The sequence below is a fragment of the Lissotriton vulgaris genome, chromosome 7 (genome assembly GCF_964263255.1).
Source record: "Lissotriton vulgaris chromosome 7, aLisVul1.2, whole genome shotgun sequence".
NCBI classification, from domain to species: Eukaryota; Metazoa; Chordata; class Amphibia; order Caudata; family Salamandridae; genus Lissotriton; species Lissotriton vulgaris.
The window spans coordinates 347,418,647-347,490,735 of record NC_141695.1 but is presented as its reverse complement, the minus strand read 5'-3'; positions in this window follow the sequence as shown (position 1 = coordinate 347,490,735).

The window sequence follows — 72,089 nt, the reverse complement described above, 5'->3', positions numbered from 1 at the left end:
AAGAAGTCGAACTGGGAATAGCCGGTCTCAGCAAAAACAAGGCGCCGGGACCGGACGGGATTCCACCAGACCTATTCCTAAGCAGACCAGAACTATGGGCACCGTTACTAACTAGGGTGCTAAACGAGGCAGTGGAGGCAGGACTCCCCCAGTCCTGGTCAACGGCGACCATAGTCCCCATCTATAAGAAAGGCAACCGAGATGACCCCCAATGCTACCGTCCCATTTCCCTCATCGATGTGACGGCCAAAGTTCTGGGGCGAGTTATTTTACTCCGACTGCAAGATTGGGCCGAGGAACATCAAGTCCTCTCGGACATCCAATATGGCTTCAGGAAAGGTAGATCTACCACCGACCAATGCCTAAATCTATACCTCCTGATAGCCAAATACACCATCGCCGGGAAGGGGTCCATTTATATGGGGTTTATGGACCTCTCAGCGGCCTTTGACCGCGTAAACAGGAGAAAGCTCTGGGCGATGCTAAAGGAATTAGGAGCGGACCAATTGCTAGTTGACACTCTGCAAAATCTACACCGGAACACCTCAGCAAGTGTAAGATATAGCCAGGAGGGTAAAAAGACCGACCCCTTCACCTGCAACAGCGGAGTAAGGCAGGGATGTATCCTTGCGCCCTTCCTTTTCTCTATTTCCATTAATGCATTGGAAAAAGATCTCCTCAAACTCAAGGTAGACTCACCCCAAATTGGTCATCGTGCAGTGCCCGTACTACTCTATGCCGATGATGCGGTTTTGCTCGCTAGAACACCTTTGGGACTGCAAAAATTAATCGACGGGTTTGTCAAGTTCATGGACAACTTGGACTTGGCAACAAACCTGGAAAAGTCCTATATCATGTCATCTGGACACCCCTCAAAAAGAACTTTCACTTACCACATTGGGCCACACAAAATAGATCAGGTCAAGTCCTTCACGTATTTGGGGGTATTATTCGATCACGGCCTCACGTTCAAACCCCTGATCGAAAAGCAGTCCACAAAACTGGCAGCATCAGCAGGAGCTATCATGGGGTACGGGCAAAGATTAGGGAAATGGTCCCCAGAACAAATATTGAACCTATACAGAGCAATCTGCTGTGCGAAGGCATGTTATGGGGCAGAAGTGTGGGGCTTCTTGGACAAAAAAGCACAGCCTCTTCAAACTGAAGAGAACAAATTCCTGAGAAGAATATTAAAAGTTCCGCAGAGCGTATCAGCCCACGTCATACACGAAGAAGTAGGAGAAACCTTTATAGAGGATAAGATCAAAATGAAACCTCTCCTGGCATGGGTCAAAGCATGGACAAATCCAGAGGCGGCCCTCACAAGACAAATTATTGAGGACTGTCTTAAAAGAGACAAAGGCCATGCAATCCCCTGGCTGAAATACGTTAAGAAGTCGCTAACAGAGATCGATTGCAGTAACTTCTTTCTATCCCCTGACTCCCTTACCTCGGAGAGTAAGGTTCTGGTGAAAAAACTTTTCCTCACACACCTGAAGTCATCAAGGGCTGAAATAGAGAAGCACAAACCCACCAATCTCGTTTACAATGAACTCACTGTGAAGCAAGGTATGGAACCCTACTTGAGGGTTATGCATAACGCACAGGACCGCTACCTCATGACCCGTTTCAGGTTGAACATGTTACATCACCTACTCGCGGTGCCCTCGGGGTTCACTCACACAGTGGAGGAGAAGGGTACCTGCGGCTGCGATTCTAAATCTCCGCAGGATACTCTTCACTTTATTTTATTATGTCCATTTTATACTATGCCTAGACGCAAGTTCCTGGTGGGGATTCTGAAAGAGCTAAAATTTAAACATGCAAAACGTGCCTTGAGATTCCTACAGGAAGCGGAGGACGCTTATACTCTGTTCTGCACGATAAACTTTATCCGAATTGCAACAAGATTGAGGAACACCAGAGAAATTGGCCGCTAACTTGATTCGAACATTTAAAAATCTTCTCCCCCGGCCCATTCCTCGACGCCAGACATTCTTAATATTTACACCTTTTATACTGAAAATTATGGCTGTTTTTAAAATGTATTTTGCTTGTGTATTTTTGTATCTGTGCTTTTATGGTGTCTTTTTAAGAACCGAATAAAGATTATAAATTGAAATTGAATTGAGATATATATATATATATATATATATATATATATATCAATTCATATATATATATATATATATATATATATATATATATATATATATATATATATATATATATATATATATATATATATATATATATATATATTTTGCTATATATGGAGGACGAAATGTAGCTGGTGGATTCGTTTCTGTATTTCGCATTTCCCTCCAGACAGTGGCGGATTTGCCGTCCGTGGCAACTTTTTAAATCTCACGTCCCTCTCTGAACGTCAGTGAGGCTGTTGCAGATTCGAGTCGCAGGTAAGTTCATACCCGAAGGCTGATATGGCTTTGGCAGAGCAGACATATACATCTAAAGGTAATATCTGAAATTGTTGTGCTGGTGGGTTAGTTCAGAGTCAGTCACAGATCAGATATTTACATAACGGGTGATTTTGCCCGTCCGCCTTTCAGGGGTGACACGCCGTTCCACATTCGCCCGCTTTTCTTCTCTTAAACCGCGCCCCTCCCACTTCCTGCACAATCTCATTGTCAGGCTGCAGCGCGCGCTCAGTGTAGCGTCAGCACCTTGGACAGTAACGTCCCGTTCTATATTTGGCTCAGGATTAGAATGTGTTCCCGGCTTGTCCCAGCTGCCCTGAGACTCAGTGGCAGTATTAATCTTTAAAAGGACTTTACTTAGCACAGACCTGTGGGAGGAGGTGGAAGGAAGGGCCACTGACAAACAAGGGCGTGTGTGTACTGGGGGGGAGGGAAGGAAGAGCTGCATGTAGCGCGTGACATGTTTTGGCTTATGTGATGTTGTGATTCGTTTGATGCGATATCATGTTATTTCATATTATGCTGTGTTATTTGATGCTAGGTGTGTTATTTGATGCTACGCCGTGTTATTTGAATGTCTGCTGCTATGTCGTGTTATCTGATGCTAGGCTGTGTTATTTGATTGTATGCAGCTATGCCGTGTTATTTGATGCTCGGCTGTGTTATTTGATGCGAGACTTTTGTTTTTGGATGCTATGCTATTTATTGCAATTTAGGTCGAAGTGCGTAGCACTTAGCAGACTTCACATTAAACAATCGGAAAAGAGAGGATGTGGGCAGACAGCCTGTAACCATTTTAATGTGCCCGTGTCCTTTCACTGTGGTTAATAGCTTGTTATTAAATTTTAATTGCATTACCAGACTTATTAGAGCGACTCTTACGAGCAAGACCGTGGGCGCTAATTCCCAAGCATCCGAGGCGCCGGAGACATTAATGCGGATGTGCGCGTGCCCTCGGCGAGGGTAGAGGACTTTTATAAGGCCGGACGCTTACTCACAGCCTCGTGTAGGGTTTCTCCTCCGCGAGAAGCTCTGCGCGGGAGACGGGGGCCAGGACTCCAATGAATTGCTCGCAGGCGGAGAGGGAGCTAACTGAGGAGTCATTAATTGAGTTATGCTGCGTGGAATTAGACACGTGGCAGTCTGCTGCGCGTCAATGAATGACAGAGGCGCGCGAGTCAACAGCACGCTCGATTACCCACGTCTGCCGCGTCAGTGAAGCCACAGTTAGTCCCCACAGAGAAGATTCCGTACACGCAGAATTACACTAACTGCTGCAGTGTGTATTTACCCGAACCAGAGACGGACAAAATGCAGCAAATATATTTGCATCCAGTAGTTGTAAAGAACATGCAGGAACTGATGGAAGGTTATAGCCCTTTATTTATCTAGACAACACACCCAGGCTTGTGGTCATAGCAAAATCACAACATCAACTGCCACAGGTGACAACTGTCAAATAGAACTGGCAGCTGCTAACGTTCCAGCTGATGCCAACCAATACGCGCGGGCATAGCAAGCGCGAGCAGGGGTAAGGGAAAGAGAAGAAGGGTACGATACAACACATCTCTATCCCTAAAAAGAAAGTATGAGAGCGCGCAGCCATAACACTGTGCACCTTACGCAGTTCTAATCACAAACAAAGTCTTCATATTTGTTGGGTTTGCTTAAAACACGACCGACGCTACTGGTGCTGGCTATTGCTCCACCTGTATCACTTTTGGGCGCCCCCGTGGGAACTGCCAAGTGTCCATCATCACATGGTAGAGATTTTTCAGTCTCTTTGTTGTAGTTGTTTGAATCCTCTTCGTGCCACACAGGTTCCTCTTGTTCCTCATCTGATTCATAGACACCCCCGTGTCCAGGAAACCCGTGGAAGCATCACTACTGATGTCCTTCATTTCACCGATGGATTCTACATCTTGAGTTTCATTAGTTCTCTGTACATCTCCGTCGCTGTAGTTCTAGACTCTGAATCTTCATGTTCCCATTGTGTCCTCTTTTTCTCTTCTCCCTCCTCCGTGGGAGTGGTTTTACTCTCTTCCTGTGGGTAAGCATTCCTACTGGGACAGACTGATATTGCTGATGCGTGCCACACACTCTTCCGTCACTGAGTAGTGCAGAATTACAGAAGACTTCTTTTACCACTACCGGTGCTGTAAACCTGTTTTCACCTTTGGTAATGTGTCCGCTTTTTTTCACTCTTACTCTGTCACCGACTTGGATGTTGAACTCTTTACAATTCTTACTTTTGTCATATGTTTCCTTGTACACAGCTTGTGCCTTTTTTATCCTTTCTCTTATGGTATCAATTGACCACTCTTTTTCCTTTGCTGACTTTATCCATCCAATGTTGTCCTTAGAGATTGGGGTTCTACCTCTCATAATCTCAAATGGGCTCACCAATGTTTTCTCACCAGGAGTGATTCTGTACCCCCACACCATTTTGTTTACTTCCTTCCTCCAACATTTCCCATTTGCGTTTGCCAGTTGGATGGTACCCTTTATTACTCTATTAAATCTTTCCACAGCTCCGTTTCCAGCCGGGTGGTACACAGAGGTTGTTTTATGATTTATTCCATTTCTATTCACAAACTCCTTGAATGCAACAGAGGTGAACTGGCATCTGTTGTCACTCACCATGGTCTTTGGAATTCCTTCCCTTATGAATACTTCTTACATGAATTTTAGTACATCTTTTGTGTCTACTTTCTCGCATACTTTTATTTCTGGCCACTTTGAGAAATGACCCACCATTACAATCACGTATACAGGTTCTCCTTGCCACTTCATTGGTCCCATTACATCTATTCTAACTCTTTCCCATGGCATTTTTGGACATTTTAATGGCTGGAGCGGTGGGCGTAGGGTAGTTTGTGTTTTATCAGAGTTCTCACACTCCATGCAGTTTCTTATGCCTCTCTCAATCTGTATGTCACATCCAGGCCACCAATACCAACATTTTATTCGGTTTTCTGTTTTGCTCATTCCCAAATGTCCTTCGTGGTATATTTTTATTATTCTTTCTCTGAGTTCTTAGGTGGCACCACTTTGCCCTGTCTCAAAATCAGATTGTCTTCTACTGATAGTTCATTTCTAAGTTCCCAAAACGTGCGCAACTCATTTTCTACTTGGTTTTTCTTTGTCCATCCTTTTATGATGTATTTTTTTATCTTTTGTAATTGTTCGTCCCCAGAATATTCCTTAATCCATTCTTCCCTCTGTATTGGTGGGAATTCCTCGTTGATACTTGCAACGCATAGTTCCTCCTCCTGTGCCTCACTTCCAGTATTCTGCAAGGGTAGTCTACTCAGGAAATCCGCTACCACGTTCTTTACACCAGGTAGGTACCGAACCTCATAGTTGTAATCCATTAGTCTGATGGATAGGCGTGCCAAACGTGGTGATGCATTGTATAATCCTTTTACAGTTAGTACCTTAGTTAGAGGTTTGTGGTCACATTTTAGGATTTTTTTTTTCCCCAAATGTATTGGCGGAAATGTTCCATTCCCCACACGCACGCTAACGGCTCCCTTTCGATTACAGAGTATCTTTCCTCTGTTGCTGTTAGAGAGCGCGATGCAAATGCTATTGTAATTTCTTTTCCGTTCCTTTCAATCTGTGTTAGCACTCCTCCAATGCCTTTTCCGTTTGGGTCTGTGGTGATTACACATTCCAGATTTCCATCAAATCCTTGCAAGGCCGGTGCTTCGCACACTTCTTTTTTTAGTTGTTTAAAACTTCTTTTGCATTCTTCTGTCCATTCGTATTTATTTTTGTTCTTCATTAGCCTTCAAATTTCGTACGATTTTGCAGAAAAGTCCTTCACAAATTTCGAGTAATACTCCACCAGCCCTAGGAACGTTCTGCGTTCTTCTTTGTTGGTGGGCACAGGTGCATCTTTAATTGCCATTATGAGGTTTTTTTTGGGCCTAATTCCATCACTCGAGACTTCGTGACCTAAGTATTTCACAGTTTTTACTGAATTAGCATTTTTTGTATTCAGCCGTTAATCCACATTTTTCTAATTTCTTCAGTACTTGTATTAGTTTGTAGTCATGTTCCATTTGATCTTTACCCATGACTAAAATGTCATCCTGGAAGATGAGTATACTTTTCATTCCTTTAAAGATTTCCTGCATGAGTCTTTGAAAAAGCGCTGCTGCAGACGCTATCCTAAATGGTACCCTCATGAATCTGAAACACCCGAATGGTGAGATGAAGGTGGTGAGGTGCTTACTGTCCAGATGTAGGGGTACCTGGTGATACGCAGCTGCCAGGTCTATAGTTGAGAACACACTCATGCCTTTGGTGAGGGATAACATTTCGCCATAAGTGTGGCAGGGTATGCTCATACGTGAGTCCCTTGCTCACTTTGCCACTGGATTCAAGCAAGCCGGGCTGAAGACGGCTGGAATGCCAGAAACCGGTCCTCGGAAGCTTGTTTCCGGTCCAGGGAAGACATGGTTTGGCAGTTCGGGCTGGACTGTTCCAATGAGGCACAGTGTCAGACTGATTTGCATATAGCCATGTCTGAACTGGGGTGGCAGAGTGGGCTAAAGAACGGTGATGGATTAAACCCAGATCTTTTGACTGGGTGTGAGTGTTTGATTGATTCAGATGCTCCGTCCATCACCACCCCCTTTTGTACCGCTTTTGGCCGCCATAAGTGTGGCAGGGTATGCTCAGACGTGAGTCCCTTGCTCACTTTGCCACTGGATTCAAGCAAGCCGGGCTGAAGACGGCTGGAATGCCAGAAACCGGTCCTCGGAAGCTTGTTTCCAGTCCAGGGATGACATGGCTTGGCAGTTCGGGCTGGACTGTTCCCATGAGGCACAGGGTCAGACTGATTTGCATATAGCCATGTCTGAACTGGGGTGGCAGAATGGGCTAAAGAACGGTGATGGATTAAACCCAGATCTTTTGACTGGGTGTGAGTGTTTGATTGATTCAGATGCTCCGTCCATCACCACCCCCTTTTGTACCACTTTTGGTGAGGGATAACATTTCTCCAATTCTTGGCAGGAGATATTGGTCAATGAGAATGTTCTTGTTTAAGTCTTGTAGGTCCATGCATAATCTCAATTTACCGTTAGGTCTTCTTGCAACTACCAAGGGTGCGACCCACTCAGCTGACTCTGTTGGTTCTATGTCGGCTTCCAACAACTTATTAATCTCTTCTCTGACCTAATCTCTCAGTCTTAAAGGTATCTGTCTCGCTTTGTGCACGCACAGGGTGGCATTCTCTTTCAACTTGATCTGGTGCTGGAACCCCTTCAATTTGCCTATTTTCCCATTAAACACCTTAGGGAACCTTTCAACCAGGTCTTTAGTTGTTAACATGTCTTGTTGCATAACCAGCACGGGTTCAGGACTGTTAGGGTTTAAAGTGATGCCCAGTTTACCCTGGTCTTTCCACCCTAATTTGGAGGGGCCAGTAGCTGCTACATACAATTTGCTTTCCATTTCTCTTTCCTTGAAAACAAAATTAAGTTCACTGTAGCCAACAAGCTTAATTGGCTCTCCGGTGTATGTTTTATATTTACATTTGTTTTGTTGGTTTCAAGAGCAGTAGTAAACAGTACATTGCAAGGATGGCATGTTAGGCATGAGATACAATCAAGACAAAGAGATGTACAGTGTGCAATAGGCGTATGGATGGTCATTGTCAATTGGCAGAACAAAGGTTGAGCTTCTGGAGTACCAGTGTCCCTTGCAATGAAGCGATGAAATCGTAAGAAAAAAAACGCCAACCGGACCCCCTCCCCGTTCTCCCATCCCCCCTCCCTGTTCCCACCCCACCCAGCGTGCCGAACATATGGAACAAACATAGCCGTAGTCGTGTAGAGGATTATAAAATCACTCAGATGAGCAGAGGGAGTCATGTGTATTCACAGTGAGTCGTAGAATCCGCAGGTACTTAGGGCATGTGATCTCATTAAATTCTTTGGACAATAGGGAAAGCAGCGGGAGCCACACTTTCTGGTAAGCAGCCGTGGAATGTGTGAGCGTGGCATGAATACGTTCCATTCCCAAGGTGAACCATATTTTATTTAGCCAACCTGTGTGAGTGGGTCTGGTGGAGGAGCCCCAAAGAGACAGAATATGTTGTGTTGCAGCCTGCATGGCGATCCCCATCTGGACCGCCTTCCAATAGTCCTGGATTTCACAACAGTCCCAGAGAAGGTGAGTCAGGGAGCCCCTTTCCCCGCAACCCCTCCAGCATAGCGCGCTCCGTGTGGGGTTACCCTTATTAAGGCGCACCGGGGTGAGATGCCAGTATATGACAAGTTTCGTCGCCGCGTCCCTGGATGCGGTGTTGCGAGTGGTGTAAGCGGCTCTATAATAAACATAACTCCATTCGTTGGGTGATAAGGCCCTCCCCAGTTCTGCTTCCCATCGCTTTTGGCCTGCTGTCTTACCTGAAGGGGCAGGGGGTGTAAGCATTTTGTAGAGGTCCGTGATAAGATGTCTGTCCGTGTCCCTCGTCACTAGCCAGGTCTCACAGGACGTCATGGGCCTACCAACCAAGGGGATGATGTCTGGATGTGTAAGCCAGTGTCTAAGTTGGAACTATTGAAATAAGTGAGGGGAGATCACGTAGTAGCCCTGTATTATGTCCGTAAGGGGGAGGAAACCTTGCAGGTCAAAGAGGTGGCCGGCGGAGAAGCAACTAATGCCGCGCCATTGTGGGAAGGCCCGAGGGTCGTTGCCCGGTGGGAACTCTGGGTTGTCTAGGACAGGTGTAAGTGGGGAGGGGAAGATGGTGAGCCCTCTCTTGACCGCAACCGTATTCCAGACCTGCATGACAGTGCGTGTGATAGGGGATCTCAGGAGGTAGCGCGGTCAGTGCTGTCGAGGGAGGAGTGGAATTTGCCAAAGGGATGGACCCGCCATTGCCCTATCTTGAAATAACCAGCACTTCTCGGATTCCGGCCTGAACCACTCTACTAGATATCGAAGTTGGGCAGCCTGGAAATACTGTAGAAGGTTGGGGACGCCAAGACCCCCTCGTCTGTATTCCGATAGGCTAGACATTTATGTAGGCGCGCTCGTTTGCCCTCCCAGATGAAGTGATGGAAAGCGGCCTGTAGAGTCGAGATGGTACAGCTGGGGGTAGTGCCGGGAGGGTCTGGAAGAAGTACAGAATTTTAGGCAGAGCCGACATCTTGACCGCCGCGATGCGTCCCAGTAGGGAGAGAGGTTGTTTGGCCCAGCGTGCAAGATCAGACCGGATTTGGGAAGACAGGGCCGAGTAGTTGAGAGTCAGTGTGGACTCCGTAGAGGCGGTAAGTGTAACACCCAAGTATGGGAGGTGCGCGGCTGAGGCGACTCCTCCCCCGTAAGCAGGTGTAGGCGCCTGTATTTGGGCATTCTTGCCCAGGGGCAGTATGAGATATTTCCCTTTATTGATTTTGAATCCGGAGATGGCTCCGAAGGATTCCAGCTCAGTCAGAAAGGCTGGGATGGAGCAGTCTGGGTGATCCAGAGCAGCGATGATATTGTCTGCGTAGAGGCCGATCACATGGTGCTCACGACCAAAGGTCATGACGTGGATGGCGGGGTTGTCACGAATCTTTTGCGCAAGAGGCTCTTCGTAAAGGGCAAATAGAAGGGGCGAGAGAGGGCAACCCTGCCTCATGCCCCGCTGAATCTCGAAAGGGTCTGAGCGCAAATCATCCATGCGGACACGAGCCTGAGGACGGTGGTAGCAACTCGCTATCCAGGCTTGAAACCGATCTCCTATCCGAAAGCGCTGCAGGACCTGTTGGAGGTAGGTCCAGTCTACTCGGTCAAACGCTTTCTCCGCGTCAATAGCCAGCAGCGCAGAATCCGAGTTCTGGAAGTGTGCTTTGTCAATCAAATGCAATATACGTTTAGTGTTATCGCTGCATTGGCAAATCGGGACGAAGCCGGACTGGTCAGGCTCCAGGATCCCGGGCAAACACGGGCCAAGACGCGCAGCTAGGACCCCCGAGAAGATTTTCAAATCCAAGTTAAGTAAAGATATGGGCCGGAACGCGGAACAGCACGTGGGCTTTTTGCCTGGTTTGGGTAGCACTATGATCTCAGCCGCCAACATATCTGGGGGGATGGAGCTTGGGCCTTCAAAGGAGTTGAAGAGCCGGGTAAGGACCGGAGCTAACAGCTGGCCAAAGGTCTTATAAAACCCAGCGGAAAAGCCGTCGGGTCCTGGAGATTTAAGAGGGCGAAGGCGAGAGATAGCGGCATGGACTTCATCCAGGTGGATAGGGGCATCTAGGGAATCCACGATGTCCTGAGACAACTCCGTGACGTTCGCCGATTCCAGGTAGTTATGAACATCCACCGACGAGACAGAGTCGGCTTTATAGAGTGTGGCGTAAAACGTCCTGAATGCCTTTGCGATCTGGGTCTCGCCAGAGATTTCCAGACCAGATTCATCCGTTAGGCTAGTGATCTTAGAACGTTGGGTCTTCGCCCTCAGGGCGCTAGCAAGTAAGCAGCCTGTTTTATTCCCCCGACATAGTAAGAATGACGGAGGCGTAAGGCGTCAAATTCCGCCCGATCCGTGTCCAGGCTGGCCAGTTGTGCTCTGGCAGTTTTCAGTTGTCTCCAGACCCGCGGAGCCCCGGGTACGACTATGGACCCTCTCGAGTTCAGAGACCCGAGCCGTGAGGTCGTCCCTCTTTGCTTTGCGGTCCTTTGCTTCTGCCGCTGCAATTGCAATGAGCTCGCCGCGGGCCACCGCTTTCAAGGCCCCCCAGAGGGTGGACACCGATGTCCCAGGGGTATAATTGATAGCCAGGTAGTCAGTGAGGCAAGTGTGTAATTGTTTGGTAACCTCCGGCCTCTGTAAGAGGGTCTCACGTAACCGCCTTGCCCCGGGAGGGCGGGGGGATCTAGGGACCTGTAGTGTCAGTTCCACTGCGTTGTGGTCAGACAGTGCCGCTGGGGTGCTGCTTACGTCCTTGAGTATGGCGAGTAGGTCAGAGGAACTTAAGTAGTGGCCTAGTCTGGCATATGTGCGGTGGACATGGGAGTAGAACGTAAATGTGATGTGTTGGGATGAGCAGATCTCCAGAGGTCCACTAGGCCCCTGTCGTGTAACCAGTCCTTACCGGCAGCGGTTATGGCGCCGGTGTCCCCATACCGATGACCCGATCTGTCCATATTCATGTCCATTACTAGGTTAAGGTCCCCCCCGATCAGCAAAAGGGAGGCAGGAGGGTGAAGGGACTCAGAAATGGCATGTTTTAGAAAGGTTTCCTGTCCTGAGTTCGGGGCATATAGTGAAACAATCATAAAGAGTTGTCCCCCCAATAAGAAGGTGTCTGCTAACAGCCTACCTTTAATTTCCCCTACATTGTCCCCTACGCAGCCGCGGAAATGATTGGAGACCAAAATAGCCACTCCCGCCTTCTTTGTCGGGAGCGAGGAAAAGAACTGTTGGGGGAAAGCGCGTGAGCGCATTCTATGCCAGTCTTTAGGTAACAGATGGGTTTCTTGCAGTAAACATATATCGGCTCCGGAGTTCTCCAGATAGGAGATCACCGCCCTCTGTTTAATTGGGTTATTCAAGCCCTTAACATTAAGAGTGAGTACCTTCAAACTAGACTCCATTATAGGGAATCAAGCGTGTCGCAGGCTATAAGAGTGCAACCCCTCTGGTGGAGCCGGTAACAACTCAAAGAGCATGTCAGTCCCACGGAACCCCCGGCACACTGTGTCCCACCCCCCCACCAGGACCCGTCCCCCGTCCCAACTGTGGTCCCCCTCCCCGTACCTTACGCCCCTCCCTTCTCCCCCCCCAAACAAGAACTGGAACCCCAACTTCTTCATAGTCCTGGGCCTATCCAAACACAGTTCAGGCCCATAGAGTCTTCTCATGGAGGAGTGTGTGGCAGTGGGACCCCCGTCGGCTCCCCCCCGTCTTCCCCTGACCTGCTAGTCCGGAAGCAGATGAACCCCCTTACACAGCTGCTGCCGGCATCAGTTTCCCAAGGTGATGCGCTGAACGTATGGGGTCATTCCGACGTAGCTGTGTCCTTGGATACTTCTTGGATGGCAACCGCTTTTTCCTTCGCCATCAGCTGAGGATCCGGCTTCAGGGACCTCCCAGGTCCGCTCTCGCACTTGACTCGCTGCCTGCCATCGACTGAAGTTCGTGGAGAAGATGTGGGCGAGGGCCGCCTTGACTGACCACCCCTCTCCGAGGTCTCATCAAGAGTGATTCCCAGGAGCGTGCATGTATCCTGCAAGGAGCAGAGCTGGTGCAAAGTCCCATTCCATTTGAAGACTATGCGAAAGGGATGGCCCCACGAGTAAGGAACGCCATGTTCGCGCAGGAAGGCTGTGACCGGTTTGAAGGTTTTCCTTTTCTGCAGGGTAATGGCTGAAAGATCCTGGAACAATGACACAGGGTGGCTTTGGTAGAGGAGGGGTTGTTTCTTTCGGCCCTATTGCAATATACGCTCTTTCAACGGAAAGTCCGGGAGAAATGCCAGGATGTCCGGAGGTGGGGCAGGTGCACGGTGCGTCAGACCTACCCTGTGCGCCCTGTCGATGCGTATGACGAAATCTTCATCTTCTCCCAAAATGTTTCTGAATAGGCCCTGCAAGAAGAGAGTAACACCCCAGACCCGTATATTATTCCTCTGAGACCGGTTTTCAAGGTCTTCTGTGTGTGCTTGCAAGTCTACCTGTTGATCTTTAAGGCGCACCACCTCCTGCTGCAGTTGCTCTATCTCTTCACTTCTGGAGAGGTCGGCCTCCTCCATCGCAGCCAAACGTTCCCCTAGGCCGTCCATGTCCCTGCGCAGTTCCCTGAACTCCCCGGCCATGTCCTGTTTCAATGCCTGGAAATCCTCCCTTAAAGTGTTGAAGAGGGTCCGGCCCTGGGTGGGTTTTGTGGTCTCCGGGGGTGCGGGTTTTTTTTCTCCCTTAAGTATGCCTTTCCCCAACATGTCAGTGATTGTACGCCCGCTCTACGCTGCCCCGTAGCCATGATGTCTGGCGGTGTCGACTGCTATGGGTATCAATCGTTGCCCGTTGCAATGGAGGTAGTGCTAATATGGGGTGATTGAGCAGCCTCTAGCTGCACACTTATTGCCTCATAAGTGTATCACCCTAGGCACCAGTATTTGTTTGCTGGAATCTCCAGCGTGGTTTTACTTCAACAGTTCAATCTATACGCTTTTTCTAAAAATATTACTCCATGTACTCCTTAAGTTTCAAAATCCAAAGGTTACTTTATTCACTTTTCATTCATTTCAAAATTCAAGACAATCCGTGTTCCAATGCATTTCGGTGTTTGACCACACCTCCATCAGGGAACGTCTACAATTTAAACAAACAAAACATTTTCTCAGTGCATATGTCAAAACAAACAACATTTCTACGCGCTATAAAGTCGAGTTTTACCTATAGATTACGTTGGCATCCTTAAGTCAAATTTAACCATTATCCGTAAGTGTATTGAGTTAGGTATGGGCGGAAAATCCGTTCCGCTCGCGGATTTTGCGGATTTTCGGGAAATTCGCAATCCGCGAGATTCGCGAATCTCCCGCAAAATCCGCAAATCCGCGAGCAGCGGATTTTGCTCGCACTGCTCGCACTGTTCGCGTGAGTTCGCGGCTTCCCAGTACAACTTCGCGCCCCGCGAATAAGTGCTAAATTGCAGAAATACGATCTTAGCAAAACTGAAACTACTTACCAGGTTCAAAAGTTCAGGCTCATCATTAGTAGCCATTTCCTGTAGTGCTTCCTGAGGGGCCCCTCCAGAGTTCAGTTGCCAGTTGCAACTATTATGTGACCCTGCTCTGAACCTCAGAATAGTTACACATATGCCACAAAGGTCCTGAATTACAGCTAAGGGAGACAAGCAGGAGCCAGGCTGGAAGTTAAAATCCATTAATCAGCCCCTAATTCATTATTGTCAGTTGGGGCAGGGCAGGTGTTGTAACTAATTTTGCAACAATGAAAGCACTTAGCAAGTGCAAAAGATCACTAATCAGGGCGCACTAAGGAAGCAGGTGCCAGCTAAAAAAATATTCTGTGACACATTAATCAGCCCCAAATTAATTCAGGTCACTTGAGGCAGGGAAGGTGTGCTTTGCTTTGCCGAAAATAATGTACACTGGACAACCAGAGGGTGTGGTGATGAAACAGAGGGTGGCATGGGTGGGCCAGAGGGTGGCATGAGTAGTCAGAGAGTGGCAGTGGTGACAGAGAGTGGCAGTGATGAAGAAGAGTGTCCCAAACAGGCTGGACACGTAGAAACAACAAGTTCGCAAAACTTGCGACCCGACAGGTAAGTTCGCAAATTGCGAAATTGTAAAAACCCTCGCGAACTGGCAGAAACACGGGCGAACACAAAAAAAAAAAATCCGCAAATTCGCGGGAATTCGCGGATTTTGCGGATTGCGAGTTCGCAAATCCGCAAAATTCGCGAACGCGAGATCCGCAAAATTCGCCCATGGCTATATTGAGTACTCTGTAAGTTTGTTAACACTCGGGGTTTGCTACTAAGTTACGCGCTAGTTGCATATTGCTGTGGGCGTTACCCCTACAAGTTCGTGTATAAAGGTTAACTCTATGGAGATAATCTCCGCCAATTCTCACCTTGTTCGAAAAGTGAAATCAGCTCATTCTGTTCCCGCGGAGTCGTCCCACTCCGTTCGAAGTTCGAGTAATCTACTCTCACTACGCGCTGGTTCGCGCATGCGCTGTATGTAGGTAAAACTTTTTTTCTAACTTTATTGTTCACTACGCGGTCACTACTGGGCTGTTGTTACTAGATCAATTACCGGCTCGTGCGGGCCCATCAATGTAACTTTATGCAAATGTAATAAGCCTCTAGGGCAACATTAGGTTCAGATAATACGGTATGACATAAATGGTACAAGAATATATCACAAGTAACAAGTAAATTCAGTCCTGTCATTCATTCCATTGGGTTTCAAACTGCTAAGGTAATAAATCCAATAGTTTTTTTCTTTTTAAGAGATTTTTCTTGTTCATTATTCCTTCTTTTTTAGGGACTATTTCCAATACACATGCCCTTAGTTGGTTGATGTTGTGATGTTTTTCAACAAAGTGCGTGGCCACTGTTGATTTCGATGATTGTGTTCTTATATTACTCTTGTGCTCGTTGAGCCGAACTTTAAACTTTCTTTCCGTGTGGCCTACGTAAACGCTGCCACATGGGCATTTTAGTAAATACACTATGTTGGTTGTATCGCATGTGGCGTTCACTCTTAGGGGTATTTTATGTCCTTTCATCGGGTAATTGATGCTTGCACCCTTCATAATGTTGTGGCAGTTTCCACAATTTAGACACGGTTCTGTTCCTTTAAAGGTCCGTTGACTTGACTTTTGTGTCCGTGTTTTTAGCAGTTCTCCAATGTTTTTACCCCTAGTATGAGCAAAGAGTGGTTCCTCATCGAATATGCCTTTGAAGTCTGTTTCTAGTTTCACTATCTGCCAGTTTTTGTGAATTATTCTTTTGAATTGAGCGCTCACGTTTGAAAATTTGCTAACACAGGTTATTCGTGGTTTTTTCTCAATTTGTTTGTACGTCAGTAATTCAGTTCTGGTTTTCTTTTGAGCTCTCTCTTTAGATTTTTTGATGATATCCTCCGGGTATCCCCGTGATAAGAATCTGTTGCCCATTATGTTCAGTTGCTCTTGACGGTCATCATCTTCCGAGACCAATCTCATAACCCTGAGGAATTGCGAGTAGGGAAGGTGAGTTTTGAGTGAGTGTGGGTGATGACTCTTATACTGTAACAAATTATTTCTATCTGTTGGTTTTCGATAGAGGTTTGTTATGAAAGTGTTATCCTTTTTAGTGATTTCTACGTCCAAGAATTGTATTGTGGTTTCGTTAATGTTCCAGGTGAATTTTATTCTGTCATTCCTGTTATCCAAAATTTCTAGTTGTTGTTCTAGAGATGCTTGCGTCCCCTTCCATACTAGGAAGATATCGTCTATGAATCTCATGTAGGTGAGAAGATGAGTGGCCAATTCCTGGTTGTTTAGATATGTTCACATATCTAAACGTAGGCCACACGGAAAGAAAGTTTAAAGTTCGACTCAACGAGCACAAGAGTAATATAAGAACACAATCATCGAAATCAACAGTGGCCACGCACTTTGTTGAAAAACATCACAACATCAACCAACTAAGGGCATGTGTATTGGAAATAGTCCCTAAAAAAGAAGGAATAATGAACAAGAAAAATCTCTTAAAAAGAGAAAACTATTGGATTTATTACCTTAGCAGTTTGAAACCCAATGGAATGAATGACAGGACTGAATTTACTTGTTACTTGTGATATATTCTTGTACCATTTATGTCATACCGTATTATCTGAACCTAATGTTGCCCTAGAGGCTTATTACATTTGCATAAAGTTACATTGATGGGCCCGCACGAGCCGGTAATTGATCTAGTAACAACAGCCCAGTAGTGACCGCGTAGTGAACAATAAAGTTAGAAAAAAAGTTTTACCTACATACAGCGCATGCGTGAACCAGCGCGTAGTGAGAGTAGATTACTCGAACTTCGAACGGAGTGGGACGACTCCGCGGGAGCAGAATGAGCTGATTTCACTTTTCGAACAAGGTGAGAATTGGCGGAGATTATCTCCATAGAGTTAACCGTTATACACAAACTTGTAGGGGTAACGCCCACAGCAATATGCAACTAGCGCGTAACTTAGTAGCAAACCCCGAGTGTTAACAAACTTACAGAGTACTCGATACACTTACGGATAATGGTTAAATTTGACTTAAGGATGCCAACGTAATCTATAGGTAAAACTCGACTTTATAGCGTGTAGAAATGTTGTTTGTTTTGACATATGCACTGAGAAAATGTTTTGTTTTTTTAAATTGTAGACGTTCCCTGATGAAGGTGTGGTCAAACACCGAAATGCATTAGAACACGGATTGTCTTGAATTTTGAAATGAATGAAAAGTGAATAAAGTAACCTTTGGATTTTGAAACTTAAGGAGTACATGGAGTAATATTTTTGGAAAAAGCGTATAGATTGAACTGTTGAAGTAAAACCACGCTGGAGATTCCAGCAAAGAAATACTGGTGCCTAGGGTGATACACTTATGAGGCAATAAGTGTGCAGCTAGAAGTTATTTGACACACACTCCAGGAGGGGAGTGATACCCAAGTGCACAGTTGAAATTGGAGTTAACATTTAGGCGGTGCACAACCCGACACACGAAGGTGATTGAGCAGCCGCCAAAGGGAAGCCCCGTCTGCAAGCCCGGGCCCCATGAGGGAATTCAGGTAGCCCCTCATGTGCCCTGGGCCAAGACCGCAATGCACCGCCACCTCGAGGTGTCTTTCGCCCCAATCACAGGACGTTCAGGCCGGTCCCCTTAGTGCTTTGGGCTTTCTGTCTCTCCCCCTCGGGGTCGCTCCACGAATATTTCTGGTCCCCAGGTCCCGCTGCCGCGTGTCTGGTCCCCGTCACCTTCAAGTCTTGGGCCTCGGCGCGGCACATACAGTTCATCTCACTGGCTTTCGCCCCTGGTCGCAGCCGCCGCCGGGAGAGGCCCCAGAACACCTCACCTCCCCCGCAGCCACCTCAGCACTCTCCAGCCTCAGCTCGACCTTTCAGCAGCGGTGCCAGGCCCCCAAGCCGGGATCTCGATTTATGTGCCGCGGGCAATCATGCTCAGCCTCCAGCACTCACCGGGTCAGCTTTGCGGGTCGCCGTCACCTGCCTTGTTATAGGGAGGTCCGCTCTGTCTCTCGGGCCGCCGGGGCCCAACCGATGTGGGGAGAGGCGCCGCTCCAGAATGGGCCTCGAGTGTAGGCCTCAAAGCCGGGGCCCCGGGCAGAGCAGCGATCCAGCGGAGACGTCCCCCGGCGCCCAGCCGCTCCCCCCAGCGGCGGGCGAGCTCCCGATGATCGTCGTAGCTCGGCGGTGCTTCTTGGTCCGTCACACACTGGGACCGAAGCCCCACCGCAGGTCAGAGGCGCACACACCGCCGTCGGCAACAGCCCGCCGCGACCAACAAAATGGCGGATCGGGGCTCCGTCGGGAGGGTAAAGTCCGTTTAGGGGCGCTGCAAGGCGTCGCCGATCACAGGGGACAGCCGGAGTCAGCCCACGGTGTCCCGGGACACAGGTGTCGTTGTCTGTGGGCAATTGTAGGGGGTGAAGGCTATTGAAGGGTCAGGACGGGGGAATCAAGCAGGGAGCCTCACTCGGCAACGTCCGTCCCGGTCGCCATCTTGGCCACGCCCTCCGGTGTATGTTTTTAACATTATATCTGGTTTCTTCATTTTGTTTCCCAAAACATCTTTACATTTTTTGCTCCATACTTCATGGTTAATAATTGTGCATGGAGATCCGGAATCTGCTAATATATCCATCTCTACACCTCCCATGTTCATTCTGCACACTGGCTTTTTCTTGATTTCGTTATCATCTTCATTATTTCCATCAGTAACTTCAGTTACGTTTAGTACACATAGATTGTACTCAGATTCATCTGATGATTCAGTTTCAAATTCCACCTCTTCTTGTATGTACTTCACTTTTCCTTTCTCTCTTCTAATGCACGATTTTTGGAAATGTCCAATGAGTCCACATTTGCTACACTTGCTGTTAATTGCTGGACAATTCCAATTATTTGCCAGGTGTTTGCTGCTACCACATCGATAACATTTCAATTCTTCCAGTTTTTTACCGTAATTGCTTTGTTTAGGTCTGTCATTAGCTTTGCCTCTGTACTCATTACTTTTTTTTTTTAGTTCTAGTGACTTTAGCAACAACAGTTGATATGTCGTTTTTGTTTTTAGATTCATTTATGACTTCTTTTGCACATCTTCCAGTCAATTCCGCTTTTTTTTACGATTTCAATGACCTGTTTCAATGGCTTCTCACCCTTAGCCCACAGAGCATCCTGGGGCCTCATTTATGAGGCCTTGCGTCAGTTTTGCGCTGCGGATGCGTCACTTTTTGTGACGCATCGGCGGCGTAAAACATGCGCCTTGTTGCGCCATATTTAAAAAGTGACGCATCTAGGTAGATGCGTCACTTTTTAAACCCCTGCGCCACATTATGCCTGCGTCAGGTATAATGTATGCAAAGGGGGCGTTCCCCCGCAAAAAGCCTCGTAATAGTGACGCAGTGAAATCTATGAGATTTCACTGCGTCACTTTTAGGATGCGGTTGCGTCAAAATCTTGCGCCTGCCTCACAGCAGGCGTAAGACTGACGCAAGCCCTTTCACATGGGGCTTTCCCCATGTGAAAGGACGCATTGCTGGAGTTGCGTTACTTTTGTGACACACTCCAGCAATGCGTCACTTTTGCGCTTACAGATGCGTCAGAAATCCTGACGTATCTGTAAGTCCTTGCGACATGATGCGTCATACATTAAATATGACGCATCATTGGTGTCGCAAGGAGTGCGCAGTGAAAAGTGACGCATCGCTGTTTTCACGCAGCGATGCGTCACTTTTCATAAATGAGGCCCCTGGATGTTAGGGTTTGCAGCACACATGACTATTTGGGGCCAGATGTAGGTAGCCCTTTACCGATCGGAATCGGCCGAAAATACCGATTTTCGGCCGTTTCCGATCGGTAAAGGGCTATTGAGATGTAGGTGCACATTTTCGGTAATTTTACCGAATCGGTATCATTACCGAATCGGTAAATTTACCGATTTGGTAATATGTACCGAATCGGTAAAATAATTACCGATTCGGTAATATTTACCGATTCGGTAAAATTACTGAAAATGCAATGTAGGTAGGCAATGTACCTTCTGCACATGGCTTACAGAATCGGTATTTTACCATGGAATACAAATCCATGGTAAAATACCGATTACGGTGTGCATGCACATGTGTGCATGCACACCTATGTCATGTGACAGGCAGACCTGCCCTTAGGGCAGGTATGCCTGCCACATGGCACCTGTGCCTGTTTTGGGGGTGCTAGAGGGTGTCAAAGTGACACCCCCTGCACCCTTGTGAATTCTTTAATTACAGATTTGGTAAATACCGAATCGGTAATGCCTAATCATTCCTATGGGCTTCAAAGCCCATAGGAATGAATGGGCATTACCGATTCGGTATTTACCGAATCGGTAATTAAAGAATTGTTAAGGATTCGGTAACGAATCCAGATGTTGGGACCTACATACCATTTACCGATTTTGAAATACCGAATCGGTAGGATTCGGTATTTCAAAATCGGTAAATGGGATTTACCTACATCGGGCCCCAGATCTCTTATTAAGTCATAGTGCATGTTTTCAAATTTACAAGATAATGCCAAATTCTTTAAAGCTGCCACATATTCGTCAACGCTTTCTTCCTTCCCTTGTTTTCTCCTGTAGAACATGTACCTGTGAACAGCCACACACACCGTGGGTTTGTAGTAACTGTCTAAATCTTCTAGCGCTTCCACGTAAACGTTTCTTTCTCCTCCACCACGCACTTTCTTATTAATTTTCTTGTATACATCTAATCCACCAGCTCCCAAACAGTGTAGTAGTATTTTTTTTCTTCTGGTTTCATTGGTTCATCACCATTCTCAAAAGTGGGTATATAGTTATTCAAGTGCTCCTTCCATGTTTCCCACTTCACTGTTGGTGTTTCACTTCCCTTTAAAAATGGTTCAGGTGGTTGAAGGTTGTATTTATTGCTATTTGCCATGTTATTTTATATATTTTCCACCACACTTTTGTCCACCATCTAAGATTCCTTTGTTCACTTTTAACGACCGATGTGATACACAACTCCTGTATTTCCAATCAGTTATTTTTTATTAACATGTGTAAATACACGTCAATTCCCCTATCTGTTAGCCTCTTCATCCCCACCCCTACACCCCGAGGAATGCCACCACACCCTGCCAAACATGGTCAAGACATGTATTTGTAGTGCGATTCTGTGGGGCAGTGGGGCCTGGTGGAGCAAGTGGGCTTACGGTGAAAGTGTCATTTCTCAGTGAAGCGGGCCCCCTGTTTTTAAGCTGAGCGCGAGGCCCTGGGCAGCAGCCCACACTGCCCATGCCTAGCGCCTGCCCTGGGTACCATCTTGTACAAATGGATTGATGGAGGGGGAGGGGATTCCATATGCGCCTAAAAATACAAATGTAATGCTACTGAATGGTACTTTTTTAGAATCTGTCCATGCCATCATATATGTTATAACTTTCCGCCTACACAGCGTACCATTATTAATTATAGGAAACAGGCCAAATCTAAACTCTATCAGATACACACCCTGCATCAATCATAGTCAGAACCAAGAAAAACATACCAGACCCGGGGCCCTGTCAAGTGCCCCTTGTGCCTGGTCTTGTCCCAATCAAGCCTACCTCCTCACCAACTGGACGACCACTTCACACCTATTTCACATCCACCCCCTCACATCTTCCTTGCTATCAAATCTCCCTCCGCACCAACCCTATGTCCCCATCAACCTTACATCCCCATAAAACTTACATCCTAAGTGCCTTTGTCCCAAATAAACCCACCTCGCCTTTCTTGTTGTTTCGCCTCTGACACCATGAGCCAAGATAATTGCTGGCCCGGCTGCTGTGCCTTCCCCAATCTGTTAGTCTCTTCCTCCTCACCCCTGCACCTCCAGGAATGCCACCACACCCTGACAAACATGGTCAAGACATCTCGTATTTGTAGTGCGATTCTGTGGGGCAGTGGTGCCTGGTGGAGCAAGTGGCTTACAATGAAAGTGTCATTTCTCAGTGAAGCGGGCCCCCTGTTTCTCAGCTGTGCGCGAGGCCCTGGGTAGTGGCCCACACTGCCCATGCCTAGCGCCTGCCCTGAGTACCATCTTGTACAAATGGATTGAGGGAGGGGGAGGGGATTCCGTATGCGCCTAAAAATACAAATGTAATGCTACTGAATGGTACATATTTAGAATCTGTCCATGCCATCACATATGTTATAACTTTCCGCCTACACAGCGTACCATTATTAATTGTAGGAAACAGGCCAAACCTAAACTCTATCAAATACACCCCATGCGTCAATCATAGTCAGAACCAAGAAAAACATACCAGACCCGGGGCCCTGTCAAGTGCCCCTTGTGCCTGGTCTTGTCCCAATCAAGCCTACCTCCTCACCAACTGGACGACCACTTCACACCTATTTCACATCCACCCCCTCACATCTTCCTTGCTATCAAATCTCCCTCCGCACCAACGCTATGTCCCCATCAACCTTACATCCCCATAAAACTTGCATACTAAGGGCCTTCGTCCCAAATAAACCCACCTCACCTTTCTTTCTTCTCTGCCAACAAACCACCATCCTCATGAAATCTACTTCCCCATCAAACTTCCTGACCCTTCAAAGCTCCTGCCCCTTCAAAGCCTCTTCATCCCCGCCTCACCATTAAATCCAGTTCCCATTTGTTAGACCTGGCACCTTTTGGTGTGGTTTCTCTTTACTTTTTGCCTTCTGACACACTGTTATTGATTGCGAGCTAAACTTTCACTTTTGCTGGCTTTAGGCCTCTTTGCATTTTTCCACTGCTGAAACTAGGTCTGGGCAGTGAATTCAGCTCTGTTAGAGGAGTTTGCGGAGTTGTCTGCACTCCGTGCTCCGCGGAGTGCAGAAAACTCCACTTTGCGTAGTGCAGCAGAGTTTTTATTATCCTGCTAGCGATTGCGAATAGTAAGTTAGTGAGAGCGAGCTGTTGCTCGGGTAGAATTTCTACCAGAGCGGCAGGAAGACCAGTGTGAAACGCAGTTCTCACTGCACTCTGCCACTTGCGGTACATCGCAGAGTTTTTTGTAACTTTGCTGAGTTTCCCGTAGCATAACTCAGCGAACTTCGGCCAGGCTGCCAGTTCTAATGTGTATGTGCTCTGTGTCTACAATGTAATGACATTTGGTTTCTCCATGATGGCCATATTTGATTTACTGCTACGCCCCTAGTATAGTGCACTTCATGTGCCCGGGGCCTGTAAATCAAATGCTACTAGTGAGCCTTCTGCACTGATTGTGCCACCCACATGAGTAGACCTTCAAACATGTCTCAGGACTACCCTCGCAGAGCCATGTGCAGTTTTAAACTGCTATTTGGACCTCGCAAGTTCACCTACTGGCCAGGCCCAGACCTTCCCTTTTAATACATATAAGTCACCCCTACGGTAGGCCATAGGTGGCCCCGTGGGCAGGGTGCAATGTATTTAAAGGTAGGACATGTACTTTTGAGTTTCACATGTCCTGGTAGTCAGGAGCGGCCCTTGCAGGGAAGACCAGTGAGGTGGTGGGGCAGGGTGAGGTGGAACTCGACAGACGACTATGAGGGAAAAATAAAAATGAATTGTCTCTCATCATCGTCTGTCAGGCCCCCACCCCACCCCACCATTCTTACCTGCACGGTCTGCGCCTGCTTGTAGCGAAAAATTGCTAAATTGGTTTTTCACTACAGCAAGGCCTATCTCTAACACATGTTAGCACTGGAGCTGCCTAGTGACACTTCACAAGTGTAACTTCCAATTGGTAAAAGATAGGAACAGTAAATTTGGTGTCTCTGGACTCACAATTTAAATACACATCTTTTAATGAAGTTGGTTTTTAAATTGCAGGTCTGGAAATGCCACCTTTAGAAAGTTGGCCTTGTCTTACTTTAACCTTTCTGTGCCTCTGTCTATCTCTGAAATACATGGCTGGGTTGGGTGACAGCTGGGCTTTGTGCATTCCATCCAAAAAAACACATAAAGGGAGTTGAGGTGTGCACTGGCATATCTTTATGTCCCATCACCAGACTAATAGGTTTTCTTAAGCTAGAGCGTGAGAGAGAATCTGAAACTTTCACCTGAATAGGGCGTTGCCTGTCCCCACACAAAGAATTGCATACACCCATTTAGTGTATCCTGAGCCAGGGGCAAAACAGTACAGGGTCTTGTGCACTGAATTACATTTCTTTGAAGTCTCCCTACTTCAAATACCATATAGTCAGAACACTTCTGGAATTGAGGATATTCTCCCAGGAAGAAGAGCTACTGTGTTGCCAAGAGGGACTGCCACTTTTCAGCTTGCTTTGCTGTGTTGGCCTGCTGCCTGCTGCTGCCTGCTGCTTCTTGCCTGGGAGTGAAAGGACTGAACTTTTCTCTCTACATTCTACATCTCAAAGGTTCTCAAAGGGCTTGTTGTGTTTGCCTCCTGTTTCTGAAGTCTCAGGGATATCAAAACGTCACCTGCATCTTGCTACCATCAACTGGGCTCCTCTGCTGTGAGTCCTGCTCCAGCAAGTGGTGCCAAATCCAGTCCTGAGCACTTGGAAGTGAGTGGTTGGTGCTGCAACCCAAGAAACCAACGTATTGACATTGAAGTCTCATTCGGAACTGGCGCATTTCTCTGTGATATTGATGCATCACCGCTGCCTGCACCAAAGCCGTGGACACCACTCACCAACTGTGCAATGAATTGCCTTAACTTACAACGCAGCCCGACTTTGCGAACACAGCGCCTCTGAGTCACCCCTGCTGTGTGAGTCTCGGACACCGCATCACCAATATTTGAAATGCACCATCCCTAACACATTTCTGGCCCTGCACGGCTTGGCGTCAATGCATCAACTAAAGCCCAGGGGTTCAACATCGACATCTTGGCCCAACACACTGCGCTCTTGACAACAACACATTGCTCGACCTCGGAAAAATACTTGGCCTTCAACAGCGACGCATACCATTCTTTGTTAAACGCATCATTCCTGAGCTTTGAAACATCCAAGAAACTGTCAGCGGGTATTCATGACTTTTGTATCCACTCCACGCTCCACCATGGTCAGACTGAACTGTTGGACTTGCCCAGGTCTAGCGTGACCAGATAGCCCCATTTGGAGCTATTGATTTTTGCTCACTGCATTTTGATTTAACCTTGCAAAATTCATATCTTGACTTGTGTATGTCAGATTTTATCGTTTTGGTCTTATTTTATTTAGATAAATATTGGCTATGTTTCTAAACTGGTGTGGAGTACTTTTGTGGTGTTTTCACTGTGCTACTGTGTGTGTGTGTGTGTGTGTGTGTGCATGCGCGAATACTTTTCACATTGTTTCTTTAGTTTAGCCTGACTGCTCTGTACCAAGTTACCAGACGGTGAGCACAGGTAAACTTTTAGTGTGTACTACATTTACCCTGACTAAGATTGTGGTCATGCTTGGACAGGGTGCATACCGCTGCCAACCAGAAACCCAAATTCTAATACCATTCATATCTTCCCCACAACCAAACCAACCTCAGTATCAAACCCACCCCAGCCCTACCTATAAATTAAACCTTATTAGGCAATAAGATGGTAAAGGAGATAACCTCATATAAATATTTAGGAATGATGTTTACATATAAGCTAAATTGGGCCTTGCATAAAGAAACCGTGGAGGCCTGAGCACTATCCAGTAAAGGAGGACTAGTAAAATATAAAAATACGTTTGGAGGATGAACTTCGATTTCAGTATTCTCTGTTTATAATACTATATTGCCGACACAATGCTTATATGGGACAGAGATGCTGACCCTAAGAGTAGAGGCAAGCTGGGATAAGTGTGAGGGTAAATACCTGAAAAACTGTTAGGGTTACCTAAAAGCACAATGTGCCCAGCGATAAGACTGGGAGGGAGCTTGCAGTAATGGATAAACTCTGGTCCTTGGCAGTATAAAAGGTATCAACCCTCTATGCCATTGAAATAACAAGAAGTGAACTAAAATGGGCAGCGCAGGTCAGGAATAGATTAGTGAAAATTGCGGCGACTTGAAGGTTGGGAATTTTAAAGTCTTGGTGGCCTCCTGCCTCTCAAAGAGGCCGGTAGGAGAGAATCTAGGGTAGCGTATTTATGTTATGTTTCAAGGAAACCTTTAGCAAGCTATACCCTGGAGTCCTCGGATAAACCAAATATGTATCCATACTTATCTACATTCCCAGAGCCCCAGTTACGAATGCTGTCATTTGCATTTCAGTGTGCTTTGAACCTTTGATTTTAAAAGTTTGAGAAATGTGTTGCATTTTAGTATCTGAATAATAACTGCTCCTGTGGACTGATGTCCATAAATGTTAATGTTCATCTTTTATTAGATTGTTTGCACTTTCAGAAATCGATGTCAAATTTTAAAACCGCGACTTTTAAAATATAATATTTGTCATCGTAATGAAGAATTCCTTGCACTTCTATTGAACATGGAGTTTTTAGATGTTGCTTGTGCGACAGCAAAATTCCTAAAAATACCTCTGGGCTAAAAATATCCAAGAGATAATGTAGGCCACCTCTGTTAGACTTTGTAGAAAGAGTGTCAGAAGTGTCAATTTCCACAATATGTGATAATACTCCTCGATGTTGGCGTGGGGTCTTGTGGGTAGGATGTATTACTATGCATCGGATTTGAGGGGGGGGGTTGTATAGACCTTTTTCTAAACCATAATAAAGATTAATTGGCATTGAATTAAATTGGAATTAAATCGTCCTTCTTTTCATATCTCTCTTGTATCCTGTTCATAACTGCTTCCTCTTCATTCATGCCTCGTCAGCATACCTACCTCCTCCTCATAACGTTCTACTTTTCATGCCTAGCTCTGCTTAATGCGTGCCTCCTTTTAATACCTGCCAGCCATTCTTACCGGTTGTCAGACATTACTTCGCATACCACTGCTTAGTGGTGATAATCTACCATTGGAACAAAAGAAACCAACTACTATCTGAGCAGTATTATTCAAGATACAAGGTAAAACACAGAAAAACACAAAAATCGTTCAACACCTGAGGATGCTATTTTTGTTATCAATTCAGAAAAGGGGGGTGGTGATGGACAGAGTATCTGAATTAAGCAGAACACTCGTACCCAGTCAACAGATCAGGGCTTTTCCAGTAAAAGAATTGGCTTGGTAGTTTGGTCTGCCCTGTTCCCATGATGCACTGGGCCAGGGACAGACTAATTTGCATGTAGCCAGGTTCTGAGCTGGGATGGTGCAGTGAGCTAAAAAACGGTGATGGATCAAGCCCTGATCTGTTGACTGGGTAGGAGTGCTCTGCTTAATTCAGATACTCTGTCCATCACCACCCCCTTTTCTGAATCGTTTTGTCCACCATAAGCGTGGAAGGGTATGCTCAGATGTGAGTCCCTTGCTCACTGCACCATCAGGATTCAAGCAAGCCGGGCCGAAGACGGCTGTAATGTCAGAAACCGGTCCCCGGAAGCTTGTTTCCTTTCCAGTAAAAGAATTGGCTTGGTAGTTTGGTCTGCCCTGTTCCCATGATGCACTGGGCCAGGGACAGACTAATTTGCATGTAGCCAGGTTCTGAGCTGGGATGGTGCAGTGAGCTAAAAAACGGTGATGGATCAAGCCCTGATCTGTTGACTGGGTAGGAGTGCTCTGCTTAATTCAGATACTCTGTCCATCACCACCCCCTTTTCTGAATCGTTTTGTCCACCATAAGCATGGAAGGGTATGCTCAGATGCAAGTCCCTTGCTCACTGCACCATCAGGATTCAAGCAAGCCGGGCCGAAGACGGCTGTAATGCCAGAAACCGGTCCCCGGAAGCTTGTTTCCTTTCCAGTAAAAGAATTGGTTTGGTAGGTAGGTCTGCCCTGTTCCCATGATACACTGGGCCAGGGACAGACTAATTTGCATGTAGCCAGGTTCTGAGCTGGGATGGTGCAGTGAGTTAAAAAACGGTGATAGATCAAGCCCTGATCTGTTGACTGGGTAGGAGTGCTCTGCTTAATTCAGGTACTCTGTCCATCACCACCCCCTTTTCTGAATCATTTATTTTTGTTATCAGTTTCATGCATATAAATAACATAAATAAAATTAAAATATATTGTTAGAAAAATGACCTCTTTCAGAACTAGCAACCGTAGATAAAGTAAACGATTAAAAAAGTCCTTTAAAGTACCTGCAAAATTACTCTTTTTTAACAGGGACAATATTAAGGAAAATAGATTTTTCCAAACAACATTCTTTCATTAACATTTTACATTAACTTGAAAGACAAGGGAACTAGGAAAACTGAGTGAGAATTCTAGCATAAAAGGCGAACGAGTGAATACAATCTTGATTTGCATCACAAGATAAAGTCTAAATATCAGAAAAGCTAATCTGAAAACAACTGTCTAAATTAATAATATTACTATTATAATAATAATACTAACACCAATAATGATAATAATAACATACCTACAATGAAAAATACTCAACAAAACGCTTCTTGATGTTTCCAACTACCATAAACCTACTAACACTCAAGAGAAGCAAAGTATAGATGATACTTTTCAAACACGACCCCATCCATTCACCCAAATATACGCCATACACAGAAAAGTTGACGAGAATAAAATACCTCTCCTGTCACGTTTGCTATAAGACAAGAATTCAAAACTTCCACTGAAATCGTAAGAGCTTTAACAGTAGTGGCAGTAAAAAATAAAACCAGCCCATAGTAAATACTAAGGACTTGATTACGATGTCGGGATGACAGTATGGTCGGAAACATACATTTTTCTATGCGAGCTTGTGCGGTGGGCGCAAAAAATACCGCAGCGTAGGCTCCCATAGAGAAATAGATGTTGAGGGGGCACCATAGTGCTTCCCAGGGCAGTATGCAGAGGCCACGAAGGGATGGTGGCCCTGCTAGGTGCCCCCAAAGACACTTTCCGACAGCAGTGCCATGTCAGAAAGGCCGACATGGAACTGCTGGCGGAAAGGTTAACGATTGGGCAATGAAACTGAAGACTACATGTCCCATAACCACGTAATCACATGACGCGAGAATTTTTAAATAGTCATGTGATCTGAACAAACAAACACTCAATCGGGAAGCAAACTGGCTGACTGAAGCAGCTACACACGGATATTGCAGGTAAAAGCCCACGCAGAGTAGAAAAGGGAAAATGCTCATCCCTGTTGTCCAAACAAACAAGTCGTTAACCTTGACGAACTTTAATTCCACAGTGGATGCGGTAAAACAGAGAAAAGAAAAGGCGACGCCTTCCCCAAAATGATAGTTTGGCTCTCTGCCCACATACTGCAAATGCCAAGTAAGTTACAGCCTTTCAAAAAAAAACCTGTTCAATCTTGACCAAATAATTAGCTCAAACGATTGAAAATCGTACTGTTTTAACATTGCAGAACCCTGAGACCCTCTTCATGCAAAGTCGTAGAATTCCCTAAACAGATGACATGTAGCGACAGGATTACAACCAAAATCAATGCAAGTTACATTGTGGGCAGTTTCTTGTGTAAAATAAATCTTGTGTCACAATGTCCCCCATACAGAAAATAGACCCATTCCCTGTCTTCTCCCTTACAGTATAAAGCAAAACGCCAGTCAAGAGTCAAAATAACGAAAACCATAATTGCACATGCAACACAGGAAGGTAAAAAATATGTGTAAACAACTTCCTTCCAGTGATGTTATAATTGAAGGTCCCACATTAAAATTTGTCCCCCTATTTTAAAAAAGCCCTGAAGAAAAGCCCGATAAATGAGATACGGGCTTGGAAACGCGTCGGCTTTGGCACATTCGTCGTAAATACGAATGCACTTTCCGCAAAAGGCCCTAGAAAATCCTCTTAAATGCAATAGAAAAAAATGCATATCAAGCTTTCTGCCTTTGCGTGACCAGCCCTAGACTAGGTAGAATCAGGATAACGTAGGCCTGGTAGCATAGGTAGTTGGTAGGGTACAAACTTGAAGTTTTGTAAAAATGTTTTGTGTTAAATGTATTGTCTAACTGATAATTGTATTTCAATTGTGGATTGTAAAAAGTGTTTATAGTAAATGTAATAATTTATGTTTTTTGTATTGCGGCGAAAAAACCCCAGACTGTTTTCAGAAATCTTAAAAAAAAAGTGATGTAACTTGTATTACTCAAAAAAAAGTACATACATCACCCAAGGATTAATTACCCTAGGGTGAGATTCTGCACAAAATAAAAAAAGAGGCAGAACTAAACAGTGACCGGGTTCTTTATTTTCTAATGTCATTATAACATGGCAGTCGGACTTTAAACCTACAATGCTGGTCGAAAAGCCATTCCGACCGACATTGTGGTTAGTCCCTAACTGATTTTGAACTGTTAATGAAATAGTCACTAAATGAACTTACCCACATTCTCAAACTGAGGGATGCTTTGTGAAGAATACATGCCTAACAGTAAACTGAAATTTAAATTGAAAAACGTTCTACAATAGTCTTTGCACCCACAGTGCATGCTGGTGAACATTTTACAGCAATTATTCAAAGTGAATACTTTAAAAACAATAAAGAAAAATTAGCATCAGTACTAAATTTCTTCAAGTACAACTGAACTGGCCATCAAAAAGGTCGGGTCACAGAAGGCTACCACGATTTAATATTGACTGCACTCACCAACCCCCAAAGGGCCAATGTCCCAAAGCACCACTGTGCATGTGTTGAGCTAAGCTGGAGCTGTGGAATCAACCATCCCAACTCCTCCACTGCCAACTTCTCTACCGAATGCTGCAAGCCGTCCCCTTTGAGGTCCCACAGACAAAGTTGTCATAAGTGTATTAATTAGTGACTTGAAAGGGTGAACTGCAAATTCCTGCCAACCATGAACTCACACTGCCACAGGCCAGCATGGTTACCGACCATCTGGACTCCCAACACCTGGGAGACAAATTGACACGAGAAAGCAGTTTACCCACTAACATGACATTGCCTCGGGAGATAAATGCATACCATCTGAGAGAAAAAAACTATCTCCCCCAATGCAGCCATGGGGGATATGATTGAAACTAGACGATTTCAGCAACTTAGAGAGTCATCTGTTCAAGCGCTTGGCGGACTCATTCAGCCCCCGGACAGAATGCCCTCAGCGCCAGGACCACCTGGAAATTATATGAGACCACACAATGAAGGCTTCTGAAAAACGTTTGGTGAGCCACATAACTTCCACAACGATGGCCTCAAACAAGACTCAATGTCCCATTTGTGCTAAATCATTGCCTCTCAGATGCAAATTCATCCGAACCGGAGGCAGAAGCACCCTTGGAACTAGGTTCTCCACCGCTCTCCTTAGGCCCTTTACATTGAGTCTCCTTTGTCCAAACCACCTCATTTTGCAATCAGCATCCTTAGTACGTTCCGCGAAATCACCAGACTAGTATGCCTCTCGAGCTCTCTGGATGAAAGAGCGGGCGAACACCCGCACTTCTCTAGTGAGCATAGCACGTGTATGTACAGAGGGAGGAAGAGAAGCAATATTAGAAGTCATTGCAAATGCAATCAAATGTATCACCGATAACACTGAAAATGCCATCCCCCAATCCTGCGCTCTTGCTCTCTGTCCAGACCCACCCCTGCTGTGTAAGTGTCCACCCCAATGTGGAATGAGTGCGAGTTGAAAAGAGGTGGGTTGCTCTCGGTTGCTGATATTGCAATCTTCAAAACCGTAAAAAACTGATATCTGGAGAGAGTGGACCCATGGGCGTGGAGGAACAGGCACTGTGGCTGTAACCCATGGACACAACTCAAGATAATCTACCAGAGAATGGACCAGGCAACAGTGGGAGCCCGGGGTCCTATGCTGAACTATATGCTCCCCCTGCCCAAATGACCAGTTTTGGAAGATAGCAAGGTTTCTGTTAATAAACCTCCCAGGCCAACTCAATTGTACCAGCTGAATGGCCCTGTGAATGTTGTTCTTCGACTGCACCAACAGTTACCCCACTCTGAAAGCTCCATAAAAGGCTAGGTAAATGGCCACCTTAAACAGCTGGGCCTCAAACTGTGAATGGCAGACCTCGGGCAACTTCGAATCCATTCTCTGCACGTCAATTGGCCTTCTCATGTCTTTCCGTCTTTCCTCTGCCAGCCCATTATGGCTTTTTTTGATGGGAAATGAAGAGGACCAGTTCCTGTGTCCACCTAACTTTGGAAAGAAATAGAGGGCTACCAAATGCATCCTTCTAGCTTAAAAATTTCAGATATCACTGGAATGTCCCCTCATAGGCTCTCCTTGACTTAGCACCTAAGTTGGCTGCCACAAGGTCAGGTAGAATGGGGCATCAAGTCTCCAAAGATGATCTGGGAACAGTGTTGGGGGCGCTGATGACTTCGAATGGTGACGTCTAAACTCCTACAACTTTAGGCAAGACAATGCATCAGCACCATTATTGAGTACCCCCGGACATGCTTCACCCTTAAATTAATGTTATTCAGCAGACCCAACTAGGTGAGCACTTTGAGAACTCTTAAGAACTTGCAGCAGCTTGCTTTCTGTTATCACCTCCACCACCACCATGTTGTCTGACCAAAAAACTACTGAGCGATTGCTGAGCTGATTAGACCAGACTGAACTCCCTTTTGGGTCAGAGAGATTATGTATCAAGCAGAACTGGTCCAGTTCTTTTTTGGGCACGACCCCAAAGGAGAACAAGCGCATCCAGCAAGGGGGGTGAATCAAAGGGACCAGCTACTCTGCCCAGGGAACATTCCTTTGTCACTATTCTGACTGGCTACAGCCCTATTAGAATGTATGGCCAAGCATGGATTCTGAAACCATAATAATAATAATAATAAAAGAGTTTGTAAAGCGCCTGGTGACGCCATCCCGGCGTGTCCCCGCGCTGTGGAGAGAGTAGCAGGACGAAAAGGCAGAAATTATAGGGTGTACAGGTAGGTTTTTAAGAGTTTCCTGAAAATAGTTTCTGTTTCAGCTAGTCTGATATTCATGGGAAGGGCATTCCAGTTTTTAGCCGCCAGCACGCGGAAGGAGCGTCCTCCCATCCTGGCCTTCTTTATACGAGGAATTTTAAGGAGACCAGTTCCCATAGAGCGAAGTGCTCTATTTGGCTCATAGGGTATAGCTAAGTCTTTGAGATATTCAGGGGCTTTCATGGAGTTAATCCTGTAGCATATGAGCAGTGCTTTGAAGAGGATCTTTTTTTTTATAGGAAGCCAATGAAGAGCATCCAAGGTGGGTTTAGAGGGAGCTCTTTTGGGTAACTTAAGGACTAACCGTGCTGCCGTATTTTGTAGGACTTGAAGCTTTTTCATATTCTTTTCAGTTGTCCCTAAAAGAAGCACATTTCCGTAATCAATACGGGAGGTGACTAGTGCTTGGGTCAGGGTGCGTCTGGCCTCTAGCGGAAGAAGGTCTAGAGTTCGATTTAAGGTTTTTAGCACCCCAAAGCACTTCCCTACCACTTTGTGGACGTGACTGTCAAAGGAGAGTTTGGGATCAACCCAAACCCCCAAGTTCTTGGCTTCCTTGCCAGGGGTAGGTAAAGGTCCTAGGCAGGAGGGCCACCAATCCTGAGTCCAGCTGGTATCGCTACCACCTATCACAAGAACCTCTGTTTTGGAGCCATTAAGTTTTAGGCAGTGTTGGTTCATCCAACCTGCCAGCTCCTGCATGCAGTTTTTGAAGTTGGTTGCAGCTAAGGTAGGGGTTTGGGATAGCGAGATGAGCAGTTGGGTATCGTCGGCGTAGGATACTAATTTTATGCCATACGATTGTACCACATCTGCCAGAGGGGCCATATACAGATTGAACAGGGTAGGGCTCAGGGCAGAGCCCTGAGGCACCCCCTGTTCAAGAGCAATGTTGTCTGAGAGGAATGAACCTCTTTGGACCTGAAAGCTGCGGCCCAAAAGGAAAGCTTTAAGCCAACCTAGTGCTGTCTTGGTGACCCCAGCTTTGTTTAGACACTGTAGCAAGATGGAATGTGCTACAGTGTCAAACGCAGCGCTAAGGTCCAGCATGATGAGTGCCATTGTGTGACCCTCGTCCGCTCCTGCCCGAAGAGTTTCAGTCGCTCTTAGGAGAGCTGTCTCCGTAGAGTAGTTCATTCTGAAACCAGATTGGGATCCATGCAGGGAGTGGTTGGATTCTAGGTGGGCCATAAGCTGTTTGTTTGCAATTTTCTCGGCCACTTTCGCGAGATAGGGAAGGAGGGAGATAGGTCGGAGATTTTCTAAAGTATCCTGACTGATGTTAGGTTTCTTTTTAATGGGCAATACTATCGCTTTTTTCCAATCTTCCGGAAGACAGGCCAAGGAAAAGGATACTTGAATGACATGCCTGAAATGGGGTTCCAGTACTTGTAGGCCAGTGGTTAGAACTTTTGGAGGGGCTGGGTCCCGGGGGGATCCTGATTTAACGCTTTTACATATATTTATAAGCTTTTCCGTGGGAGGTACCGAAAAGTGTTGGAGACTCTGCACCATAGGATCAGTTTCTAAGCTTTCCTTAAAATCGTGACCAGAGGTCATCTGTTCAGAGAAGTTGGCATAAATGTTGGTGATTTTCCCGGAGAAATACTGAGCTATTTTATTGCAGGTTTCAACCGAGTCATTATAAGTGAAGCCACCCAAGAGTGTTTCTGGAGCTCTCTGGTTAGTGTAACTTTAAGTCGAAGGGTCAAAACCAGACTGTTAACCAGAGAGTCGGTCTTCAGGAAAATGGTCAGGGAATCATTGTTTCCGCTGACCCTTTTCGTTTCCTTTTTTGAATCACCTGAATTCTGGTTGTGCTGGCATGCCGCAAAAGGAGCAATTGTGTCTGAACATTACAGGTCCCAGGTGGTCTTGTGCCCGTTTTCCTGTTATAAACCTAGCAAGCTCCCCCCCTTTTCCCCCCGATCCTTGGCTGTACCCCAACAGAAAGGGCTGAGGTATGTTGGACTCAGACTTCCTGACCATCCTATGGCTCAACCAAGAGTTGACACCAGTGCGATCCTAATACAATGTTTTGCAGGTTACCTTCTTTCATCTAAAAGCCAGTCATAATCCTTCAATGAGGTGCCCCCAAACTCATCATGTGCACAGAACAGTTTATCTTGGTAACAAGAGAGCTGAGACCACAGTTCAGGGAACTTCTCCACCCAGACTGAATAAAAGATAGCGAAACCATTCACCCAATTCAATAAGGATTCCTCTACATTCTGCTTACGGGCATGAGAACAATCTCTGGAATGTGAACACTCCTTACAACATTTACCATCCTCAATAAGTCTCAATAATCAGATAAAACATCTCCACAAATGCACCATTCCAGATCTTTTCTTTCACCTCTGGGGGGAAATGACCCCCACATCTGATCCGGCTCAGATCTCACCTAACCCAGACCCATAGTCAGCCAAGCAGCGGCTGCTGCAAAATTACTTGAGATTGCCATCTCCTTGGCCCTATCCCGTTGCGCTGATATGGAGGCGCCGCCCCTGCTGTTGGCCCTCGGCCTTTCTCACATGCAGGGCCCCCGAACAGGACGCTTGGGAACCACTGCACCCTTGGCCTTTCTCAAGTGCAGGACCCCTCCCCCACAGGTGGCTGGGAAGGCACTGCACTCCCTATCTGGGTTGCCTGCTGAACTGGCTGCAGTTGCCATTAATAACCCATCCCAGAATGGGTCATGAGGTTCCGTGAATTCTGAACCCGTTTCATAAAGGTCATGGTTTCGTTACGAATTTGATAGTAGAGAACCGTAACTAGTGAGTGCGGCAAGTACGAGTGATTTCGCCATCCTAGACCGATGGATTCACTACGTATTTAGGGATTTCGTTCTGAACCCTCGGGTTCCATTTTGTGTATGGCAGCCATTTTGTAGTTGCCCTCACATAGGCCGATGACTACGGCCGAACGAGTCTCTAGTACACGTACACGTTAGCTGACTCCTAGGTGACCTGAGCGAACAGACCTCGTTGCCTCAAGTTAACCTTGTTAAGCCAGTTCCTTGTCCGGTAGTTGATCGAGATTAGAGATCAAAGAACAGGACATTGTTGAGTTTATTGCACACACACACCCCTTATCCTGCTTCTCATCTGTTTCTGTTCCTTCTTTTATGGTCTGTTTATGGTATGGGTTGTGGTCTTTTATAATGGGTTTGTCTGTCCTGTTCGAGAAAGAATGTTGGGCTTTCTCGTGTAATTGATGGTGGGCTGGACAACTGAAAAGTGGGTTTGTCGTCATGCAATACCTTTTGCAATGTTACTTATGATAGGACAGTTCGTAAATAATGGTTGTTTGTCAGGAATGTGATTGTTAGCATAAAAGACTATGTCTTGCAATACGAAAAATGAGCAGTTTCTGACGAACCTACTTGTGTCTTACTTCGTAGACTTCTGTTCCTGGTTGCAGCCAATATATTTGATCTTTGACGTCACCGAGAAGTATCCCGTGTCTCTGTATTCTAAGACAGGTGAACCCGAAGACTTTGGGCGTGCCCCTGGCGCTGCTGGGTTCTAAAACCCGGTTCTTCAGTCACCAGCCTCCTTGCCTTCTCTAAGTTGTCCCCGCTTGGGGCCGCTGTTGCAACCCATCGAAAATTGAACTGGTAAGCCCACATTAGTAAGGTTGGCTTCTAGGTCTGGGTGCGCAGCGCCCGACCTAGAATGCCCCTCTCCACACCTGCGCTGGGGCTTGGGACGCTAGCTGCGCTGGGATCTCAGATACTGGGTGCCCCCAACTGTTACACACCTGTCCCCACTTTGTAAAATGCTGGTGTCACCCGCCACACCGACCACCTCTCTCTATCTGGGTTGCCTGCTGAACTGGCTGCAGTTGCCATTAATAACCCATCCCAGAATGGGTCATGAGGTTCCGTGAATTCTGAACCCGTTTCATAAAGGTCATGGTTTCGTTACGAATTTGATAGTAGCGAACCGTAACTAGTGAGTGCGGCAAGTACGAGTGATTTCGCCATGCTAGACCGATGGATTCACTACGTATTTAGGGATTTCGTTCTGAACCCTCGGGTTCCATTTTGTGTATGGCAGCCATTTTGTAGTTGCCCTCACATAGGCCGATGACTACGGCCGAACGAGTCTCTAGTACACGTACACGTTAGCTGACTCCTAGGTGACCTGAGCGAACAGACCTCGTTGCCTCAAGTTAACCTTGTTAAGCCAGTTCCTTGTCCGGTAGTTGATCGAGATTAGAGATCAAAGAACAGGACATTGTTGAGTTTATTGCACACACACACCCCTTACCCTGCTTCTCATCTGTTTCTGTTCCTTCTTTTATGGTCTGTTTATGGTATGGGTTGTGGTCTTTTATTATGGGTTTGTCTGTCCTGTTCGAGAAAGAATGTTGGGCTTTCTCGTGTAATTGATGGTGGGCTGGACAACTGAAAAGTGGGTTTGTCGTCATGCAATACCTTTTGCAATGTTACTTATGATAGGACAGTTCGTAAATAATGGTTGTTTGTCAGGAATGTGATTTTTAGCATAAAAGACTATGTCTTGCAATACGAAAAATGAGCAGTTTCTGACGAACCTACTTGTGTCTTACTTCGTAGACTTCTGTTCCTGGTTGCAGCCAATAAATTTGATCTTTGACGTCACCGAGAAGTATCCCGTGTCTCTGTATTCTAAGACAGGTGAACCCGAAGACTTTGGGCGTGCCCCTGGCGCTGCTGGGTTCTAAAACCCGGTTCTTCAGTCACCAGCCTCCTTGCCTTCTCTAAGTTGTCCCCGCTTGGGGCCGCTGTTGCAACCCATCGAACATTGAACTGGTAAGCCCACATTAGTAGGGTTGGCTTCTAGGTCTGGGTGCGCAGCGCCCGACCTAGAATGCCCCTCTCCACACCTGCGCTGGGGCTTGGGACGCTAGCTGCGCTGGGACCTCGGATACTAGGTGCCCCCAACTGTTACACACCTGTTCCCACTTTGTAAAATGCTGGTGTCACCCGCCACACCGACCACCTGATCCTGTGGTGGCATGCCATCACTTACTGTAACTCCGGCTGCAGGTACAGTAGACAGGCATGCATTACACCGCTGGCATTTCCTTGCCCTCTTTGGGTCAGGGGGAATGCAGCCTGTGGGCGAACCACTGGCCTCCTAGGCCTTTCTGCAGGTGCCACAGGGGGTGGTGCAGCCGCTGCTCCTACCCCTTCCCACTTAATAGCACGGGGCACAGTAGCCCCAAAAGCTCGTCCATCACATCCAGTCTCTTGCTGTCTCCATACCCCTCTCATCCCCACTGTCTGCGGCCCCTTTGGGGGCCCTAGGAGGCTTGCTAATCACTGGACTACCCACGAAAGCAAATACGAGAATGAACATAAAACAACAAGCACTAACACAAACATGCCAATGTGACAACAATTACCCCGCTCAGTTGCTCCTTACTTCTTTGTCCTGGCGTCGCATGCGAATGGTGGTGTGGGGTAGGGGCAATCTCACGGGGCGGTGAAAGAAGTTTGAACAAAAAACACCTCCCTGGTTGGGGACGACTAAGTTGAGCTCCCGTGCAGTACCATCCAAATGCCACAACACCAGGGCAAAGCATAGCCGAGTCTAAGCACGAGGCCAACTTGTGACTATAGTGGACAGGTTAAGAAAGGCTTCCACACATCCAATCACTGCACAGATCAGCCCCTTCTAGCTGCAGGGGTGAGTGAAACAAGCATTTGCAATGCAATCGGTCTTGCATCTGTGAGGGTTAGAACTATTGGAATTGTAAATTACAATGTCCTTTACCCATGGGTTTTAGTTTACAGTGGAGTGGTGAAGCAGGTGAATAGATAGAGGTGAGAACTGCACAGAAAAGTTAAAAAGAAAGCTAGAGAGGGATAGGTAGTTTGTTCATGAATTGGTGAATGAACGCCAAGTAGAGGAGCAGAAAGAGTGTGTGAGAAAGGGAGAAGGCGGGGGAGAGCAGGCCACAGACGCATAAAGAGGATGTGCCTGTGTATGCAGCAGACACCCCAAGAAGTGGAGGAGTGGGCGGGTTTGAGGAAGAGAAACCTTGAAAATGCACAGGAAAGAAACTGTGCTGGAGGACCTGAAGTTAACAACATGAGAGAGGCAGGAAGAATGTGTGAGAGAGATGGTAGGAGAGAGAGGAGGACGAGTGGGAGGGGCACCTACACGGAGTGGGGGTAGAGGTGGACCAGTACGTAGCCAGAGAAGGTATAGGAAGGTAGCAGTTTATACTTATAGAAGCCAACATTGTGAAACATTCAAAAGATTGTTATGAATTTCTCACCAATAACTAATCAATTAAAGACATATATAATTTGTCAGGGCAACCTTGTGAGAAAGTTTGCGTCACACACCTGTCCGCAGCACGTGTTTTCAAGGCAATACGATCTCTGAGGGCTAAGACTGAGGGCTGCGACTGAGCAAGGGAGTGATTATTGGTGGGCACAGCTAGCACCTCCGGCCCCCCTCTCGCCCGTCATGGGAAGCCGCAGTGAGCTGATTGGGCTGGAACCAAGAAACATGGACCAGCACACATTTCTAGAAAATGGCTTTTTTTCTTTATAGCGCTTCAAGCCGGCAGCTCAGCATGTCCCTAAGCACTTCTAGTTTTTAAGACCAATAAAGCGTGCACACACTGAGATCAATGCCCTCCTCCTTGAGGGTAGGAATAAAAATACTGGCAAACACAGTTACTCAACCACAACCGGCACAGCTTCTGCAGCAGCTTAGCACCATAAAGTGTCCTTAAAGGTCAGATATTGGTTAGTGCTCTCTACAGCTCCAGAAAAACAAGCATTAGAAATGCAATAGGTCTCGCAGCATTAGAGTTAGTGCTTTTAGAATTGTTTATGGGTTTTTTTGTAAATCTTTAGCATGAGGTTGAGGGTGAGTGAGGGTGAGGGGTTGAGGGTGGGTGAGGGGTTGAGGGTGAGTGAGGTGAGGGGTTGAGGGTGAGTGAGGGTGAGTGAGGGTGAGGGGTTGAGGGTGGGTGAGGGTGAGTGAGGATGAGTGAGAGTGAGGGTGAGTGAGGGTGAGGCCGAGGTGTTGAGGGTGAGGGTGAGTGAGGGTGAGTGAGGGGTTGAGGGTGAGGGGTTGAGGGTGGGTGAGGGGTTGAGGGTGAGTGAGGGTGAGGGGTTGAGGGTGAGTGAGGGTGAGGGTGAGTGAGGGTGAGTGAGGGTGAGTGAGGGTGAGGGTGAGTGAGGGTGAGTGAGGGTGAGTGAGGGTGGGTGAGTGTGAGGGGTTGAGGGTGAGTGAGGGGTTGAGGGTGAGGGTGAGTGAGGGTGAGTGAGGGGTTGAGGGTGAGTGAGGGGTTGAGGGTGAGTGAGGGTGAGTGAGGGGTTGAGGGTGAGTGAGGGTGAGGGGTTGAGGGTGAGTGAGGGTGAGGGGTTGAGGGTGGGTGAGGGGTTGAGGGTGGGTGAGGGGTTGAGGGTGAGTGAGGGTGAGGGTGAGTGAGGGGGAGTGAGGGGTTGAGGGTGAGGGTGAGTGAGGGTGAGGGTGAGTGAGGGGTTGAGGGTGAGTGAGGGTGAGTGAGGGGTTGAGGGTGAGTGAGGGTGAGTGAGGGGTTGAGGGTGAGTGAGGGTGAGGGGTTGAGGGTGGGTGAGGAGTTGAGGGTGAGTGAGGGGTTGAGGGTGAGTGAGGGGTTGAGGGTGAGTGAGGGGTTGAGGGTGGGTGAGGGGTTGAGGGTGGGTGAGGGTGAGGGGTTGAGGGTGAGTGAGGGTGAGGGTGAGTGAGGGTGAGTGAGGGGTTGAGGGTGAGGGTGAGTGAGGGTGAGTGAGGGTGAGTGAGGGTGAGTGAGGGGTTGAGGGTGAGTGAGGGGTTGAGGGTGAGTGAGGGTGAGGGGTTGAGGGTGGGTGAGGGGTTGGGGGTGAGTGAGGGTGAGTGAGGGGTTGAGGGTGAGTGAGGGTGAGGGGTTGAGGGTGAGTGAGGGTGAGGGGTTGAGGGTGGGTGAGGGGTTGAGGGTGGGTGAGGGGTTGAGGGTGAGTGAGGGTGAGGGTGAGTGAGGGTGAGTGAGGGGTTGAGGGTGAGGGTGAGTGAGGGTGAGTGAGGGGTTGAGGGTGAGTGAGGGGTTGAGGGTGAGTGAGGGTGAGTGAGGGGTTGAGGGTGAGTGAGGGTGAGGGGTTGAGGGTGGGTGAGGAGTTGAGGGTGAGTGAGGGTGAGTGAGGGGTTGAGGGTGAGTGAGGGTGAGTGAGGGGTTGAGGGTGAGTGAGGGGTTGAGGGTGAGTGAGGGTGAGGGGTTGAGGGTGGGTGAGGGGTTGAGGGTGGGTGAGGGTGAGGGGTTGAGGGTGAGTGAGGGTGAGGGTGAGTGAGGGTGAGTGAGGGGTTGAGGGTGAGGGTGAGTGAGGGTGAGTGAGGGTGAGTGAGGGTGAGTGAGGGTGAGTGAGGGTGAGTGAGGGGTTGAGGGTGAGTGAGGGTGAGTGAGGGGTTGAGGGTGAGTGAGGGTGAGTGAGGGGTTGAGGGTGAGTGAGGGTGAGGGGTTGAGGGTGGGTGAGGGGTTGAGGGTGGGTGAGGGTGAGGGGTTGAGGGTGAGTGAGTGTGAGTGAGTGTGAGTGAGGGGTTGAGGGTGAGGGTGAGTGAGGGGTTGAGGGTGAGTGAGGGGTTGAGGGTGAGTGAGGGTGAGTGAGGGGTTGAGGGTGAGTGAGGTTGAGGGTGGGTGAGGGGTTGAGGGTGGGTGAGGGTGAGGGGTTGAGGGTGAGTGAGGGTGAGGGTGAGTGAGGGTGAGTGAGGGGTTGAGGGTGAGGGTGAGTGAGGGTGAGTGAGGGTGAGTGAGGGTGAGTGAGGGTGAGTGAGGGTGAGTGAGGGTGAGTGAGGGTGAGTGAGGGTGAGTGAGGGGTTGAGGGTGAGTGAGGGTGAGTGAGGGGTTGAGGGTGAGTGAGGGTGAGGGGTTGAGGGTGGGTGAGGGGTTGAGGGTGGGTGAGGGGTTGAGGGTAAAATTACGTTTCATTGGTCACTGATTCTTATAATTCTTATGTGGCAACTCCTGGAGAACATCAGCCAATGGTGCATTTGAATATAAGCGTTAGTAGAAAAAAAATGGTGGAAATGGTTCTACAGTCTATCTTACATCAGCGTGCATTTGGGACTGGAAGCACATTAAGCTGACCTGTGTTTGGCACTCCTGTTACCACGGTTACTCTCTGGTGAGAACAGTGACCCAAACCTTGTAATGAGGGAATAAAAGGTGTAAAAACATTGCTTTTTCCTCGATTGTTAAATTTAGGTGAAATAACACTTTGAGCACACAGCGCAAATATAATGCGCATCTGTATAATTTGTCACCCACTTGAGCGCTAAATGATCCAGCAAATTTATGGGTTTTGGCACCGTACAGGAAACGGAGTTCATTTGTATTGCAAAAGCAGTTCCAACACAGATGATTTGAATGGAAACAAAAAAGCCACACACACCTTTTTCTCTCAGCAGTGTACTAAGGCACCTCTGTGTTATTCTTGTGTGTTGCACAAGTTACTTCTTACATCCTCGTTGTTAAGGGCATTAACAGGCAAAATGCGGTAACTGTGGTAGCGTAAATAGGAATAAAATGGGGAAAAATATTCTGGTGTGTTTACGGAGCGGCTCCAAATGCTTAAACTGAAAAGGAAATTCAAGCACACCGTGTTAATTATCTCAATAAGGGCGTTGATTTAGTTATGAGACAATTCCTGGCACAGTGGGTTTAAATTCACCCAAGGGCGGGATTCGGTACAATGCTCGCCATGCCTTCTTGTGAAAGAGGAAAAACTCAGCAGTTATAAGTAAGAACATTAACTAATTGCACGGAGAAACAAGCGCTGGCAAAGTTCCTTGCCGAAAACGTGCAGGAGCAGTGTACTAAGGCACCTCTGTGTTATTCTTGTGTGTTGCACAAGTTACTTCTTACATCCTCGTTGTTAAGGGCATTAACAGGCAAAATGCGGTAACTGTGGTAGCGTAAATAGGAATAAAATGGGAAAAAATATTCTGGTGTGTTTACGGAGCGGCTCCAAATGCTTAAACTGAAAAGGAAATTCAAGCACACCGTGTTAATTATCTCAATAAGGGCGTTGATTTAGTTATGAGACAATTCCTGGCACAGTGGGTTTAAATTCACCCAAGGGCGGGATTCGGTACAATGCTCGCCATGCCTTCTTGTGAAAGAGGAAAAACTCAGCAGTTATAAGTAAGAACATTAATTAATTGCACGGAGAAACAAGCGCTGGCAAAGTTCCTTGCCGAAAACGTGCAGGCGAGGTGCGACACGGCAGGACGGAAGGAAGAGAGGGGAGGGGGAGGAGAAATGCGACACGGCGGGAGGGGGCGGGCAGGGGAGGGGGCGGAGAGGGGAGAGGTGCGACACGACGGAAGGAAGAGAGGGGAGGGGGAGGAGAAATGCGACACGGCGGGAGGGGGCGGAGGGGTAAACAAAGACGGACGTGCACGCGCCCGTGACTTTTAAGGTCAATGCGCATGCGCATAAGCTTAATGCGCATGCGCATTGACCTTAAAACTCACGGGCACTGCAAGGAATCGCCACGATTCCTTGCAGTGCAGATAAAGTGTGGATAACTCGCAATAGTCTCGCTTTGCTCGATGCGCATGCGCATCGACAACAGGCGAGACCTAAAAAGATCAAAAGAAAAGAAACAAAGAACGTTGGATGGCCTCCTAATGTACACTCGAAAATGGGAAAACCATATTAATCCCTTTATACCTTTCACACTCTTTTAGCAAGCAGTGGCTCTCTGGCCACCTCTAACTGTGTTTCTAAAACTTAGCACACTTTATAGCGCCTCGGAAATAACCGTCAGCCACTGATATCTGTGGGAACCTGAGTAAGTGTTTAAAGTTACACACTGTATTGTATATCCGTGGCTGACGGGCATTTCCGAGGCGCTATAAAGTGTGCTAAGTTTTAGAAACACAGTTAGAAATGTACGTGAATTTATTAGCAGATAGGAGCAGTGAGTGCATTTAAGACTGTGAAAATAAATGTAAAAAGGTCCAGCGCCTGCGCAACATTGAAATTAAAAATCGGGATACAGCAAAAACAATGGGCTTGCAAATATCAAACTTCAGGACTCTAAATGCCTCCTCGCAGTGCACAAACTCTAAATTCCTGCACAGTTGGATAGGCCAGCGCTGCCTGGCTGGTTTGTAGCCAGGGCAAAAAAGGACACAAGGAGCTCTGACTCTTCCTCACAATTACAGGTAGGGCACCCTCGCAAGGCAGTTTTTGACCATTCACATGAAAGGGCACAGAGCAGCAGGGTACCTAATCTAAACTGGATATATAATTTTGTTGCCAGGGTTGGTTGGATATCATCCAGAATGGGCTCTATATGCTCCTCTTTAATTGTCAGGAATTCGGCTGTCAAGTGTCCTAGGGCCGAACTCCCTTGGATGGCTGCATGTTTATTCATTCACCAGGTTTTCACCAATTCTGAGCGAGAAGGTGCAAGACACGCTTCCTCTGGATTACTCCAGAGACTTGGTTTTCCCAGTCTACTGCATTCATCCTTTACGTTTGCAAACCAAGGGATTTTTACTACACCCGGGAAAATACATTACAGCAATAATGAAAGTTCTGTGGGTTTCTCAGGCCTAATAGCCTTAGTTCTACTGCGCCTGCTGCACTAACGAAAACCACACTTAGGGCCAGATGTAGGTAAATTAGATTTACCGATTTTTAATTACCGAATTTTACCGATTCGGTCATTAAAAATCGGTAAATCTAAAGTGTGGATATGTAGGTATATCTAGATGTTGAAATACCGAATCTTTAACAATCGGTATTTACCGATTCTGTAAATACAGAATCGGTAATGCCCATTCTTTCCTATGGGCTTCAAAGCCCATAGGAATGAATGGGCATTACAGATTCGGTATTTACAGAATCGGTAAATACCGATTCACACAAGGGTGCAGGGGGTGTCACTTTGACACCCTCTGGCACCCCCAAAACAGGCACGGGTGCCATGTGGCAGGCATACCTGCCCTAAGGGCAGGTCTGCCTGTCACATGGCATAGGTGTGCATGCACACATGTGCATGCACACCTGAATCGGTATTTTACCATCAAATTGGATTTGATGGTAAAATACCGATTCGTCAAGGCTCCTGGGACTCTGAAGAGTCCCACCTACATCGGAGAATTACCGAATCGGTAAAAATACGGATTCGGTATTTTACAGAATCGGTAAATTTACCGAATCAGTAAATTTACCGATTCTGTAAAATTGTGCCCCTACATACCATTTCAGTTATACCGGTCCGTTACCGACCGACCTACATCGGGCCCTTAGAATACCAGCTCCCCCAGTTCACTACACTTTGTGGTCCTATAAACATCCTGTTTCTTTGTATTCTAAATTGCCCTTATCTGACATCATCAAGAGCGCTTAGAAGCGCCGCCTAAAATGAGCAGGCTATGCTATATGTTTGTAGATTAAATTTGTTTGAAGGGCTGCAGGAGTTTATGATTCTTGCTTTAACTGGTGAAATATACATTATGCTGTCAGGCCTGGTTGCTGTGGCAAGTGGTAGGCAGACGAGGCGCTAGGATAAACGTTGACATTTTATCTAAACTGGGCTCATGAACTTGGGAATAGTCAAAGGAGCACAAGGCCAACATCCTGATTTCATAATTCGTATGAAGGGCTGGCTCCTCCACGCGGGCGGTAAAGAGTCGCCCCACTGCTTTCTCGCAGTTCGAGAAGTTAAAAAATAAAATGCTATTTTAAATACCATTTTATGTTTCTGCTTCTTGCACTGCGAGAAATATTAATAACACTAACATTTATAAAGCCCAAACAGCTACCTCCCACAGAGGTGTCCCAGCGCTATAATAACAGGTGGCACAGCAACAGAAACCTCGAGAATTCGTTTAGACTAAAGAGCCATTTTTTCGCAGTTTTTGTGAATACTGGTTCAGAATTAATGTGACGCATGTGGTTCGGCAGAGAGTTCCATAATTTAGCTACCTCCGCCGTGAAAGATCTGCACCAAGCCAAGCTTTCCTAACTTGAAGAATGCAAAGCAGGTTTTGAATATTAGACCTCAGTAGGCGATTTTGCTTATAAATACGAAGCCGTTGTTTCAGGTAACTCGGACAGTTACCAGGGAATGTCCAAAAGGCTACGATTAGGGCCTTAAACTCAATACTTTTATTCACCAGCAACCAGTGCAGTTCTTTGATATGCAGAGAGGTATGATGACAAAATGGAACATGTCTAATCAATCTCGCAGCCGCATTCTGTACCATCTGTAGTTTCCTGACAAGGTTCGCTGGCAGACCCAAATAAAGGCCATTGGCATAGTCCAGCCTGGATGTTACAGTGGCATGGACTATGAGCCGTCGGCATTTCTCCAGCAGCAGATGTAAAAACGTTCACAAATTTCTCAATTTACTAAAGCAGGAGGCTGTCACAGGCTTAATTTGGGCTGCAAAAGAAAGATCAGCCTCCCACTTTACTCCCAAATTTTCAACAGTGCCTGCTAGAATGGGCGGTAAGCCCATTTCCGCCGGCCACCACAAATCCGATGCTGGTGGCTGGATCTAACCAAAGAACATCACTTCCGTTTTTTTCCGCATTAAGCTTGAGTTTGTTATTATTCATCCAACAAGCAATGTCTTTCAAACAGCCTTTGAAGCACTTAAAGGTGTCATCCGAATGATCAATAAAAGAAAACACCAGCTGAGTATCGTCGGCATAAGAGACCGCCTTCACACCCCAGTTGGCTATAAGTGAGAACAGTGGGGCCAGATAAATATTGAAAAGAAGCTGGCTCAGTGCCGAACCCTGAAGAACCCCACACCATAAATGCCTACGATTGGACTGATATGGTTGGAGAGCCACCCTTTGTGTACGGTTGTTAAGGAATGATTTCAGCCAAGCAAGCGCTTTCCCACCAAAGCCGATATCCTGGGGTCATTGATCCAATATTACGTGGTCCACAGTGTCGAATGCAGCTGATAAATCCAGGAGCACCAGCATGGCTGATGCCCCTGAATCTACCACCATCCTCACTGACTCCGCCACCTCTAAAAGAGCCGTCTCCGTTCTAAAACCAGCACGAAAACCAGATTGGGTATCGTGCAGAATATTGTTACTCCAATTAACCACTTTTTCTAACATTTGTGCTTGCGCAGGTAGCAAAGAGATAGGTCTATAGTTGTTCAGGCAGGAGTTTGGCGTGCTTCCACAGGTCAGGGAAAATGCCAGAAGTAAGAGAGGTGTTCCAAATGTGAGCCAACACATGGATAGAAGAGGGTGCCAACTCTTTCCACAGTTTAGGGGGGCAAGGGTCCTCCGGTGACCCTGATTTGCATCTCTGGATCTCTACCAGTGCCTCCTGGTGAGAGATAGGAGAGAATTCTAAAAAGAGAAGCTTGGGTCTATTTCCATCAGTCACATCTGTTTTAACAGTCGCCACTTCTGCTAAGAAGGAATTATAGACCGTTTGAATTTTGCTGAAAAAAAATCTGAGTTTGTTTCACAAAGTGAAAGAGAAGGCAGTGCTTCAATCACTAATTTGTGCGGTTTAAGAAAAGGATTAACAACCTTAAAAATGTATTTGCTTGATTTATCAGCATTACTGATGCACGTTGCTTTATAGCCCTTCCTAGCCTCTCTCATCAATTTATGAAGCTCTTTCAGAGATTTCTTATACTTTAGCCCCATCACCATAATCCGCCCTCCACTGACGTTGCACCTGCTTTTGTGTTTCTTAAGAGTCTCTGTCAACCAAGGGACCAAAAGGGATTTTCTTATTGATTTAGTAACTCTGGTTGGGTCAGTGGACTCCACTGCGGCAGAAATGCACTAATTTAACGCTAGGGATCTATAGATAAGGGTGGCTGGCTATTCAGCAAAACTGGGCCTCGAAACTCATCAGTCAGTTTATTCCAATTTCTATTTGTAAGGTAACAGGTACTCTCGGGCAGGCTGGATCTTGCCACTCTAAATGAAAATGGGATTAAACAGTGGACAGTCCAGGCCATTTGGCTAGGCGATTCCATTATCAGGGACGGGATGTTGAAAAATACAAGGTCGAGGGTATGCCCCGCCTTATGAGTAGGAAATTTCACATGCTGAATCAGATTAGCACTGGAAAGAGAAGAGACAAACTGTGTTGCCTGAGCACTAAGTGCCTGGTTGGGGGTAGGCGGTCCGGCAGGAGTCCCGGGGAGGAGTGGCTTGCCCACTCTGAGTGCGCTGACTGCTTGGCCGGCCCCAGGGCCGACCAATCCAGTCATACAGACTCTGCATTTTCTCTATGTAGGCTGCATGGAGCCTACGTAAAGAAAATTGCCTCCCCATAGACGCCTGTGGGGTCGGCGTCCTAGCTAATAACAACAATGCCATTACGGCGTTGTGATTGGCTTGGGGGAGGGGAGGGAGGTTGCATCCTTCATGTTAGGAGAGGTGAGTGGAGACTAACCCCAACACGGGACCGGAGAATAGGGTAAGTTTAATTTATTTTATTTAATAAATTAAATTAACCCCGTCCCTGCGCAACCCCCTCCCCACGCACCACAGCTGCCCCCCACCCGCAAGTCATGCCAGCTGCGACTGGTAGTATTGTGCTTATGTAAGTGTGGGGGGGAGTGAGCAGATTCTGCTGCCATGCCAGGACAATACAGTAACCAAAAGGTCATCTAACGAGGGTGGAGGGGGGCTTGGTCTAGAACAATATCTTCGGACACAGTTGTAAAATAAAATATGAACAAGTTAACAGCTAAATGAGAGGGAACAATTTAACCAACAGCCAATCAACTTTGCCAATAGAGAACCAAATAGAAAAAAAAATTAAGATATTTGCCTACATTTCCATCATTACCCTTGACATCTTGGGAATCGGATTCGAGTAAGCGATTCGGTTCTCCCTGTACCTACGAAAGCAAGCACTCCGATTTCCCAAGGAGACATTTAGAAAGAAAAGCAACAATTTTTAAAGAGAGGATGTAACAAAATGTGGACCTGCCGACTATGGAACAAGGGAACTGGGTTCGAGTCTCCCTGTCGTGCCAGCCAAAAGAACTGAACTAAAGCAGACAGAACAAACATTGGCATAGCCAATAGGTATCACCTTTGTGACCTTATAAGTGTTTAGCCATGCAAAAGTTGATGTTGTTGCACCAAGGATATTGTGCTGCTTATCTAAATACTTATACGGTCCCAAAAGTGAGACCTATTGGTTATGCCAATGCTTGTTATTCCTTTATGCTTGTATTTGTATCTGTGTGATATAAGGAATAAGTCTCAAACTTTCAAGTATAGGGGCGTGATATTTAGTGGTTTTAAGAGGCAAGCCTACAGAAACAAATTAATAGATTGTTTTGGCAGGTGAGGGCGATTTCGAGGGCATGTGAGCCCACTGATGTCTATGGGAAGAATTTTGTCAATCTAGAAAAAGAAAAAGGCTTTACTGTGTGGCAAACACTGAGGGAGCGGCCCCTGAGAGTTAACAGCGAGACAGGAAGACATCCAGAAAGTGAGACAACAACATTAGAAGGTGGCAATAGGAAAGAAGCAAAAGGCCATGCAGTGAGAGAGATAAGAGAGAAGATGCAGTGATAAACATTAGAGAAGTTGCATTGAGAAAAGAGTCACCTCCACCGCAAGGATTATTCTTATCAGAAAACACCTGATGAGAGCAGAGTGATGACTAGACCTGGATGCCTGGATGTCTATTCACTTAGTTAGGGAACATTTATCGCTTACTCGACACACAACATCATTCCAAAGAATGTCTATGGTCTTGCTGGCTAGGGAAGCATTTCTAGGGATCTCAGGATGCTCCTTGGGCTACAGAGGTGGGGGCTGACAAGTAAGGTGTAAGTGTAAGTGGTCGTAGCATTGTGTGCAACAAAGGGTGCAAGGGTGGGCACAACAGCACATGGACACTGGAGTCTTACATCCACTGGCAAAACTATTCTCCAGGTCTTGCTTGCACCATCTACTGCTGACTCCATAAGGCAACTGCCTCATTTATCCTTATGGGAGCAATATCCCAGCGTGCATTGTCACTTGGATGTGTAGAGTAGTATGACATAGAACTCTTGGATGGAGTCAGTGGCATTGCACAGACACACACATAGGCACACACACAAGCACACACGCACACACAGCCACTCACATAGGCACACACACACAAGCACATACAGGCACACACACAAGCACACACACAGATACACACACAAGTAGACACAGGAACACACACACGCACACACATGGATACGCATACAAGCATATACACAAACACAGGCACACACAAGTGTACGTACAGGCACACACACAGGCACACACACACACAGGCAAGTGGCAGTCTGCAGAAGTAAGAGCATTGGGGCAGTGAGGCGGGGCAGAGTGGGGTCGGGGTGTTGGAATTCAACAAACGACGGGATAGGTAATATTAAAATAAAAAAACACTTACCTTGAGCTCGCTGCATCACCATTAAATGGAAAGGCAAACAACTTGGTTTCTTGTCCCATGCAGGAAGATGAGTTTCTAAACTGTGTGAGTTTTCTTTACAAGCTTAGTTACAAAGTAAAGGAGGACCCCGCACAGGCTAATAGGGGACTGGGGGGATAGTAGAAGAATAAGAGACAGGGGTGTCCCCACGCGAGAACAGTCTAAGACTGAGTTCCACACCTAGTTCTTGGGTTCTAGGGTGAATGTTCTATTATCAAAGGAACATATTTGTGAAGCATGCCACTACTATGGCGAGAGAGGTAAAGTTACAATAATGTGTACTCAACTTCTATCCGTGTATGGTAAGAGCAGCTATGTTTACCCACTCTTCTACTTGCTTATATCCCCAATGATGCCGAATTTATAGAGAAGATGACCATTATATACTCTTGTTCAGGATTACAGTTATTTGGTATTACCCACCATGAACACAATTTTTAGTTTTTAAAAAACAATGGTATACACAGAAAACAATGTTTAAAAATATAAAAAGGAAAATGAAATTTACCACACCCTGAGTTACTCTGTCAAACATTTATTGTATATACATATTATAAAATCTCATCATTACACAGTACACAATTTTTCAAAAAGTCAACATTAAATACATTTGAATAAATACAGTTAAAAAAAGAAGAATCACAGGTCGACGCGGCGTTTCGGTTTCTTGGATTTCTACCTTCTTCAGGACAGATTCTACATCAGATTTAAAAGATTTTTAAAAAAAACAGAGTTACTCTACGTTGCATTGGTGCAGTACATCATGTATTCACAGATTTATGATTAATCATACTCATGGTACCTAAAACTAATGTTTGGGCATATGTTCCTTTGATAATAGAACATTCACCCTAGAACCCAAGAACTAGGTGTGGAACTCAGTCTTAGACTGTTCTCGCGTGGGGACACCCCTGTCTCTTATTTTCTTTACAAGCACCTTAAGTCTCAGAGCATGCGTACTCAAAGCTTTCCTCACGTGCTGACAGGTTTGCTTTTGCTGCTATTCAAAGAATAGAATGCAGTTTAAAAAAGCAATTTTAGCTATGTTGTTATTTCTGTGCAAGCTTCCCTCACAGACTGTGATTCAACTTCTCACCTATAGCCAAATTTTAGTTGTTTTTAAAAGACATCTTAATAGCCATATAACAAGCTTATGGTGAGCGTATAGCCCACCATCTGTGCACCGTTTATTGTCGGCTACCATGTTAAAACATGAATAATAATGGTTCTGTCGGACGGAAATACACAATGATATAGTATTCCAATTGTATTATTTGCATACTTCGTCCCTAATTAAGATACAAAGACAGTGGTACCTGTACCAATATAATCAACCACACTGACCACAAAGCAAAAGTGAAAGTGAATTTTTACTCATACACTTTCATATTCTATGAATTTGAATGAAAAGTATTCAAGTTGCTGTCCATAAAACACACATAAAACATACAAAGCACATAAATTCTGTGCAAGACTGGTACACAATTAAAACAACAAGTAAAATTGTCAATTCATATACTTATTGGCAACGACAACTATATATACAATAATCCAGTAGGTACATCAATTAATTCTTGGGTCCTAAAAGATTTTTGATAGTTGGTTCGTGCAAGAAGGGAATGCGTCAAAGTTTCTACCCTGGGGAGCGATGCGCTGATTTTGCGCATCAGAGACGGGTCTTCATCAGGACTGTATATATGTAGGACAGCCTTTTACGGACCTTGCTCCACTCGGAGACCTGGTCTTTTTTTTAAATGTACCATTGAGCCACACTCCTCCACCAGAGACAAGGTAAGATGCATGCATAGCATGCTGTCTCCCCTATCTAACCCCAATCCCCCTCCAATAATCCCACTCCAGATCGTGTTTTATGTAAGTTCAGCAATGCATCATGAGAAATGTAGTCCCTATGAACTGGTAGCAAATCAGCCAGTCCCCAATAAGCATAGGCATGTCACACACGGATCACTGACAAAATATAGAATTCAAAAATATAGAATACTAAAAATATCGAAGTAAAAATATAGAAAGCAAAAATATTGAAGTCCTATCTACAAACAGGTAAGTACAAAAATATTGAATCAAAAATATCGGAAAAAAATATATAGTTAGTCAAAATATCGAATTCTTTTAAATGTCTTAAAAGTAATTCAAAATTAATGAAATAATAACTATAACTGACTAAAACATACTTAAAAATACTTTAATAACTTTAAAAGTATTAAATAATTAATTTAAGGTAAAAAAATAAACATACAATTTAATTTTTAACACATATATATATATATATATATATATTACCATAATAATATTTATGTTAATGTTAAATGTTAATGTAAGCCGAACTTTTTGAGCGCACGGCTACCCCAAAAGGTGTCCCGGCGCTTTAGCAAAGAGGCCCAGAGAAACAAGAAAACCAAAGGCATACACACTACAGTTACCGCGAGTTACTTGGTGAAGAGCAAAGTCTTCAGCTCCTTCCTAAAAGCCAGGAGGTTGTTCGCTTTCCGAAGGGAAAGTGGGAGCTCGTTCCACAAGCAGGCTGTCACGTGTTGGAAGGAGCGACCTCCCATCCGAACACGTTTGACCATAGGCACCTCCATTTTGGCCAGGTCCGCCGACCGCAATGACCTACGTGGCACATAGAAAGCAATGCGCTTCCTCAGATAGTTAGGACCAATCGCATGGAGAGCTTTAAACGCCAGAGTGAGGAGTTTAAATCTGATTCTCCCAGCGATTGGCAGCCAGTGCAGCCTAGCCAGGAGCGCTGAGGCGCTAGCTCTCCTGGGCAGGCCGTAGATGGCTCTGGCCGCCGAATTCTGAACAATCTGCAGTCTGGATAACAGATACTTAGGTAGGCCTGCAAAGAGCGCATTTGCGCATATTTATTAATATACAATATTTTTATTGTAGGATAGCGGGAGGGTAAAATTTACTGTTACCACTCCAGCAACTGCAACAGTAGGGTAAACGTTGGATAGCGTCGGGGTAAAAATAACTATTCCCACAATTCAGTGAGTGCAAAAGTAGGGAAAGCGTTGGATATCGTAGGGGTAAAAATTTCTATTCCCACTCCAGTGAGTGCAACAGTAAGGAAAGCGTTGGATAGGGTAGGGGTAAAAATTACTATTCCCACTCCAGAGAGTGCAACAGTAGGGAAAGCGTTGGATAGCGTGGGGGTAAAAATTACTATTCCCACTCCAGACAGTGAACAGTAGGGAAAGCTTTGGATAGCGTAGGGGTAAAAATGACTATTCCCACTCCAGAGAGTGCAACAGTAGGGAAAGCGTTCAATAGTGTAGGGGTAAAAATTACTATTCCCGCTCCAGAGAGTGCAACAGTAGGGAAAGCATTGGATAGCGTAAGGGCAAAAATTACTATTCCCACTCCAGAGAGTGCAACAGTAGGGAAAGCATTGGATAGCGTGAGGGTAAAAATTACTATTCCCACTCCAGAGAGTGCAACAGTAGGGAAAGCGTTGGATAACGGGAGGGTAAAAATTACTATTCCCACTCCAGAGAGTGCAACAGTAGGGAAAGCGTTGGATAGCGAAAGGGTAAAAATTACTATTCCCACTCCAGAGGGTGCAATAGTAGGGAAAGCGTTGGATAGCGTAGGGGTACAAATTACTATTCCCACTCCAGTGAGTGCAACAGTAGGGAAAGCGTTGGATAGCGTTGGGGTAACAATTACTATTCCCACTCCAGAAAGTGCAACAGTAGGGAAAGCGTTGGATAGCATAGGGGTAACAATTACTATTCCCACTCCAGTGAGTGCAACAGTAGGGAAAGTAAATACTTCATATATTAATAAAAATAAATTAAATATTAATACCAATAAAAAAATTATTAAAAGTAATTACCAATTTAATATAATATAATAATTAATCAATTAAAAATACAAATACAAATAAATTATTAACATTCTTTACCTATTAATACAAATGAATTACCAATTAACAATTAATTAATTAGCAATTAAAAAATATTTAACAAATAATTCAAGATAAATACCAATAAATACATTAAAATATTTAATTAATTATAATTGAATTACTTCCCACCCTATTCCCCTATAAACCCACAAACCGTTACGGAAAATAAATTAATAAAATTAAAATAATTATCAATTAATCAATTAAGTAAAATGAATTGCCAATTAAAATTTAATTAATCACCAATTAAACATTAATTAACAATTAATTCAGAATAAATACCAATAAAAAATGTAAATATTTAATTAATTATAATTAAATTACTTCCCACCCTATTCCCCTATAAACCCACAACCCTCTACAGAATTAAATTACGCAAAATTTAAATAACATAAAATTCATTACTTAAAATAAATTATAAAATAAATATACCCTTTTCACACATATACTAACATATAAAACACTTTAAAAAGTTCGATATTATTAAAAATTCGATATATTTAATACCTATATTATATACTTCAATATTTTGACTTTCTATATTTATGAAAATCGATTTTAAATTACTTACCTTAAATTCGATATTTTTGTTGACTATATTCTGTCCATTCAATATTTTGTCCATTCTATATTTTCACTTCGATATTAGTGCTATTCTATATTTTTGATTCGATATTTTGTCTGTATACCGTCACACACATCAATAGATGAGATAGCGGAGGACAGACAGCTAGAATGTCAGTTGTGAAATGTATTTGCAGACAGATGCTGGCAGAAAAGTGAGTAATAGTACATTCTGTATCCACAGGCGGAACAGCGCCCCAGGCAGCAGAAGTGGAAACTGGCGATGCCTCCAGGGAGGAAAACAGAATTGAGGAGGAAGTCATGTCACCTGCAGACACTACACCAACATCCCCACCACCACCACCACCACGGTCAAAGAGGTACACAGTGGCTACACTCCAGGAGATAGATGCCACAGAGGAGGACAGGCAGGAAGTCCAACAGACCACACCGGGTGAGGAGACACAGTCATCTGGGGCACAGTCTCCCATGGAGGAAACCACCACAGGTGCCCGTAGATGGTGACAGAGCTCCCACAGTCCTGACGCTGAAGGATCCAGTGTCTTCTCTGGACTGGAGGGGCAGATGCTCAAAGTGCAGTACCTGCAGGGGAAGACAATGAGGGTCATTTAAAGACAGATGGTGGCTAACATCAGGAAGGCTGACAACATGAAGGAGGCCATCTCCTGCCTCAACAATACTGTGGCAGAGGGAATGAAGGGGATATCGGAGGTAGTGAGGCAGTTATGTGGCAGATTGGATGGTGAGCGCGCTGCAAGGCGGAGAGACAGGCAGGTACTTGCAGGCTTCACCAAGTCCGTGAACAGGCTGTGCAATGCAACCCATGTGCTGAGTTATAGATATGTGGCCATGCAACTTGAAATGGCAAAGTGCAGCCGTGAGTTCACTTAGGGCCTTGTCACAGTCACCAGTGCCGTAGAGGTGATGCAGGCTAACCAGATTGCTGCCACTGGTACAGGGGATGTGGACGAGAGTGAGGAGGCAAGCAGTCACAGCACTGCCCCCCCCCCTTGCCAGAGAGCAGGAGGTGCAGTGTAAGACATGGTACTGCTGCAGGACACAGACCTGGTGAGGACAGTGTGCATGCTGAATGCAGCACTGGTGTGTGGGGGCGCAGGAGATAGGCACGGCCCTCTGATCCCATTCAGTTGTGGGTGACGTAACCTGTTGGACACATTGCTGGTGTTACGGTGTGCTGGACAATTGCCTGTTGTAAGGTCTATTAAACACCCTGACACAAATGCATTACCTGGCTTTGTCTCATTACTTACTCAGAAATAATTTTGTGCGATCTCTGACCGTGTCTGTCTCCCATCTGCTGCAGCTGTGCCGCCTGCTGTGCTGTGCTGTGGCTGTGTACCTTCCTCATCCTCATCCTCCTCTTCAGAATCACACATTTCCACAGGTGTCCCCCTCTTAGTGGCAAGGTTATGCAGCATGGCACATACAGCTATGATTTTGCAGCACACCAGGGGCTGCTACTGCCGTGCACCTCCACTTTTGTGCAGGCAGCGGAACCGGCTTTTGAGGAGTCCAAATGTTCACTCAACCACATTATGTGTCGATCTATGTGCAACATTGTACGCATTTCACTTGTGGTGGATGGGTGCAGGTACGGGGTCAGGATGAAAGAGTGCACCGCATAGGCACTGTCACCTGTGTGTGAGAAGAAAGTAAGTAATTCACAGTCTGCAATCGCAGCAACAGGTGTATACTTCAGGGGGTGTCACATGTACTTACCTAGCAGATAGTCTTCTCCAAATTCATCTGCAAGGAGACAGGTATAGATCCCACTGATCCTGAATATGTATGAATGATGGGTGCTCCCTGGGAATTTTGCAACTATGTCAGTGAGGATGGAAGAGGCATCACATATGAGCTGGACATTTATCGAATGTGTGGCCTTGCGATTGCGGTAGATGTACTCAGTCGCAGCAGGGGGGCATATTGGTATATGTGTCCCGTCAATGCAACCAATACCGTGTGGGAACTGGGCCTTCTGATCAAAGTCCAACTTGGTCTTCAGCAGTTCTGCCTGTGTGTTGGGGAATTTGATGTAGTGTGCCATCCTTTGTAATATGGCATCCAGGAATTTCTGGAGAAAACACGACAGGCAATTCTGTGAGACTCCACCTGCCACAGCTATTACCCCTTGTTAACTCCCATATGCCAGTAGGTGCAGGCAACAGAGTACCTGTACATGAGTGGGTATTGCGTGAGCCCTTGGTGTCTGGTGCTCCAGGAGTGGGTGCAGGTCCTCTATCAGGTCCAGGATGGTGTTTGGGTGTAGCCTGAACCTCTCATGGATTTCAGCCTCAGTCAGTTGGAACAGTGTAACGCGCAGTCTGTACACGCGCTTCTGCCATCTTCAGATCCTCAGTCCTGCTGCTCGCAAACGTAGACGCCTTGCTATCACGTAGAGGGCCGCCATTGTGTTCACACTGTTGCATTTTGGGGCTGTTATTATGCAGTGCACCTGATTACCACCTGCTTTGAGTCAGTGCTAATTACAGATTCTTAAATACCGATTTTTAGCAAATTCGGTATTACCAATTTTTGGTACATCACATTCGCGATTTTTTACCGATTCCTTATTTACTGATTCAGTATTTTTGTCTGCCAATCAGTAAATAAGAAATCAGTAACTGGTTTTCCTTATTTTTACCTATTCCTTTTTACAGATGCCGTTCAGTAATAACTACATCGCACATGGCTAAATACCGGTCGGTAACTCTGAAATTTACCGACTTTCGGCGTTACCGACCGGTATTTAGACACCTACATCTGGCCCATAATTTTTTACCTGACTTCAGCAACTGCATCCATCATTTCCCATTTGTAATGCTTATCTGACTAAAGAAACAGATGAAAAGCAGCATTGTAAGAAACAATGGTGGTGATAAAACAAATACTATAACGTAATGGCTTTTTTTGAAAAAAAGTTACTACAATTTTGCAAAATGTTCACTAATTATGTTTAATTATTTAAAAAATATTTAACTATAATAAAATATGTCTAATCTTCTAATAAACAAGGTTTACATTTATTTAAACCTGTAATAAAATATTTAATTTGAAAAATAATAAAAGAACATTATTATTTGTATTAATCTTATTCTAAAAACGATTAAAATGTTCAGGATGCATTTAAATTAAGTTGTATTCTAAAAATAATTAAAGTATCTATAATGCATTGGCGGGCGAAGTATTGCTATGATATATACATTGACTGCTGATGCACTGACACCCAATGTAATTGTCCTGATGAATTAAAACCTTGCAGCTAGTGTTTAGCACAGTATTGACCGCATGTACCATTCCCTCCTATGTCTATCCCTTTATTTGTATTCTCTTTATACCTTTGTACACTTCACACCTATACCCGGTTTGTGCTTGTCTTCCCTTCACAAATACCTCAATTTCATATCTGCCTCTTCTTCATACCTCTCCCTTACACACCAGCCAATATCACTTCATAGTCACGCCTCTTAATTTCTGTTGTCTGTTCATAGATGCTTTGGATTTATACCTACTGCCACTTCCACCCTCAACTTCATACTTGCCTCCCAATAACATCTGCGTTATCTTCCAATCTGCCTGCAGTTCACACCTTCCCCTCCATACACTCCTCTTTACACCTTTCAGCTCCTCCTGCCTGTCCCCTTGATGAGCACCTACTTTTCTTACAGAATGTAAGAACTTCTATCATGGGCCCTGAAATACCTTTTGCTCTTTGAGGTTTATCTTTAATGTCTAGTTGCAGCCCCCAGAGACAACTCTCAGTTTGTTGTACAGTCCATGACTTGAAAGTCCAGGGCGCCATTTGAACCATCTGAGCCTGAAAAGCAATGGTATTGCTGCACAGGGAACAGTAATGTCTGAAGGTTGTTACCTGTACCTTTTGTTAGTGGTAATCTATTATCATCTATCATATTGAAGTGGTACATCTTTTCTTTTTTGTAGTTTTCAGTCTAATTTCTGCTGCCTTCGGACTGGTAAACTTGTCCCCACCCTGCATGGGACTGCGGAATAACAAACCATGCAAGATGCATGCTCCTCCCTCCCACAGTGAAGATGATAGAAGAAAGATCTGTTAAAAAAGGATGTGTCCCAAAAGAACTGGTGAGATGTGGAATGTGGCTTCCTTTTCAGGTCGCAGTAAGCCCCTGACAGCCTTCCAAGGATGCTGCTCCTCCAACTCTTCCAGAAAAACAAGGAAGAGGGACATACACACAACAAATAAACAAAGGAAAGGTTCACAAGGATTGAAGGGAACAACGCCCACCCAGAGATTATACCATTGGACAGTCACTGCTGCATATAGTACATCAGTAACTGTGTCACAGCAAAAGGTCCTAGATTTTTTTTTTATAGTTTTAGGCAGTGCTCCTACTGAAGACTTGCCAAAAAATACAAAAGAAACAATTAAAACATCAGTATGATAACCAAAAGGCACGAAAGAATAGGTATGTATATTTGCCTGGCTTAAAAGGTAAACTGAGACAAAAGTCTAACTTTACGCCTTTCGGTATTCACAAAGGGCATTTACGAGTACTAAAGTTGGACTTTTGTCTAGTTGTACTCAAGTTTTGGTCTTAAGTCTAACTGAGACCAAAACTTAAGTTAAACTGAAACAAAAGTCTAACTTTACTACTTTAAAATGCCCTTTGTGAATACCGAAAGTTAGACTTCGTCTCATTTTACCTTTGTGAATCGGGCCCATAGTCTCAATACAAATTTCACATGTGCTAAAAATTCCTGCAAGTCCCTGTTTCTCCTTAAAGAATTGAGTTTAGTTTAGTTTAGTTTAGTTTAGGTTAGGTTAGTGTAGTATTAGTTTAGTTTACTTTAGTTCAGCTCAGTTTAGTTTACTTACTTTTACCCTTTGGTCACCCAGATATGATTAGTACCATGGCTCTAAGAAATTAACTCAAACTTTAAAAACCATTCCAACCATGAAGAACTCATAAAGGAACAGCTAGAAATTATGTCTAAACGATCATGTCTAGTGCCTTCCTAAATTTACAGAGGTCTACAATCTGCCTCATGTTTAAGGGCAAGTAATCCCACTCCTTAACAGCTAAAAAAAAGAAAAAGTGAAACCCTAAAGTTTTAGTAGCAGGCTTTAGAAACAGCAAGGAAAAGTTTGTTCTGTGACCTTAATAATCTTGCTGGCTGCTAAAGACAGAGTCAGGAGTTCAAAACAGAGCCCGATGAAGAGAAGAGAACATAGATTTAAAGAAGACGCAAGCTTTAGTAGGCAACCAATTTACGGAGGCCACCGCTGGAGTTATGTGGTCTCTTATCTTTAGTCTAAGTATCAATCTAGATCTAGAAGCATAGTTTTGCATGAGTTGAGGCTTGTAATTTAAATACTTTGGGAGAGCAAGGTAGCTGTGATTGCAATAATCAAGAGGCGAAGAAACAAAGGCGTAATCTAGACCTTCTGACAATATGGAAACAGTTATAATATATGCTTCAAGGATCGCAATTGAAAGTAGTAGCTCTTTGTCACTTTGCTGACTTGATTCACCACAGAGGAAGTTGAGTGAAAGTTGAGTCCATTTTTACACCAAAGTTGTTTTGATCAGGTGGACAATACTGTTTTTTGGGCCTAAGGAGAATGACCAGAAAGAGAGGTCCTAGAAATAGAGGGATGAGCTGGACAAAGTAGCTGCATCATGTCCCCTTTAAACATGAGATGATTAGCACTCACACAATTTTCAACTCTGGATAGGCAATCGGGGAATATCCTAAACACTATCTGGGTGTCATCGGGATTTTAATATAGGTCAACAATGGGACTGGATCAGGTTAACTAAAGGGATCGCATAGAGATTGAATGATATGGGAGATTAAATAGAGCCCAGGAGGACCCCACAATTTAGGGTTCTGGCTGTAGAACTGAATGGCAAAAGTGAAACTGAAAATGTCTAACAGTAAGCAATCTTGAGAACCAGGTGAGTGCACGGTACCTGATTCCAATCTCCCAGGGCCTGGTGCGGAGGATGTGGTGATGGACAGTACCAACTACTGTTGATATGTCTAATAGAATAAGGGCAGCTGCTAGATGTAGAACTGTACAGTGGCACAACTTGTCCAAGGCTAATATAACAGCCACTTCAGTGTGGCAACCAGGATAAAAGCCTAGGTGAGAAGGATACAATGCTATGTTAGTTGTTAAAAACTCCTGGAGCTGCAAAAAGCCAGTCCAATGGTATTGCAAGAACGAAATATGGGATGTGGGTCAGTAGTTGGCCAATATGTCAGCATTTAAAATATAATAAATAGAGTAACAAGACCCTGTGTGAAATTAATGGGGTCTTACTTGGTAATAACGACGAGTTAAGACTGGCTGCTGGCAGGGAATGCTCAGGTAGAAACATTTCCTTATACAGTTTCGTGAAAAGCATGTTCAGGGATGAACCGGAGGCTGTGCTGCTCCAGAGAACGATTAAAACAACCTTGATCAAGAATATAGTCAAAATAAAATTGTAGGGATAGCACACTGCGTGCACAGGCCTGGGGGCTTCAACAAATTCAGGTGATCGTGGAGAGCATGAGTACAATTCACAGCCACATTACACTTATCCTCTGAAGCTTTTTAGCTACGTGAGTACCAGCTAGACGATGTATGCAAATTAATGGAAAAACGGACACTGAGAAACCACACTGGAGGAAATCAAATCATGGAAATACGATTTTAAAGAAAGCCAATTTAAAGGCAAGGCAAATAAATAAAAAATGTAAGAAAACATTTTGAAGGAAGCATCATTTTAAAGAAATACAATTGCATTGAAAAATACATTACATCTAAAACAAGCATTGGAAATGCAATAGGTCTCGCACCATTAGAGTTAGTGCTTATAGAATTGTTTATGGGTTTTTTTGTAAATGTTTAGCATTTTTGTTTCCTGTAGCCAATGCTAAAGAATTACAAATAAAAAAAGCCATAAACATTTCTTAAAGCTCTAACTGAAATGGTCTGAGACCTATTGCACTGTGTGAGGGTGAGGGGTTGAGGGTGAGTGAGGGTGGGTGAGGGTGAGTGAGGGTGAGGGGTTGAGGGTGGGTGAGGGTGAGTGAGGGTGAGGGGTTGAGGGTGAGGGTGAGTGAGGGTGAGTGAGGGTGAAGGTGAGTGAGGGTGAGGGTGAGTGAGGGTGAGTGAGGGTGAGTGAGGGTGAGTGAGGGTGAGGGTGAGTGAGGGTGAGGGTGAGGGTGAGTGAGGGTGAGTGAGGGTGAGGGGTTGAGGGTGAGTGAGAGTGAGGGTGAGTGAGGGTGAGGGTGAGGGTGAGTGAGGGTGAGGGTGAGTGAGGGTGAGTGAGGGTGAGGGTGAGTGAGGGTGAGGGTGAGTGAGGGTGAGGGCGAGTGAGGGTGAGGGGTTGAGGGTGAGGTGTTGAGGGTGAGTGTGGGTGAGGGTGAGTGAGGGTGAGGGTGAGTGAGGTGTTGAGGGTGAGTGAGGGTGAGGGTGAGTTAGGGTGAGGGGTTGAGAGTGAGTGAGAGTAGTTGAGGCTGAGTGAGGGTGAGTGAGAGTGAGGGTGAGTGAGGGGTTGAGGGTGAGGGGTTGAGGGAGGGTGAGTGTGGGTGAGGGTGAGTCAGGGTGAGTGAGGGTGAGGGTGAGGGTGAGTGAGGGTGAGGAGTTGAGGGTGGGTGAGGGTGAGTGAGTGTGAGGGGTTGAGGGTGAGTGAGGGTGAGGGTGAGTGAGGGTGAGGCTGAGGTGTTGAGGGTGAGTGAGGGTGAGTGAGAGGTTGAGGGTGAAGGGTTGAGGGTGTGAGGGTGAGGGGTTGAGGGTGAGTGAGGGTGGAGGGTGAGTGAGGGTGGAGGGTAGGGTGGGGGGGTGGGTGTCTTCCGTCGGAACTACCTCACCCATAACACCATTCTCATTCTCATCAATGTTTGCTTCAGTAATGTTAGTGATAGGTACAACATTCAGCTTGTTTTCATTTATCCGCACATCTTTCGCAGTGTCAGTACCATTAATCTCAGTAGGTACAACTGTGACAATATTAGCTGGGGCCGAGATATCTACAATTGCCTCAGCCGGTATGCTATTCGTAACTAATATGCCCACAGAGAGTGTACCTTCTGCAGCAGCTTGCAGCCCAGAGTTCTTAGCATTCTGTCGCTCAAACATTACAACTAAATTTTGAGAAGGTACACGTAAAGGGGCAATATTCTTAGACACAGCATTATTTTTCTGTAAAGATTTTGTGGAACGCACCTGAGCGCTCTCACTCTCACCTCCAATACTGTCCGGTGCTGCTGGTTCTGTGATCTCGGCAGCCTCAATAGTCTTTCCCATTTCCAGTCCTGTGGTGAGCTGGCTGCCATTCTTTGCACCACGAGTTAAGACCGTAGTTTGTGATTTCACTAGCTGAGTTTTAGGTGGCATTTTCTTGCAGGTCCCGGCGCCGCTTCTGCCTCCTACCACACAATGCTGAATCCCCCACAGCAATGCAGGGAGCCGCCAAAGATAAGATCGTCTACGGGCAAAGGAGCAGCCGACCTGCATCAGTATTGCGCGGCGTGTTGCTGTTCGCGTTGCTATTCGTGAGGTCTTGTCAGATTCTGTTACACAGCGTCGTCGTAGCAGAGCTTGAGACTCCCGCTCATTACCACTTTCACCGGCTAAATCTTAGGCTGAACATGTCATCAAGACTCTGTTTTCCCAGTTATAAGGCGAAGGTGATGAAAAGCCTCTCTGCTTAAGACTGAGGAAAAAGCGTACCTTGTGGAGCAGTGTTAGCAAAAGTAGCTACGAGGCAGTAAGGAGGAAAAAATAGAAGCAGGACGCCGAACATCGTTAGCATACAAAACACCTGGGCTGCGCTGGGCTGCTCTGGGCTAGCGTGGCTCGTGACTGAAAGTGGCTATTGGAGAAACCGCAATTCTCGTCTTGTCTCGAACAGACGGCGGGCAGGGGAGGGGGCGGAGCGGGGAGAGGGAACAGACGGAGGGAAGGCCAGATAAGGGGAGGGGGGAGGAGAGTAGGAGGAGGAGAGTAGGGGAGGCACGGCCTAGCGGCCGTGCAATCAAGAAGTGAGGGGGCGGGAGAGTAGGCAAGGCAGGCGGCTGGGGGGAGGGGGGAGGAGAAATGCGACGCGACATGGCAGGCAGGGGAGGGGGCGGAGCGGGGGTGTGGGAGGAGTGCGGGAACAGCCGGCGAGGGGAGGAGAGTAGGAGGAGGAGAGTAGGGGAGGCACGGCCTAGCGGCCGTGCAATCAAGAAGTGAGGGGGCGGGAGAGTAGGCAAGGCAGGCGGCTGGGGGCATGTGCACGCGCTTTTAAGCTCAATGCGCATGCGCATTGAGCTTAAAAGTCACGGGCACTGCAAGGAATCGCCACGATTCCTTGCAAGTTGGACAAAGAGTGGATAAGCCCCCATAGTCTTGCTTGCTCGATGCGCATGCGCATCGACAGGCGAGACCTAAAAATGGAAAAACTAAGTAGGAATATTTTAGTATACTTAAAAATTAGAAAGTACATTAAATCTGCAGTGAAATATATGCTAACAATGGAAGAAGTAGCATACCCCAAATAAAACCCCGGTTATGGAATGAACTTTTAAAATGGAAAAATATAGAATTGTTTATTACAATTACAAAAAATGCACAGCTCCTCTGTAATGCTTTTCTAATTAAATATTTTTTATAAAGAAAGATACAAATACCTCTTCCAAAATATACAAATATGTATATTTATGTATGATGTATAAAACAAATACATACATATATGATACATGTGATGGTATGTCTGAAGTGCGATATAGAGATATCCATATATATCTGTACATAATTATATAAATATATTAAGAGAGAGGGAGGTAAATGGATAGATAGAAAGATAGATAGATAGATAGATAGATAGATAGATAGATAGATAGATAGATAGATAGATAGATAGATACGGATATCCAGATATTTCATGTCAGGCGCAAACAGGGAAAGGGACATTTATGCACTGCAAAACTGCACCGACCCGTGGCACTCCATCGTAACAGCTCATAGTTGTCCCACACTTCAGACATAGAACCACGTATACTATATATATATATAAATGCACTTCATATATAGAATCACATACATCATATTTATGTATATATAGATGTGTGTGTAGATAGATAGATAGATAGATAGATAGATAGATAGATAGATAGATAGATAGATAGATCTTGAAAACTGATTCCAGGACCCCAATTGTTTACTGTGTAGCAGGGTTTCTTTTCTCAATGTGGTGTACAAGAAGGGCCTTTACATGTTAACAACAGATACGAATTGGTGGTTAAATTACACAAATGTATGTGACATACAATTACCCCATGTTTTTATAAGTTATGATGTACCGTATTTCAAGCTGCTCCAACATGTACATCACAATTATGGGTGGGAAAAGTAGAAAGGATGGTTGTAGGAGTCTAAAGATAGGCAGGTTAATGCATTATGCACTTTATTTTTTCTTAATGAGATCCTATGGCTTACTACTGATAAGAATAATGGGGAGAATGAAATTGCTTGTGATCTAGGAAAATATGGCATTTAATTGACGATGTAAGATGGAACTTAGTTAATATGAAACTTTTAACTATTGTACAGGATTTTTATCATTACTTTTATCATTGCGGTTTTTAACATATCATTTTAACATTGCTGTTATTTATTTTTGCACTTACTGGGCCATGTTGGCCGCAATAAAGATCGACTTGACTTGATAGATAGATAGATAGATAGATAGATAGATAGATAGATAGATAGATAGATAGATAGATAGATATGGTGTGGCCCAGAGTTACCCAGTTGCCTATTTTTCAAATTTAGTAAAGAAGTTCACATGCTTCCTTTTTTATTTCTTTCCCTTAACTGAGGACCAGAATATTGCTGTACTGTACTTTCTTAACGCCTAACATATATATTGAAGCACAGCTTTATTGCTGGGCTGTATTTCAATAAAGAGTAAGATAGATATATAGATAGATAGATAGAAGATAGATATAGATAGATATAGATAGATAGATAGATAGATAGATAGATAGATAGATAGATAGATAGATAGATAGATAGATAGATAGACAGATAGATAGATAGATTGATTTGCGGATTTGCTGAATCTTGCAGAAAATCTACAAAGAGAACTGTTTTTCAAGATCAATTACATTTACCCATCTACAAATAAGCATGTAACTTTTAATTTGAAAAATTGTATTTTTTTTAAAAAATGAATGAATGAATGAGAAGGATTTGATACTCAAGCTAGAGTGTCCTGGCCCTGAAGTGGGCACTGATGGCAGGTCGCTGAAGTGAGACTAGTTCTTGAAAAGCCATGTTTTAAGGTGTTTCCTGAACGTTGACGGGTCAGCTGAGGCTCTCAATTAAGCAGGTAGACTGTTCCATGTTTGTGCACTCATAAATTTAAAAGATCTTCCCCCTATGCATACTAGGCATATTTTGGGGATGCATGCAAGATCTGCAGAAGAGGACCTTAAGGTCCCAGTCAGAGTGTAGCAGTTAACACGCTTCTTAAGGTACTTAGCGCCTGAGCCATGGAGTGCTTAAAAATATATCTCCATGGCTTTGAACTTTATTGTTTCTTTCATTCGAAGCCAGGGCAGAGATTTAAAGATAGGAGTCATATGAGATCTAGGCTTCGGTCTAAGGATCACTCTAGCCTCTGCGTTCTGTACTACTTTTAGGCGCAGAGCGAGATAGTCAGGTAAGCCTTGGTACAAGCTATTAGTGTAATTCAATTTTGATTTCACTAAAGCCTGAACCATGATCCTCCTAATATCCATCGACAACAGAGGGAGGAATTTTTTCAGCATGTGAAGAATGTCGATAAAGGAGCCAATCAGTGTTTGAATCTGGGGACCCATGGAAAGGGCAGTGTCAATGGCAATGCCCAGGTTTTTACCCTTTCTTCGGCTGACTGAGGGGGAGACAACTCCACTGGCCACCATTTGCTCCAGTTACTCACTGCTGGTTGCCCGAAGAAGACAATCTTATTATTCGTCCGGGTTGCTTTTTAACTGATTTATTGTGAGCCAGTTGAACACCTTTGTGAGGCAAGATCTGATGCTGTCTCCAACTAAGTCTGCTCCTTTTTCGCATGTAAAGATTAGTTATTTGTCATCAGCGTAGGAGATAATCTTAACTCCATCTTCCTCTACCAAAGATGCTAAAGGTGACCTATACATATTGAAGTGGGTGGGGCTAAGAATGGAGCCCCGGGGAACTCCTATGTTCATATTTGGCATGAGATATGAGAAGAGGGGTATCCAGATTTCCTGCGATCTGTCTTTCAGAAATGATGTCATCCAGGCCAATGCGGTCCCACCCACGCCCACGTCCTGCAACCTGTTGAGAAGTCGCTTATGCGGGACCATGTCGGAAGCCGCTGAGAGGTCGAGTTGTATAAGAACTGCCCTACCACCTTGATCAAGTTTATCCTTAATGTGTTCCGTAACTTCCAATATGGCTGATTCTGTACTATAATTTAGCCTGAAGCCAGATTGGGAACTATGCTACAGGTTTCTACCTCCGATGTACTCTGCGAGTGCTCTGTTTACATGTTTCTCTAAAACCTTAGAGAAAATCAGGAGGAGAGAAATGGGCCTGTAGTTGGCCGGATCATTCTGATCTGCGGTTGGTTTCTTTAAGAGTGGTAGGATTTTTGCCTGCTACCAGATCTGCGGCATGCCGGTAGAGAACGGCTTTCAATGAATGGCAAAGGCTATCCTTCTCGAAAATTTCCATTGCTTTAAATGTTTTCTCAGTAATGGTATTCCATGAAATCGTTTTTCTATGAAATTGCATGCAATCCCCATCATAAAATCCCCCTGATAGCTACACTTCGCTCCTGCGTTGGAGTGGGGGCTTTGTTAATACACTCTGCGAGGCTGCCATAATCACGGAGAATCACCTACCTGTCCCGACGTCCCGCCGGAGCCTGGGGTCACTTGCTGTTGGTCTCCCTCACTGCTGCTGCTGGAACCATCGCACGGCCGCTGAGGGGGGAGACTATAGCTCCCAGGTTCCCCTGCAGCTACACCTACGCCCACTTACGCCCGCTTCCACGCCCAGAGGCGCTTAAAGGAGAGTCGCTCCTCCCGCATTGCGAGACACGCGCGGGCTGCCCTGGGAGAAGCTAGGGATAAGGGCGGGGCTGTCTGCGGCCGTCAGAGGCCAATAGAGGCTGGGCTGGGCCACCTCCCTAACGTGCCGACAAGTGGACATAACTTCTGGAAGGTACTGTTGAGAACTACCTGAAGATTTACCAAAAATATTTATTTTGTATAAGTCATCTGCCTGCAACCTTTGGCCTGACTTATTTTCTAATTGGTATAATTGATAATGGCAAGAAAATGGGTAAACAAGAACCCGGTGGAGAATGCATGCAATACTTTGGACACATATTTAGTTAAAGCAGTTAGTGATCTGTCAAAAGACATTTATCATACAGAGAGACGGTTATCTATGAGCTCAAATGCAGTGTTTGGAGATAACTCCAGGGAGGACTCCAATTTTGCAAATACTGAAGATATACTAACTACAGGGTCACCGCATATAGTGGGAGATGAAATCATTCATGCTATTGATGTAACCGATATTAGCCAAGACTATTCACGCATTTCTAAAACACCTTCACTGTCTATATCGGTCACCCCACCCACCACATCCTTCACACTACCACCAAAGGATGCAATTACTAGGAAAAATGTTCCTGGCCAGGAAGCTACCAAGGCAAAGAAAGACAAAAAACACTTTACCTGGGGGAGTGTAGCTATAACAAACAAGGAACTGGAGCATAATGACGCCCCCAAAATTCTGAATATAGAAGCTATTTTTGATAAGTTGGTAATACTGTTAAGGCCGCTGCATGACAGACTAGAGAACATAGCCAAAGAAGTACACAAACTTAGTGGGTGTCTTGAGAAAATTCATACCAAAATAGAGAGAGGCAACGAGGGTGTATGTAAAAATGGTGTAGGAGAGTAGGGTCTGCTATCCTATGGTCACCCCAAATCTTTGCTTGTTGCTTCACTGGTTTATGACTTAATGTGGCTGTGGGCCTGCTAATCAGACCCACAGCCTGCTGTTCTCTCTCTAAATTACTGCCAATGCACTCTAGGTGCATTACGAATTGGAACTGGTTCACCTTATTGGCCCCTGTAACAGTGTACCCTAGATACCCAGGGCATAGGTGTTTCCAAGGCCTACCAGGGGCTGCAGCATGTATTGTGCCACCCCTGGCCTGGCCTCCATATTTGACACAACTGGCTGATCACTCAGCTGGGGTAAGTTGGTGTAATCACCTCTTACTTAGATATAGTATCCCTATATCTAACCTTAACTGGACACATATGTTCCTATCAGCCACTCCTATGGAAGGCCTCATCAATCCTGGAGGCAGAGTGCTTGGAAATATGTGAGATGGTGTTCTAGCATGAGCTGAGCCTGTCTGCAGCTGTCGGGAACCACTCCCTTAGCTGTTCCGGGATATTGCCGTACCATATACTCTTAAGTGCATTATAATCCTCGCGGTTATATGCTAACTTTGGTTTGACTTTATCAAAACATGTCGAGTAAGGTGTCACACGATTTGGAATACTATCCCCTCAACAGTTCTGTCGACGGGGATAGCATTCCACCCTTCTAGAGGGACACGACATGTGTGTAGCCTTAACCCCGGTTAAAGTTAACCAGAGCCTCAGCGTCACAAAATGGACGCTGCCACCACAGACACAAGTCTGACCTCCTGCTGCTGGGAGTCCTTCCAGCGAGGGAGGCTTGGACAAAGGGTTTCCTGCCTTGGGAGGTGCGAGCACCACCCCAGACAGGACTTTGTGTATTGGGTAGGACAGGGCTGAATAGATTGAGACATGCCCGGGGCACACAAGGTGTCCCCGTGCATAAGCCAGTCCAAACCGGTCCTGGGACTTTCCAGAATCAGGCCTGGCGAGGAGCTGGACAAAGGAAAGGGGGTGTAACCACCCCCCTTCCTGGTCCCACCCAGAGGAGGGACCTAGCAGGGGATCCACCCCTCAGATTGGGAATAAGAGTGGAAGCAGTGCCAGAGCACCTCAGATCATCCTGAATCAACTTTACACGAAGAAGACGACTGGCCTTCGACATTCTGCTGCACAGAAGACTGAAGAGCATCTCCCTTGTGGCCTAGGAGTGGCCACCATGTGAACACAGGCACCAACCAGCAACTCGACGTCTGCTTTGCCGCCGCCTCCCGCCGGAGCCCGAGCCCAGAGCCTGACAAGACCCAGACTCCCAGACTTCTCACAGCCCGATTCACAGTCCTTGCAACGAAGGGACCCGTGGAGGCACCGAGAGACGTGGGACCAGACCTCTTGGAAGACACTCGAAAAGCTGACTGCGCAGCATCAGAGGCATCCTCGACGTTGTGCTTTGGGGACTGAGAACCCCCACCACTGAGCAACCCTTTCACCGAAGATCAGCCCCCCAGCATCTCCACGATCTGCGTGGGGCCCTTTTGCATTGTGCCACTTGACGCGCCATCCCGGCCACTGGCCACGTGGTCAGCGGCCATCTTGGCAACAAAACCGACGAACTACACTGCGGGTCTGGTTGCCTCGCTCCTGTAAAAAGGAGCACCCGCTCTGACCTTGCTGGTCCGAGTAACAAGCCTTTTTTGACTCCTGGTGGCTTGCATTAGCCAAGGCCTGTTTAATTCAATCAAGTTGCTGACACCGCCAACAGCGAGAAGCCTGCGTGGGACAGCTCGTGACCGACTCCTGGACGTCCTCGACCCCCGGTGTCCACGTGGCTGCAGAGAGAAGCTACACCTCAACGCCTGTTTGCACTCAACATCGCCTGGTTCCAATCTGGTTCCACGGTAGTCACTGGCTAGTGACTTTGAACATTGTCCCCTCTGCTTTCAGGTCTTCACATCTTCAGATCCACCCTTGGATCCACCGGAACTCTTCACCTCGAGCCGTCTGCAGCATCTTCAGCTCCAAGCCCCATCGACCAGCGTGACAAAACCCGACACTACATCGACCCTATGCACCCGCTTCCTGTGGGTGAGGTAACTCAGCAACGCCGGTGTTCCCACACTGGTACACACCTCTAGGGCCTGTGTCTCAAGTTTCAGCTTTCTAGGTCACTCGGAAGGTTCCGAACTAACTAACTTTACAACTTTTACGCACCATAGACTTAACATTGGTGAGTGCGTGCACTTTAAAACTGCACCCGAGTCCCGCGGGCCTTTCCCGACTTAGTCACTGCTAGTCCCGAGCAGCTCCAGCGATTCCCAAGGCCCTAGGCCTGTTTCCTTTCCGATTGGTATCTCTTATACCACTTTCTTAGTATATGGTTTAGGTGGCCCCTGGGGCTCATCCATATTGTGCAACTTTTGTGTATTTTAAACTGTGTTTTGTTTAACGCTTGTGCTTCTGTGCTCATAAAGAGTTCAGGGGATATTTGTAGTTAATAAATATATATATTTTTTTAATATATATCTGTGTGGTGTCCTTTCATCTGGTATTCAAGGGGGTTGTGTATGGTAATACAGCTGGCTTCACATGCCTTTCAGAGTTTAGCCTAAGACTGCTTTGTCCACGTTACCACTAGGATAACTGGTCTATAAGGTTGACTTACAACCGATCATCATAAGGGTTGTTTGGCATGGTACAAGGTGATCACTAGAATTAGTGAGCATCACATACCAGGCCAACTTCTCACATTGGTGAGCAGCGGATTGGGATCTGAGCTTGCTGTTGTTTTACCATTACAATCTTTGAGATTATCACTTGAAAGATCATACAGGTACCTGTTAGATACATATAAAAAAAGACTAGTATACTTAAGTTCTACTGAACTTAGTTGTTGTAGAGGATAGGGAGTAGCACACCCTGACTACAACTACTAGATAGGTTTAGTAGGTAAACACCAGTGTAGGTAGATTGCAACATATCCACCCACACTAGAGCAATGTCTGGAGCAGAGGGGTCCAGTGGACTTACTCCTGTTGAGAGTGACCCTTCAAGGGCACCATCC